Source organism: Bos indicus, chromosome 1, assembly GCF_029378745.1.
Source record: "Bos indicus isolate NIAB-ARS_2022 breed Sahiwal x Tharparkar chromosome 1, NIAB-ARS_B.indTharparkar_mat_pri_1.0, whole genome shotgun sequence".
Lineage (NCBI taxonomy): Eukaryota > Metazoa > Chordata > Mammalia > Artiodactyla > Bovidae > Bos > Bos indicus.
In genome coordinates this window covers 97,950,629-98,021,402 of record NC_091760.1, presented here as the reverse complement: position 1 = coordinate 98,021,402, position 70,774 = coordinate 97,950,629, and the positions used below count along the sequence as shown (strand labels likewise).

The following is a 70,774-nucleotide window of genomic DNA, read 5'->3' as shown; positions in this document are numbered from 1 at the left end:
TCCCCTACTCATTATTCTCTAGCATAATCCCCTGTTCATTTTCTTTACACTCTGTAATTATGTATTTATTAGTTTATTTGTCACTGTCTGTCTTCCCTAGTTTACTGCCTGGGACCCTGAGGTTTGGTCACCCAGTGCCTGGCATTCCTAGCACCCAGCATGATGATGACACGTAGCAGATACTCAATAAATATTTATTGGATTAATGAATACATGAATAAACAGATGCAAAAAAAAAGGCAAATACCTGCAAAACACCTTCAAGAAATACTAGCATAAATAGTGTGAAATTCAAAATAATATAGCTGAGTCTTTGTGCCCTATTAAAAAATCAGCATTTGAATCTCTAAGACAAAGACCAAACAACCAAGTAAGTGGCGAAAGGCAAGAAAGAAGACAGGAGAGGAGAAAAGCAGAGAGAACTGGTAAATTCAAACCATTCCCTCTACTTACTATGATAACTTTGAGGTCCATCCATGTTGCTGCAAAAAGCATTATTTCATCTTTCTTTATGGCTGAGTAATAGACCATTGTATAAATATACCACATAATCTTTATTCATTCATCTGTCAACAGACATTTAGTTTGCTTCCCTGTTTGGTTATTGTAAATAGTGCTTCAGTGAACATGGGAGTGCATGTATCTTTTCAAATTATAGTTTTCCCCAGATCATATGCCTAGGAGACGGATTATAGGATCATATGCCAACCCTATTTTTATTGGGTTGACCAGAAATTTCAATTGGGTTTTTTCCATAACAATAGCTTTTTAAATTTAAAAAAAGAAACAGCCATCCCCTCTAGTCTTCTCCTTTGCCCTTCATATAACTCTGTTTTAATTCCATATCTTGTGCTAGCAGAGAAAATTACACTTGAACAGGTAAGAACAATTTTTCTGGAACACCATCCTGTCTGATGCAGAAGGGAAGATGTGTTGACTTGAAAGTCAACAATTCAGAAGCAGTATCATCAACAGTGCTGTTCTCTAGACTCAGATTGTTGTGATGAATGCCAAAGGAAGATTTGTTCCACACAGAAATAGCACATTAGACAATCATCCAACAGCATGTATTAACTCTTTTTAAACATTAACTTTTGTTTTTGTTTTTCACCTGTGCTGGGATTTGTTGCTGCGTGTGGACTTTCTCTATTTGCAGCAAGCAGGGGCTGCTCTCTAGTTGCAGTGCTTGGGCTTCTCACTGTGGTGTCTTCTCTTGTCGCATAGCACTGGATCTAGAGCAGGAAGACTCAGTGGTTATGGCACACTGGCTTAGTGGCCTCAAGGCATGTGGAATCTTCCCTGCCCAGGGATCGAACCTGTATCCCCTGCATTGGCAGGTGGACTTTTAACCACTGGACCACCAGGGAAGTCCTAAACATTAACTCTTAGGTAAAAATTAAAGTAGATGGATATCCTGACTTCGGATATAACATTATTCATAGGAACTTCTCTATAATAAACAACCAGCCAATAAAGAGACAGCCTATTCTGAGAAAAGGAAGGAATGCAATTGGGAGATGGAAAAATTCAAGTTTTCATTACTGTATATCTCATTGAAAAGCTACACATCAACACACAAGACACACACATAGAAGAAAAGATTCTTTCTTCTCTTAGAATAAGCAGTCTAAGCATTCTTAGGAAGTTGGCTCCAACTTCCTAGTCTTTGGGCCTATATCCCTGAATAGCATAAGTCTCTTGTCAAGATTGGGCTGCCTCTGCATTTCAGCATCTGTACCTCTGCTGTTTGATACTATAAATAATCACATGCCACATTCATGGTAGTGGTAGCTACAAAACATCCCTAACAGGAGAAAATTTACTTGCAAATATAGTATCTGAAAGTTGCAAGTCCTGTCTTTAGAAAGGGCAATGCCCTCATCACTGGGCATCCAGGCTGTGGGAGTTCCCAGTGCAAGAAGAACAGGCCCCAGAGATCTCTGAGGCAGGCCTCCTATGTCATGCAGAACATTTCCTTCTAGGACAGAAGCCACCTAGAACAGGAACACAGTACCATTACTTGGCAAGATAGCAATCATACTGCAGTCATGCCAGTCCTCCTGCATCATTACACTGATCTTAGTAGAAGCAACAAGAACCTCGACTCCAACTGACTTGAACAATATGGTGATTTATCAGCTCATGTATTTGAAAAGTCCAGAAGTACAGTACAGTACAGTCCATTAAGGACTCCACCTTTCTCTCTGTGTGTCTCTGGGTTCTGCTTTTCTTTATGTGTTGACTCTGTCCTCAGAATGGCTTCCCTCTTTGTTACCAAGAGAAGCAACATCAGTTTCTTGCTTCTTCGTTCCCATTGGAAGAGACCCTTACTTCACTTAACCACTAAACTGAAGCGCGGGACTTGTATCAGCTGGACCATCCTAGAACCACGATGATGATAAGGGAGATGGGATTAGAACCGTTCCAGAAAGAGGCCAGGGTCAGTCTATCCCACCTGCAGTGCATGGCTGCAGCTGAATGCATGAGTCAGGTGTGATGTAGGAATGGCATCATTGTCTCCCTGTCCAGCCTCTGCGCCGATGTTCTTTGTCCCTGTAACTTAGAACGTCAGAGCCGTCCAAGAAAGAGACGCACTCTGTTCTTGGTTAGTCTCTCTCTTTCTTTCCACTCTTTCCCTCTCTTTCTTTCTCTCATTCTCCATATCGTCGTTACCTTCTGCCTTGTGAAAACTGATTGGCAGTGAAAGCAAGGTGGGAAAAGGGACGAGGAAAAGACAAAAAAGATACATGTCCTTCATTTTAGTAGAAGGACTCTAGAAAACTTCTAGACTTGAGAAATGAATGATTAAATCTACACAGCTACCCAAAGTCTGAAACTGTGGTCCAAACTCATGCCCTACATTAGCAAAGTGTGTGGTGATCCAGAAAAAATTTATTATGGAAACTTTAGACGAGAAAGCAAAATAGGTAGATTACCTAGAGGTACTATACCAGTTTGGACAATTCTGCTTCAAACCAATACTATTGCTTGTGTTAGTCATGCACTCTCAGTAATTAAGTAAATGAGTAGCCTAAAAATATGTCAAGAAGTTCCCTGGTGGCCTAGTGGTTATAATTCCAGGCTTTCACTGCCATGGCTCAGGCTCAATCAATGGTCAGGAAACTGAGACCCCACAAGCTGTGTGATACAGGCAAAAATAAAAATAAAGGTAAGATAGTAGGGACTTCTCTGATTGTTCAGTGGTTAAGACTCCATATGCAGAGGACACGGGTTCAATCCCTGGTCAGGGAACTAAGATCACACATGTAGTGCAGTGTGGCAAAAAGAAATTTTTTTTTTAAGAAAAAAATCAAAATATGGCAAATGTGCATAATAATTATTCACAATAGCAGGAAAATAGTTGAAATTAACTTAAATATCCATCAGTAGATAAAATGTCATGTAGATTATGGTTCAACCATTCAATGGAACATTAAGTAACAGTATTAAATAACAGTTCTGAAGGATCTGCAATATCAAAAAGCAATGCCTGTGCTGCCTTTACCACCAAGTGTAAAAAGCAGAATTTGAAAAATAATTCTGTAAAATTTACATGTCAGATATAATTATGTAAAATATACAGTCAAAAAGAGACTAAAAAGAAATATACTGAATGGTACTTGAGTTTTACTGAAATACTGTCATCTAGTTCTCAATGTTTTTTGTAATACTGTTATATTCATTTATAACTGAAAAAAATTAGAAAGCATTATTACTTGGCAGATATCTACTTAGCATTTGGCCTTTGTGCTGATAAAAGAGTAGTTACAACTGGTGGTCTGTGGTCTGTCCCAACAGCACTCATTCATTTACTCAACAGTTGCTGAGTAATTATTCACTACCTGCTATGTACTAGACACCAGGGATATTTCAGTGAGGTAAATGACTTTGTCCCTGCCTCTGTCCCTATAGCCCAGTGAGGAAGACAGACAATAAGCAAATAAGTTATTACAAATCAGGAAAACATGCTATGAAGGTAACCAACAAAATGTCGTACAAGGAAGGGGATGCTGCTTTAAAAGGGGGTCAGAGGCTTCCAAGGAGTGAGTATCTAAATCAAGATGAGGCTGAGAAGGTGCCCAAAATTCCAAGTACAGGGACAGAGCAGTGCAAGCAGAGGAACTATGGTGACTAAGAGCTTGGCAAGTCCTGGGAACTGAAAGGAGGAGGGCCCTGGGGGGCTGGAGCACAGAAAAAGAGAGAAGAGGGGAGAAAATGAGGTTGAAAAGGTAAGGAGGGACCAGACCATGCAAAACCGTGATAAAAATTTTGTATTTTATTCCAAGTGCAATGTGAAACTATTGAAAAGAAGAAACATAGTCTGGTTTGCATTTTAATAAGTTCACTCAGGCTGCTTTGTAAAGAATGATTTGGTGGTGACCCTGGTGCGCTGCAGTCCATGGGGTCGCTAAGAGTTGGACGCGACTGAGTGACTTCACTTTCACTTTTCACTTTCATGCATTGGAGAAGGCAATGGCACCCCACTCCAGTACTCTTGCCTGGAAAATCCCGTGGACGGAGGAGCCTGGTAGGCTGCAGTCCATGGGGTCGCACAGAGTTGGACACAACTGAAGTGACTTAGCAGCAGCAGCAGGTGATGATAAGAAGCAGAGAACTAGTCAGAAGGTCTCTGCAGGAAAAACAGTGAACTGGATTAGGGTGGTGGTAATGGAATGAATTAGAGACAGACCAGAGGATATGGTGACGTGAGGGGAGAATGAGTCAGGGGTGAGGCCCAGATTACTGGTTTGAGCAGTTGAGTGTACAGCAATGGCACTTACGGAGATGGGGAAAGTGAATAAGAATTAGGGAAATAAAATGAAGAATTTAGTTAAACTTAAATAACACTGTGGGAACTCCCTGGTGGTCCAGTGATTAAGATTCCACTTTCTTAATGCAAGAGGCATGAGTACAATCCCTGGTTGGTGAACCAAGGTCCTACATGCCATGTGGCATGGCCAAAAAAAACAGATGCAATATATTACCTGTTTATATAATCTTACCCTCCAGGAAGATCTTTGAGGAGGGGAATATGTTTTTCACCTCTGAAGTCTCAACAATGCAACATGTTACAGACAAAGCATTTAGTAAGTGTGAAATGAATGTCACAGTTTTGCAAATATTTCATTCCTTCCAGTGTAAAAGTCTACTTATTGTGAAAAGCCTGATTTTAGACAGTTTCCCTTACCAAGGCAGACAAGGAAAAAGTGGTTGACCATTAATTATTCTTTAATTGAAAAAGAAAAAGTTTAAGATGCTTATTTTTGTAATTCTTTGTTTGTTTAGTTTTCTGTAGTTAAACTAAAATGGGAGTTAAAAGCTTTAGTGTGTATGTTTAAATTCTTGGGCCTGCTACTGACCTTCTTCAAGTGATTTTTACCTCCCAGTGTTTTAGTTTTCTCCATTTGCAAAAGGGAGATAATGGTAGTTGCCTTATCTCACAAGGATGTCATGAAAATAAGTCAGATAAATTGCTTTGCCCTCCTTAGAGAGGGGCTTTAGAAAGTAAGCATTATTACATATGATGATGAATACCCACAACTTCAAAGATATTTTTAAATTGCCCCCCAAGTCTTTGAACATGTTAAGCCTATGAATAGCACTGTGTTAGGTGTTTATACATTTCTGGCAAGCTTTCACCTCTTGTTAAAGCAGTAAATGGTCTTTGAACAAATGTATTTCTCATTCTTTGATAACTGTGCTTCCTTGTTTGTACACTTGAAAGATGATTATCATCTGGCATATGAGGTCAAGTTGAACTCCTTGGTGCCATTACAGTTCAATTGCAGCTTTAATTGAGTTTTTCTCCCAAGGTTGAAAATAAGTCAATGATTCACTTTAGTAAGCTACTTACATCTTAAATAATTTTGAGATGAACTCAACTATTTTCTTCAAATGATATGTACAAATAATGCATTTCATTTTAGCTATAAAATCCTCACTCAGAACTTGATATAAAAATTCAGTATTTTTATTTCTTCATTTGCTGTATTTTTTTTTCTGATGGGTTCTCCTAAAATTGGGTTTAATAGCTATAATTATTCTTTTAACATTTCTAACATAGACAGCCATGATGACACATAAATATCATCAAAATAAAGACCTACAGCCCTCAAGACAAAACATAGGATAGTAAACATCTTCTAGAACAACTTCTTTTCTTTTCTTTGTTGGTCATGCATGCAGCATCTTACTTCCCCCTGTTCAATCAGGGATTGAACCCATTCCCCGCTGCAGTGGAAACATGGAGTTATAACCATTGGACCACCAGGTAAGTCCCTAGAACAGTATGTCTTATTGCAGATGTGAATCAAGTTCATAATCTGTGTGACATAAAAAACCTGACATTAGAACTCGTGACCTACCTCTCTGCGGCCCTGCCCACCTTTGCCCCCTTCTCCCTTTCAGAGCTTCCCAGGAGGAAGCCGAAACCTATTTGGGGGTTCGGAAGAAGTGGGCTCCCGCAGGATTAAAAAAAAAAAAAAAACCTGACATTAGCACTTCCACCCTTATCCATACATCCTTTACCTGTATACCCAACACGAATCAAAACCACTTTCTGCTGGAGTAGACACAATGCTCCCAACAGAATGCTATAAAATCATTTCTTGCAAACTATGAGAATAAGACCCATCTCTCCTCTTAAGTAAAACCATTTAAGTCTTAGTATATCCATTTGATAAATGTCGAGTTTGCAGTTAGATGACTTATACTAGATTCTTTCCGCCAGGTTAGAACCCAGGCTTAAAATGTTTGAGTATTTCTTCCTGTTTCCTTCTCTTGGGGAAGAAATGAGAATTTGAAGATACTGTAACTCAACAAATTTCGTGTGCCTGATGCAGAGTGAGATCAAATAAACCAAAATGTCAGAGTTTGGAGCAGAGAAAGGTTTACTGCAGGGCCAAGCAAAGAGGATGGGTGACTTGTACTCAAAAACCTCAAACTCCCCAATGGTTATGGGGGGAAAGTTTTTATAGGCCAAGTTTGGGGTGTGGGCTGCAAGGTGTGTGACTTTCTTCTGATTGGTTGGTGAGGTAACAGGGCAGTACTCCAGGCATCTGGTGGTGAGCCTGAAGTTCCCACCCTCCACCTGGGTGGGAGACTTAGTTCTGCAGAAGAATTCAAAGATCTTGTTAGAAAAATTCCTTGAGGACCCTGCCCCAGGGCCACAGAACTCTGCCTCCAGGCTAGACTATTGTTTCTTGACTGCCCCTCCATTGTTTATGCATTCCCTCTCCTCTCTGATTAGCCCTATGAAGCTCAGGGAAGGTCACAGAGGCTGAATGAAGCCTATTTCCTACAAATTAGAAAAGGGCAACCCAGAGAGGAGTTGAACCTGGGAGCCCCACAGAGTTCTACTCGGTTTCAATACTGCACATTTTGATGACTTTCTAAGAAGGAAGATCTAAACCAAGGTGGAGAAAGGGTATGGGGGTAAATAGCCTCAACCTCACCAAGACATGGTAGAAGCCTCCTCACGCCCCACCAGGATCTGACAGAGGGACACTGAAGGACAGGCCTGTCCCTCAGGCTGACTCACAAAACAAATGTTCTTCGTGACCTAGGTCCTAAGTGGGGAAGGAGTTCCAATTCTATTTTCACAACGTTATTAAAGTTTTATTTTGAAATTTCTGTCTTTAGTGATATTTCCGGGGGCCTATAAAAGTTGCCACAAGCATAGCCTCCTCTCAAACACAATTATCTTGCATAGGCCTTTAACTGGTGGGATGGCCCAAACTGCCCTAGTTAGGAAAATCATTCCTAACTTCTGGTATTGTTCTAGCCACACATTTCAGGAAACAAACTTACTCAGAAGGACAATGCAGATAGTGGAGTACAGTTTATTATACCGGCGGGCCCAAGGCAGAGTCTCCTCTTAGCCGAGGATCCCAGCGAGTTTTTGTGAAAACCTTATATACCCTAAGTGTACATGCACAAACCCACCTCCCCAAATTCCCTGACAATCAAAGTTAACCCGTGCTTCATATGCCCTAAGCCTAGGCAGTCAACAGTGGACAATTATCAATAGGCCTGTGGTCATACCCCAATAAGCATAATAGAATGTATGATTCTATTCCGTTACACAGATAATTAGGGTATTCTTTTAGCAACGGAGAGCCCTGGGGCTCTCCCTTCCCCGGGCCTGGTTTTCCAGTTGGTATGTCATTTCCATAGACACTGGGCATATAGCTCAAAGTCCACAGTCCAGCCCAAGATGGAGTCCTGCTTTCAAGATAGAGCCTTTTCTGTTTCCTCCTTCAGTATTGTTGAATTTACCTAGGCCAAAGGTCACAGATTAGTAGGTAGAGTGGGCCAGATTTTTCCTCAAAATATTTTTGAGTGGCCCATTGCAATGACTTCTGACACCAACATCCAAGTTAGGCCAAACTTCACAGGTTAAGGGCACAGTTCTCCATAAGGCTGCCCTTAGTGATATAAGGGGTGATACAGGGCTTCCCCAAGCCATCCTCACTTCTGACGAGCTGGCTACAATTCAGTCGACTACTCCTCAGGTTAGATAATTCATTAGAGTGACTCATAGAACTCAGAAAAGTGTTATACTTACGATTTCAGTTTTATTACAGAAAAAAGATTCAAATCCAAACCAGTCAAAGAGAGAGCTGTGTATGGTGAAGTCTGGGAGGGTCCCCAAAGTGAAGCTTCCTTGCCCAAGCTTCAAAATGTCCAGAGTATTTATTGGGACTTCATTATGTCAGCATGACTGGTTGAGTCATTGGTCAGTCTCTAACCCCACTACTCTCTTGAGAGGTCTGGCTGATGAGGACATGTTTGGGATCGCTGGTGTAACCAGCCTCCATCCTAGGTCATCCCATAAGCTATCAGGTATGGTCTGGGGGGCCCACCATGAATAAGAAAGGCACTCCTAGGAAATTCCAAGGATATAGGATTCAGGAATAAAAGCCATCCAAATTCTTTATTGGGGCTTTCCCAAGGCTCAGATGTAAAAAATCTGCCTGCCAATGAAGAAGACTCAGGTTCCATCTCTGGGTTCAGAAGATCACCTAGAGAAGGGAATGGCAACCCACTCAGTATTTGGATAGAGGAACCTGGTGGGCTACAGTCTATGGGGTAGCAAAGAGGCTGATATAACTTAGCAACTTAACAATAACAACAACAAATTCTTTATTATACAACCGTACTGAAATGGAGCAGAACCCTGTGGTCTTTCCCCGCACCACCCACCCCCGCATGTCTTCTGGTTGCCTTATGTCTGTGGAAAACTTTAGTCAAAGAATAAGTTTAATCAGAGAAGTGAGAAATGCACAAACAAAACAGAGAAAGAAGACCAAGTAATAATAATGTAGTCATTAAGCAAAGTCAAGGACCTTTAGTTCTTTCTCAAGGGCTATAAATAATATTCTGAGCTATATCCTGTGAGCTGTCTTGTAGACAGCAAAACACCAGGTGGAGAAGTTAACTACAAGATGACCAGACTGTACCCATGACATGAGCTGCCACAATTCTGAGAACTGGCTTCAAAGAAATGGGAACAAATGGACCCTGGAACTGAAGATATTAACTGTACCTAAAACAACCAAGATTACGCTGGTCAGACCACGGATGGCCAATTTGAAGATGACTGTCAGAGCTGACTGTTCTGTTTTTGCATGTAGCCCCTTCCTTCAGTCTTTAAAAAAAAACGTTCTTGCCCCACGGGTTGCCAGAGTGGGAGTTGGCCTTTGGACAGATATTTGCCTTCCCCGCCTTCCTCCCCAGTTGCCAGCATATGAAATAAAGCAACTTTTCTTTTCCACCAACCTGCCTGTTTATGAGTTTTTGAGCAGTAAGCAGCTGGACCTCACACTCTTTCAGTAACAATATTTAAATTTTATTTTAAATTAGCTATCAACATTTTGAAATCAGTCTTCACACAAATATCTCTACTTTTTGTCTCCCCCTGAAATATTTGCAATTTGGGTGCTCCATTCCCACAAGGCCACCTCCCCTTTAAAAGGGATAGTTTTCCCACTATATCCACAGTCTATTTTCTTAACCTTGATGTGATTCATTCCTTTTGTTTCCTTCTGGAGCACTGCTGCTGCTGCTAAGTCGCTTCAGTCGTGTCCGACCCTGTGCGACCCCACAGACAGCAGCCGACCTGGCTCCTCTGTCCCTGGGATTCTCCAGGAAAGAATACTGGAGTGGGTTGCCATGTCCTTCTCCAATGCATGAGAGTGAAAAGTGAAAGTAGTCGCTCAGTCATGCCCAACTCTTCGAGACCCCATGGACTGTAGCCTACCAGGCTCTTCCATCCATGGGATTTTCCAAGCAAGAGTACTGGAGTGGGTTGCCATTGCCTTCTCCAGTCTGGTGCACTGCAGAGATTTTAATTGCGAACCTTGGCCTAAGTCTTGGATATTTTTGCTGTTTTTAACTTCCATCACACACTATTACCTTAAAAGAATAAATGGGGAAGGAATGGCAGTTACCTTTGGTCATTTCATTCTCACCTAAATTTAAAACCACTCTTTCTCTACACTTCGTGTGAGTGTGGGTGCAGGTATCTTCTGTTTGTCTCTTACATCTTGAGCCAGGCCAATATGAAATTTTTGACTGCAGAACCAGGACAAACTAAATTAAAACTCATGACATCCTCAAATCAAAAACTATAGCCAACCTTAGAGAAGAAGACTCTCTTTCTAAAGACAAAACAAAACCCATGTTTCTCAGTAATTTTAAATTCTCACATTCCCCTTTATAACTTGAAATTCATCATAAGTAATTAAAACTAAGGTCATAGGTAAGTAATCTTTAAGGATGTTATTTTAAGCCAGAAAATGATGGTGGGGCTAACACTAATAATCTCTGCCAGCAAGCCAATGAAGCATTAAGGTGGCCCATAGTAAATACAACACTGCACTTGAAAAGTCCAAGGGGCTGGTTGCTGGTCCCAACTCAGCAAAGAATAAACTTAGATAAGGGAGTTTCTCCATCTGGTGAAGGGATAAAATCTTGTAGGAATAAGAAGTCATATTTGTCATAATTATTATCTACAAAACATTGTCATGTAAATTATCTCATCGGATATCAAATGTTCATACTACTGAGAATTTTCCTTTGGAATGTTTATAAGACATTTGTCAAGGAGAGGATTTCAAGTGTAAGAACAAGAAAATAACTGTAGTATTTTTTGAACTGTACTTATTAAATCACTGCTGCTGAGTTACTTCAGTTGTGTCCAACTCTGTGCGACCCCATAGATGGCAGCCTACCAGGCTCCCCCGTTCCTGGGATTCTCCAGGCAAGAACACTGGAGTGGGCTGCCATTTCCTTCTCCAATGCATGGAAGTGAAAAGTGAAAGTGAAGTCACTCAGTCGTGTCCGACCCTCAGTGAACCCATGGACTGCAGCCTACCAGGCTTCTCCGTCCATGGGATTTTCACTACTTTCCTTTTTAAAAATGAGAGAGGGGCCTATTATACAGAGTGATGTAAGTCAGAAAGAGAAAGATAAATATCGTATACTAATGCATATATATGGAATCTAGAAAAATAGTACTGAAGAATTTATTTACAGGGCAGCCATGGAGAAACAGATGTAGAGAACAGACTTAAGGACATGGGGAGAGGGGAGGAGAGGGTGAGATGTATGGAAAGAGTGTCATGGAAACTTACATTACCATATGTAAAATAGACACCTAATGGGAATTTGCTCTTGCCTCAGGAAACTCAAACAGGGGCTCTGTATCAACCTAGAGGGGTGGGATGAGGAGGGAGATGGGAGGGAGGTTCAAAAGGGAGGGGATATATGTATACCTATGGCTAATTCATGTTGAGGTTTGACAGAAAACAAAAAATTCTGTAAAGCAATTACTTCAATTTTCTGTGAGTATGGTTTCAGTGTGTCTGCCCTCTGATGCCCTCTTGCAACACCTACCGTCTTACTTGGGTTTCTCTTACCTTGGATGTGGGGTATCTCTTCACGGCTGCTCCAGCAAAGCGCAGCCGCTGCTCCTTACCTTGGACGAGGGGTATCTCCTTGGACTGTGTGGATCACAATAAACTGTGGAAAATTCTGAAAGAGATGGGAATACCAGACCACCTGACCTGCCTTTTGAGAAACCTGTATGCAGGTCAGGAAGTAACAGTTAGAACTGGACATGGAACAACAGACTGCTTCCAAATAGGAAAAGGAGTACGTCAAAGGCTGTATATTGTCACCCTGCTTATTTAACTTATATGCAGAGTACATCATGAGAAACGCTAGGCTGGAAGAAGCACAAGCTGGAATCAAGATTACCAGGAGAAATATCAATAACCTCAGATATGCAGATGACACCACCCTTATGGCAGAAAGTGAAGAGGAACTAAAAAGCCTCTTGATGAAGGTGAAAGGAGAGTGAAAAAGTTGGCTTAAAGCTCAACATTCAGAAAACGAAGATAATGGCATCTGGTCCCATCACTTCATGGGAAATAGATGGGGAAACAGTGGAAACAGTGTCAGACTTTATTTTTGGGGGGCTCCAAAATCACTGCAGATGGTGACTGCAGACATGAAATTAAAAGATGCTTACTCCTTGGAAGGAAAGTTATGACCAACCTAGATAGCATATTCAAAAGCAGAGACATTACTTTGCCAACAAAGTTTCGTCCAGTCAAGGCTATGGTTTTTCCTGTGGTCATGTATGGATGTGAGAGTTGGACTGTGAAGAAGGCTGAGCGCCGAAGAATTGATGCCTTTGAACTGTGATGTTGGAGAAGACTCTTGAGAGTCCCTTGGACTGCAAGGAGATCCAACCAGTCCATTCTGAAGGAGATGAGCTCTGGGATTTCTTTGGAAGGACTGATGCTAAAGCTGAAACTCCTGTACTTTGGCCACCTCATGCGAAGAGTTGACTCATTGGAAAAGACTCTGATGCTGGGAGGGATTGGGGGCAGGAGGAGAAGGGGACGACAGAGGATGAGATGGCTGGATGGCATCACTGACTCGATGGACATGAGTCTGAGTGAACTCTGGGAGTTGGTGATGGACAGGGAGGGCTGGCATGCTGTGATTCATGGGGTTGCAAAGAGTCGGACACGACTGAGAGACTGAACTGAACCTTCAATTAAAATATAAAAAAATTTTTGAAAGAAAATTTTAAAAAAAGAGAAAGGGACTTCCCTAACTGTTCAGTGGTTAAGACTCTGCACTTCCACTGCAGGGGGCATGGGTTTGGGGAACCCCACTGATTTACAGAGCAGCCAAACAGAAAAAAAAGAGAGAGAGAGAAAGAACCTCCCCAGCAGGAGGCTCACTTCAGACCAGCCTCCATCACAAATTTTGTAAATGTGGAGAAGCAAAAGGACCACTAGATGGAGCAGGAACAAAAGGCATCTATTTATTTATAGTTCAAGGAACACTGGCAGTCTTCAAAAGCAATCTTAAGAGATCCCTTTCTGAGTAAATGCAAGCTTAGTAAAGCTAGCTGAGTTACCTCAAAAACCTAGAAAAATCTTTAGCAAAATCAGAACTAGAACCTCATTCACTAATTTACTCCATGTTCTTTCCACAAAACCATGCTGATGGGAAGATTCTTTTTGCTTCTTACACAGAGAACATTACCAAGAACGGTGCAGTTTTCCCCACATTTCTTAACTGAAGGATAAGAATTGTATTGGACAACACTGAGGGACCTACTTCAGGCAATAAGATGAAATGCTAGACATGTTAATAAATACATATACTCCCATGGTCCTCCTGATCTATTTTTCAAGGGTCAAGATCCCAACAGGGTATCACACTGATTGCCTTTGTAATGCAGGCTGCCTGCTACTCTCTCCCAGCAACTGCTACCAGAATAGCTGTCTTAAGAGAGTGAAGGCCTCCAGTCAAAATGGCCCTCATCAAAAAGTCTACAAACAAAAGCTGGAGAGGATGTGGAGAAAAGGGAACCCTCTTGCACTGTTGGTGGGAATGTAAATGGATACCATCACTATGGAGAACAGTATGGAAATTCCTTGTGAAACGGGGAATAAAACTACCATATGACCTAGCAATCCCACTACTGGGCATATACCCTGAGAAAACCACAATTCAAAAAAGACACGTGTACCCCAATGTTCATTGCAGCAGTATTTACAATGGCCAGGACATAGAAGAAACCTAAATGTCCAGATGAATGGATAAAGATGTGGTGTGTATATGTGTGTGGAATGTTACTCAGTCATAAAAAGGAACAAAATTGAGTCATTTGTAGTGATGTGGATGAACCTAGAGTCTGTCAGAGTGAAGTTAAGTCAGAAAGCGAAAAACAAATGTCATATATTAACATATGTATGATATCCAGAAAAATGGTACTGAACGCGTTTGCAGGGTAGGAATCCGGACGGAGTGGGGGTACAAACTGAGAGAGCAGCAGTGACACACACACACTACCATGTATAAAATATCAAAAGGTAGGTAGTGGGAAGCTGCTGTATAGCACGGAGAGCTCAGCTTGGTGCTTTGTGGTGACCTAGATGGGTGGGATGTGGGGCGCTGGGGGAGGTTCAAGACAGTGGGACCGATTTATACATATGGCTGATGCACTTCTCCTGGACAGCAGAAACCACTACAACACTAAACCAATTACTCGCCAATTAAAAAGTTTTCATTGACTTCGGATGAATCCTCACATAACTTGAAAGTTAGGTTTTATGACAAGAGGGCAGGATGACTTGTTGGTTGTTTCCTAATGGGCCGTTTTCTTTTTTTTTCCTTCCCTTTTGGCAAAGAAACCTAATTCTTGCGCGTGGGGGCATAGATTTCTTCTTAAATTCCTATCGTCCCTTAATACTTTGCATCCAAAGATGGAGACAAAGATGAAAAGCAACGACCATTAAAGAATATGACTTCCACTGTTTTGAGAACACACTAGATCTTCCTGTTAACAAATACGAATTAATGATCTCACACACACATACAAAAAATCACCGCTGTTCCACATCCCAGGACTGATGGGGATCAAGTTCTGCAGAGGCAAAAAACCTGGACAAAATCTGCAGAGCAGGAACTAGGTTGTGATACACTGATAAAGGGCAATAAAACTAAAGGAGGGGAGGAGGAAAAAAACCCTGTAAGATAGCCGACTACTCGGCTCATTGCCCATTCATTTGGACGGATTTTTGAGCTGCCTCCACTTGTCCTTCTGACAGTTTATTTGCACGCTCTCCGGTCCAATCTGCAAGATTCGAAGTCCACTGATGGCAGGGAAGACAAACGCACACAGACGGACCCCCTCCATTTAGGGAGAAAACAGACCCCCCCGCTACCCTCCTACTTCCCGCCCCCCCGCAGTCCCTCAGACTGCAGATGTCTGAGCCGAGTCCCGGGTGCAAGTCCCACAGCTCAGGGAAGCGCACCGCGCGCGGGGACCCCACTCCGTTCCTTTCCCTGCGGTTACAGCCATGCCTCGGCCCACCGAGCGACCCGCGGCTGACAGAGCCCAACTCTTCACGGCGGCAATGGACACCTCCGGAGAAGCACCGGGCCGACCGCGGCCTCAGGCGGGGCACTGGGGCTGGGCGGGCGGACCACCGCAGGTTCCCGGGAGAGGTGAGCGAGCCAGCGGCTGACATTTTTTGTTTGTTGCAGACTGGATGGTGGATGGCGGTAGGCCGAGGCTTTTCCGCCCGCTGAAAGTCAGCGAGAAAAACAGCGCGCGGTAACCAAAAGCACAGCGCCTACGCCTGTCTCAATTAGGGTTAGATGAGAAATGGCTGCCACCAACCCGGGGCCCACCCTCCGCAACCCGCCGCGCCGCCGGCTGCGTCTCCTTATGAATGCAGCAGCCGGCGCCTACGCTGATTGGCCGAGCCTGTCCACAGCGGCTCTCGCGATAACCGGTCTCGCAATTTTTTTTTTTTTCTCAAAAGTTCTGTTTCCGGCCAAAAGGATAGTCGCCGCCCTACCTCACGTTTTTTATCCGCAGATTTGAATATTTTACTTCCGACGTCTGACCTTGTGACTTGAAAATTAACTTGAGTGCTTCTGAGCGCTGTTTTCCACCTCTTAAAAGCCAGGTACGGCGCACGATATCATCTTAAAGAAATGGAGTTCTTAGAAAAAATTCAGGGCCAATACAATGATGCTCAGTTCTGATCATCACATTTGATAGAGAGGTTTAATAAATTCCCTAGCAGCACGAGTAAATCAGAATCTTGGTTCGGCTCATTAGGCTGCCTCTGAGATCCTAACCTGTTCTCCTCAGACTGTCCTCTCAACTTTTTGAGCAGAGGATGTTTTTATTACATATAACTACTTCATTCTTGATCTTAACATTAAGAACTGAATCTCCCTTTTATTAGGAAATAAAGGCTTTTCAATCATGGACTTTGCTTTGATGTGTCATGATCACGTTAAGAAAGAACAATGCACCATAAATTGTAGCAGGTTTTCATATTCGCTGGTACCATGCTGTTTTTCACATAATTGGCTGATCTTAAAAGTTGAACTTTCAATTGGGTAAACTCCATGGAGCTGCTACTATTGGCACCTCTATATAAGAGAAAAGTAAAATGTTATGGGGATTGATTTGATACGGGAACAACGAAAACTACTAAACGAAAATTTTCACATTTCCCTTCCCTAGATTTCCCGAAGAGGATCATCCATAATCCTAAGAGGCTGGAGTCTATACCAGGCTAGTTGTTGGGTTAACTGCCTAAGAAGCCACAGTTAAATTAGTTAGTTAACCCAGTAAACTACTTTGGGAATCACTTTAAATTTTTATCTCTTTATCTCTTTAAATCTCAGCTTCTTAATTTGTAAATGAGAATACTACTTGTCTTGCCCATCTCTCTGAGCTGTTGAAGTTTAAATTAAGGTAACGCGTTGGCTGAGATTTCTTATAGGAAAAAAGTACTTTAAGAACTCTGAAGTGAGGGGGTTGGGATCATTCTCTCTACAGTGCTTGTGAATCTAGTGAGTACCTCACCAAATGTTCAAAAACTGCTCTCAGATAATCCTACACCATATGCTATCTAGTAGTTTGGCTTACAATCACTATTAATTAAATGGGAAACACATTTAAATGAAACACATTTAAAAAAATGAAATGCACCTCTTCACAAATGTTTCCTTCAGGCCAACTGAATTACTTCCTGCTGCTTGTACATACCATCATTTGTACACCTTGGAGCCTTTTGCCCTAATGTTCCCCTCTGCCATCAGTGTGCTTTTCGTCAGTTCTCTATATCTGCATACCTACTATAGAAGTCATGAGGGAAGGGGACAGAGATGAAGAGAAAGCCCACAACTCGTCTTCTAAGAACGTATCTAGTAAGGGAGAAAGACAAGCAAACCAAAAGAAAAGCCTGCATAAATTGTGATCAATGAAAGTTCAAGTAATATAATGTGCGCTGAAGGACACAATTGATTTTTGACTCTGCGGAGGAATTAGCATGAACTGGACCTATAAATTGTCTAATTCTATAAGCAAAGTAACATTTTGAAAGCGCTTATAGAATCATTATCTCGTTTGTATTTCATAAGGACCCTGTGAAACAGATAGGGATCAGGATTAGCAACCCCACTTACCAATGAGGAAATTGATATTCAAAATGTTTAAACAATTTGTTGAAATGCAGCTGATAGGCTGGCAGGGCCTGGACCTGAATCCACATATACTGCCCCTAAATTCAGAGGGATAGGCAATCTGTTAGATTTATATTCCAGCTTCAAGTTCAGCCCCAAAGCCAAATCTATCAGAAAGTCTTCCTGAGCACTCAAGGTGTTTTCCCTCCTATGAAACCCCATTTCACATTTCTCTTAGGACAGTAACCCACTTTGCATCTTATTGTAGCGGGTATGAATTTCATCTCTTACACTGAACTGCTGGATTCCACAGGACACAATCTGACCCCTGACTGAGCACTTACTGTGCTTAGCACAGTGCTTTGCACAGGGCAGGTACTACACTTTGAGTCATGTCAACACTGCCAACATTCTCTCAGCCATCTTGGTCATTTCAGACCCTTCTTTCCCCTTCATAACTAATTAAGCACCAAGACTTATCAGTTTTTCATTTCTTGCTTATAATCTTGAGTGTGAGACTTGACTTCTTTATATCTAGACTAATAACTTTTTAATTGATCATTGAATCTACAGGGCCTTTCCCAGGGCAATTTATCCTCCCAACTACCACCACATTCATCTTAATTTCTTTATGTCTCCTGTTTTCAAATCTTTTGCCTATACAACATTTAAAACAAAGCCTTCCAGCCTCTGGCCTTAATTTACATTCCTAGTCATTGCTCTTAGTCTGCTCAATAAGAGCTCTTCATTTTAACTAAACCAATGTATTAAACATGCCTTGAATATGCTTTGTTCATCCTCATATCTAGACTCTTACTCATTTCCATTATGCTCTTCTGAATATCTGCCCTTTTTTTTTCACCCTGCCATGCCCATCCTAATGCTACCTTATTCATGATGGCTTCCCTCTGCTATGAAATCTTCCCTCATAGCAACCTTCCTTTCATAAACTTCAACAAACTGAAAGCTATATCACTCATTTGGCACATACTATGTTGTACCACAAATTGCTCTCTCCCTCTAAAGGAAATGTGAGATCTCCAAGGCCAAGAATAATGTCTCCTCTAGCATTTAACTTGCTTCCCAGGTAGCACTAGTGATAAAGAACTGGCCTGCCAATGCAAGCGATATGAGACATGGGTTCAATCCCTGGGCCAGGAAGATACCCTGGAGTGGGGCATGACAACCCCCTCCAGTATTCTGGCCTGGAGAATTCCATGGACAGAGGTGCCTGGTGAGCTGCAATCTATGGGGTCATGAAGAGTGAAGACACAACTGAAGCAACTTAGCATGAGCATTTAATTTGGTTCAACTCAGTAAGCATCTGTTATTTGACTGCTTCTCCATTATTTCCCCCCATTACAGAAATGCAGGAGAGACATGGACATTCAAGTAACTGAAATAATTTCTGTTTTCCCAGAAACATATAATATCCAAAGTTTTCTATCACATATGCTCAAAACATTTTCTCCTAACCATGTTATCTGTAGTCAGAAGCATCTCTGGTGTACTATATTGGATCCAACTTCTTTATATTCTGCAGCAGTGATCCACATGTCCTGGAAGGCAGACAGGGATGCAAGAATAGAACCTCCCATCCACACTGATATTTTCCTTTCTGGGGGAGCAATAACTTGCACAGGGGTGTTGGCAGGCACCATCTTTGCTATATCCTTAACTAGACGTTTCTCTAAACCAGGGAAAGAGGTTGATCCCCCAGCAAGGATAATATTGGAGAAAAAAGCATTCCTCAGATCTGCATCACATTTCATTATGCTGCTGAAGCACATCTTATCAATGCCAGGGGTCTCAAGGTGCATAAGACTTGGAGAGAAGAGGGCCTCTGGACAATAAAAGAGCTGGTTATGGAGCTTGAACCTCTTCCCGTCAGGTAGTTGGTAAATCTTCTCTATACAGTCAGCTTTCTTGGCCTTTTCTTCTTCAAAGTTCATTGCCACATAGCAATAGGTTTCCTTAATGTCCGTGATGATCTTTCTTTCTGAAGTACGAAGCAGCATGATGCCATTCTCCTTCAGCAGCATCATGAGGTAGTTGGTGAGGTCAAGACCTGCCAGATCTAGCTGCTGGACACCATGAGGCAGACAGTAACCCTCAAAGATGGGTACACACTGGGTAACCCCAGCACCTGAATTGAGCACAAAGCCAGTTGTGAAGCCAGCAGCAAAGAGAGCTAGCACCCCCTGGACGGACATAAAGAAGGCAGGAACCTCCAGATATTCAAAAAACACCTCAGTGACCCGTTGCCGATTGGCCAGTGGGTTCAGTGCTGACTCTGTAATCAAAACTGGGCCATCACAGGGCTTTAGCCTGAGGTTGTCGTCATAGATATGCTTCCACATGATCTCCATGTCCCCCCATGAAGTAATGAGACCACGTTCCACTGGGTAGCTGTAAGAAGAGCAATAATATAAATGGAAGCTTTAAATGTTACCAATTTTTACTCTCTTCAAACCTGGGTTAATCCTCATATTTATTAACAGTATCCCTTTATGGGCGGTGACTGCCAGCGCCTCTAGAGATGGTAACTGCCAGCAAAAATAGCCTAACTACCTTCCTCTGAAATTTTTTTGTTGATTTCCATCTTCCCTGCCCCTTTGGAATACCCTTTTTAATTAAAAAGAAAATAGGGAAATCTTCACATAATAGTAGTTTTCATATCAGTTAGCTGAAAACAAATAGCCCAAATGACAAAGGTACCAGGAATTAACATTTCTAAATGAACTTCTATTTTATGAACGATAATGTTTATACATTTGAATATATTCGAATAGATACAAAGAGCAAATAATGTTCACTCTTTAGGTATGTGGTACCCTCAGAGATTTGTGCTCAAGCGTTTGCAATAACGCTGCCTGGCAGAGACTCTCGTTACTCGCTTCTTATCCTTTCTCTAGCCTCGGTCTCTCCTCTGCGTTCTCCTGCCTTCCCCTCCATCTGGTCCTGCCCGCCGGGAGAAGGCGGTACCTGATGGAAAGCGAGCTTCTCCGCTGCTCCGCTTGGTCTCCCACGCACACTTCGACGCCGCACGTCAGGCCTTTGGTGCGGCCCACAATGTTCGAGTAGACAAACTGAGGCTCCCGGGACCCGGCCAGGCCCGCCTTGATCACTCCTGAGCCGTTGTCGATCACCACTGGTAGCTGGTAGTAGCTCATGCCGCCGCCGCCGCCTCCTGTCTCCCGGCTGCTCGGACTGCCCTGGCTGCGGGCTGCGCGGAGAGCGCGGAAAGTGATGTGCGGGGTCTCAGCTCCTGGAACCCCGCGTCATAGAGGCCCTGGCACCGCCCCACCGGGACTGAGCCGGGCAGAATAAGGAAGGGGTAGAGGGGACCGGGGGAGGGGTTGGGGGCTAGAGAGTCCCAGGCAGAGGACTCAATGGATGCAAAGTGCGCTCTAAAGTGCCACCTACAATTGCGTCTCACTCGGCCTGGACCACTCCTCACCCCCTTGGAATCCAGGAATACCAATATCAGGAAAACCTGACTTTCTTGCCCAAAAGCTTAATTAAAAAAGGCTTCACAAAAGGCTATCTCTAATACCTCCATGAGCTGTAAAACCTTTTATTTCTGAACGTCATTAAAATGAAGTCATTCAGTCGTGTCCGACTCTTTGCGACCCCATGGACTATACCGGCGCCTTCATGGAATTTTCCAGGCAAGAATACTGAAATGGGTTGCTATTTCCTTCTCCAGGGAATCTTCCCGACCCAGGGATCGAACCCGGGTCTCCTGCACTGTAGGCAGACTCTACCATCTACATTCTGGTTAATACATACACGCCTGTCCAGGCTCCTGCGGGAAGTTATCAGATGCGCCCTTGAAATCGACAAAAGGTGCAGAGATTTGAACCAGGAAAGTGTCGTATAAGGCGGGGCAAGGTTCATGCTTTTCAAATTCTTGAAAGAGAACTTTGTCAATTTCTAAAAGGAAAAAGGGGGAAAGTGCCAGGATTTAAAGTGGGTTTAACATAAATTACATCTATACATAATCGGCAATACTTTGTTTCTTTCCCCGTGGTTTCTAAACAAAGTGTACTCAAAACCGAAATAGTGCCATCTCACTTTTAAATTTTTTTTAGTAATCCCATCAGATTACTCCTCCAGTCCCCACCCCCGGTGTAATATGGAAGCTCACTCTCATTCCCTAAAAAATTACTGATTTTTAAGGTATCAGGGTGTATCTGCTTCTTTTCAGGGTAAACGATATTACTTAGGTCATAAGAAGTTCAGGCTTAGAAAATGCACGCTGTGCGGCAAAAAGTGCATCTTGATGTCTGATTTAAAAAAAAAAAACAAAAACCTGAATTTTGCACACCCTATAGAAGATTTTAAAACTAAGTACTCTCTAAAACTAGTACAGAAGCAAGGAAGGAAATTCAAAACCAAACCAGAGGCTGAAAGCGTCGCTTTCTCTCTAGAAGCTAAGTTCAGGGCTGGGGAGTTTGGTAACCCACCCCCACCCCACCCCACCCCACACCGCCCCTGCGTGAGCGAGGACTCCAGGACCCAAGCGCAGTAGCCTCTTCCTAGCCAGCCAAAGCCCCAGAACACACCCGAGACACTCAGCAACAAACAAGCTAATACACTTCTTTTCCATAGAAGAAAGTAAACCTCAAAGAAGGGCCAACTAACGGGTGCCCAGTTTCTAACTAGGGGCTTTGAACACAATGTACGTAAATTCCAGAAATGGTAGCACTGTTTAACTGGATATATGGGTATTTCCCGTTTGGGTTTCTTTGTTCTTTTGTTAAAAGTTACGGCTAGCTCTGTGGACCGCATGGTAAAACAGAGCTATGGAGAACTATGAGGGAGTTTCTCAACCACCCTTCGCAGATAGGTTTCCGTAGTGTAGTGGTTATCACGTTCGCCTAACACGCGAAAGGTCCCCGGTTCGAAACCGGGCGGAAACAATGTTTGTATATTTTCTCTTTTAACAGGAGCCTGTGATCCTCCTTTTCTTACCCTTTTAAAAAGCAAAATTCTGATAATTTGCAGTACCTTGGGAATTTGAACTTTCAACGTGGATGTTATTTGTTTAACAAATATTCTTATTAATGGCTTGCACGTGGAAGAAGGGTTCCAGACTTTAAACAATTGTTTTTAAATTCAACTCACAACCTGATACTGAAAAAATAATGTACAGCCTAGTAAGAGTAATTAAACGCCGGGTAAAAACTGGTAAACCCTGTCATCTCACCACTCTGTATTACAAGTCATTCGGTTTTCCATTAGTTTTCCCATTGAGATTGTTGATTTTTCTAAACGCCAGAGATCATGTTTTGCGCACTTTCATATACTTCGTATCTGTTTGAAACCTAGTAGAGACTCACAGCTATGCCTAAATTAATAAATTACCGAAAAGGGTTCCGACAAAAATAATCAGAAAATTATACTCAGAGACAAGACGAAATCAAGAAAGAATTAGCCTCATTTTTTTCCCTTATAAACCTAACGGTTGTGGGGCTCCCCCCCCCCCCCCCATAAACATGGTTCTTACCGAGAAAAAAGAATTTACAAGGAGAGCAAACAAAATCTGGTTGTAAAAAAAAAATCTCGAGGAAAAAAAAACAAGTTTACAATGTTCTTTAAAATAAAGTCGTGAGTAAATTTCTCATGGTCCTGACACAACTTTTAACAAGAAAAAAAATTGTTAAGTTTTGGTTTTCTTAGATTTTTGATGTCCGCGAGTAGCACGAAAGAACTCACCCTAACTTATCAGCAGGTACCGTTTGTACGTCTTTTTAAATCACGGAGATAACTAGCACACCTTTCCCTCACTGTGGTTGACTGCGTGCTCAGTCCTGTCTGACTCTTTCCGACCCCGTGGACTGTATGTAGCCTGCCAAGGTTCCCTCACTGTACAAAATCTGAATAGAACGCAAATAATTGCATTAAATATTTTCTAGTCCACAGGCCGACTCCAGTACTCTTGCCTGGAAAATCCCATGGGCGGAGGAGCCTAGTAGGCTGCAGTCCATGGGGTCGCGAAGAGTCGGACACCACTGAGCGACTTCACTTTCACTTTCATGCATTGGAGAAGGAAATGGCAATCCACTCCAGTGTTCTTGCCTGGAGAATTCCAGGGACGCGGGAGCCTGGTGGGCTGCTGTCTATGGGGTCGCACAGAGTCGGATACGACTGAAGCAACTTAGCAGCAACAGCAGCGGCAGTCCACAAGCAGAACCTTTTCCGGAATAAAGCCCACCTTTCCCCAAGCGCATGCCCAGTGTGCCCTACTACTTGGCGCCGCTTTCTTGCATCTCAGACTTCCATATCACCAGGTAAGGGTATCCTGGATACTGGGCTCCAGTTGGCTGATGCAAACAAGACTCATAGTTTCCTAAGAGCTTTCGGGTAGTACCTAAAATAAAAAAGGATGATCAGTCTCAGCTCCAAAATTCCCGTGGCCGAGAGCCCGAGTACACAAAGTAGCTGTTCCCACTCTTGGGGCCTCAAGGAAGTGGAGGATAATGGGAGAAGACGAGCAACTAACTACAAGCCCCAGCATACAATGCACAATTTGGCTCCTGGAAAGAGGCCCGCAGGGCAGCGCCGCTCAGCCTCCGCGCAAAACGCAGGCCGAGCGCGAGATGCTGACTATCTAGAATGCTCACGGTGAGGACGACAGGCGTTGCTCCGTAAGCGAGCCCTTAGTCTCCTAGCCAAGACTCTCCCTGTTTTCGGGTGTTCCCGGCATGCTAAGTAGCGGGGTCTCTAGGCACCAGCCTGCTACCCTCAGGCTGCTGTTGGACCTCCAGGGTCCTAGAGCCTACCGCGTAGCCGCGAAACGCCCGGAACCGGATGTGACGTCATCGTGGAGGAAGCAGGGAAAGGCGGAGCGTGGCGTGGTGACGTCCTTCCAAGATGGCGGAGAGAGAGTGAAGAAACTGTTTTCCCCCTCGGGTTTCTATAAGGTGAGTTCTGTCTTTGCCCCCAGGCCTCTGTTCCCGCTCTCTCCAGACCTTGGGGCATTGTAGGGCAGGCTCCGTGGAGTTCGCATTCAGGCCGGAGTGAAGGTGTTAGGGTGGAAAGCTAGGGCGAGGCAGCCCCGATGTTGGCCTTGGCCACAGCCTCTGCCGTGGGAATTGGGGGAGTGGGAGCTGGGCGCAGGGCAGGAAGGCGAAAGTCGGGAGAGACCGGCTTTTACTGTCACTCCCTTGCGGCCTCGAATAGATTGGGGTGGTGGTAGGGAGGAGCGTGGCCTCCTCGGGGCGGGTGACCAGATCTTTGACAACACTTGGCCCAGGTGCTAGTTCTCCGCCCCCTTCGCCACCCGCCTTGCTTTTAAGCCACTGTATGCTCTGCGGAAGGTAACGGGTTTCGGCGATTTGAGAGCAGTTTTACACTTAATCTTGATCGAAAGGCAGAGAAGCATTTGAGAAAATTTTAAAGAACTCGTACCATGTCCTTTGATCCTTTGTCCCAAGGAATCATTTCTTAGTGGTTTATTAATTTTGTTTTTGTTTTTTTTCCGTAATTTACACGTGCCTACTGAACTTGAAACTGTGAAGGTTCAACTGATCTTCAGTTCAGTTCAGTCGCTCATTCGTGTCCGACTCTTTGCGATGGAGAAGTGTGAAATTTTGCGGTGCTTTATTTTTTCACTTTGTGGAAATGTTTTCACACATCGTCATTTGTTGACGTGTCCAAAGGATTGTGTTAGTTGACCAAGATGAAATAAAAACTAGGAACGATTTTTATCCCTTCGGCATTTTTATCCGTACTTGCTTGGTAAGAATTTTCTGGGGGCGTAAAATGAGAACAGACTTTGTTCTTGTTTGGATTCTATGTCTCTTTATTCACCAGTGGCTTGGGAGAAAAGTTTGATGAGAACTTAGTGGTACTGATTTACTGTCTCTCTCGTTTTTTTAGAACAAGGATAGAATTCGATTCCGATATCAAAATGCAGTATTCGCACCACTGTGAGCACCTTTTAGAGAGACTGAACAAACAACGGGAAGCAGGTTTTCTTTGTGACTGCACCATAGTGATTGGGGAATTCCAGTTTAAAGCTCACAGGAATGTGCTTGCCTCGTTTAGTGAATATTTTGGTGCAATCTACAGGAGCACTTCTGAGAACAATGTCTTTCTTGATCAGAGTCAGGTGAAGGCTGATGGATTTCAGAAACTGTTGGAGTTTATATACACAGGAACTTTAAATCTTGACAGGTAAGGTACCTATGTTATTTCCACTTACAAAAGCTGGTCAGTAGTCTTGAGCTAAAGCAGATTAGTATTTTTTCCATTCAATCCCGGAACTCTCAGTCTTCAAACACTGGTGTGCCCAGTGTTGTTTTTAATAAAGAGATCAATATCACTGGTTTGCAGTAAACAGACTACATTTCATAAGCACAAAAAGTACAGATGTTCATAGGATTACAGCATGGTTTTTGACATATTTGACTTATCTACTGAAACAAAGTGTGTATTTTGAGGAATGGAAACTTAAAGATCCTTGAATTCCAATTTGCCCTTGCTTTTTGGTCTTAGGTTCCCTCTGGTCTTCTCTCTCACTCTTCATCCCCTACCTTATAAGATGTTTGGGTGGGAGGTATAGGTGGAGAAAGAAGAAAGAATCTGTTCTTTATTAGTGCCCTCTTTTCAGGACCTCTTCCTGATCTTGATTCAGAAAAATGCAATGCTTAAGTCGGCTAGAATGCTTCTCTGAGATGTTGAATGCTGTCACTGCACTGACAAGAAGTAGGTTCTGAAGAACCTGATAACTCAGGCATTTTGTCTTTCATTTTCGATGAACTATGTAGTTAGATTAATACTAATATGTTTACTGGTTGTTGTAGAGAAAGGCGATGGGGATAAAAGGAAAGAGAAACCCATAAAATTACTCCTGCCTTCTTTTCTCCAGCTTTTTTGAAAGTGTAAACATGAATAGGTCACCATCTGACATAGCACAGTTATGAACTTTAGATCTTGCCTGTCAGTCACTGTGTCTCTTGGATCAATATACATTTTCTCTAGGCCTCAGTTTCTCCATCTGAAAAAACGAGATGATAATAACTACATGGGTTGTTACTGTGAAAATTTAGGATTTATTATCTCCCAGTGAACATTAGTTTCCTTCCTTTATTTCTTCTTTTCTATCCCACTCTCCAAATCCTTTGAATCTACATTTATTGGGGAAAATTTAAGGAAAAAAACAAAAAAGGAAACATCTGAAATTCTGCCATACACAGGTAATCACTCTTAACACTTTGATAAATATTCTTTAATGATCTCTATAGATACATACATGTACACATTAAACAAAATCCTTCCCTCTTTTTACATTGCAGCTTATCATGAAAATATATTTCTCTGAAAAGCTGGAATCAGGATTTTCCTTAATCCTATTAAAAAGGAAGCATTCATGCTGTTTGGGATTACTTTTAAATTTTGATGTAATGACATTTTTGTGTCAGTTCTGTATAAGTTGCTTAAAGGAACATCAGTGTCACAGATAAATGTCACACGATATTATTTAAGTTTACTGAATATTTGGCTATACAAGTGCCTTTGATCTAAAAATTTAGAATGCGTAATATAAAGTAAACAATCACAAAACCAGTGAATTTTGGTTGATCTTTAATTTAGTGATTTCCCTTTCTCAATTAACTTTGCCAGAAAAATGTTGAATTGATTTGAACACACTGAAGGGCACCTTACTTTGAGCCTTCATGCAGAGGACCAGTGTGAAGAGCCAGATGTTTGATTCAATCTTTTTTGCTATACATCTTTCCTGAAGAGCTGGGGAGTTAATTGTTTGAGCCCAGCCACAAATGTAAGAGAAGATATAGACCAAAAATAGAAAGTCTGTACAACTTATTAAGAAAACAGAATAATAAAGAATTAAGTGGACTCAGGAGCTAGTTTCCTTGCTCAAATCTTAGTTCTAATGCTCTGTGATCTTGGACAAGTTACTTCTTTGAAACCTCTAATCCTTTGTATGTAAAATGGTGATTACAATTACTCATATAAAGCAGTTAGCCATAAATCTGGCATAGGTAATTAAATGATTTTTAGTGACTGTTCAAAAAGTGAAAGCAAGTTTGCAGACACTCTTAACTTCATGCTTATAAACAAAAGCAAATCAGTTATTGACATAAATGCTGACTGACTTTCTTAACTGTAACTGAGCTTATAGGCTGTCAGTGAAATAGGTAAATAATTTGTATGAATTACTGTTTCAGTTCTGAACAGTTCGTGTGTGATTCAGTACTAGTTTGTAGTGGTCTGAAAGGTTATCTCATCTAGTTTGTGGTTCATTTACTAAGAACAATTGTAATTTGAGACCGTGGTATAATAAGTGATAGAATAAATTTGGGTTTCATTCTAATACTGTCTCTCACTTTTTATAACTTAATAATAAACTGTGTAACAAAAATCAATTAAAATGCTTAAAAAACAGTGTTTTTACAGACTAAGTGGTATGTACATGCACAGAAATTCATATGCAAGACTAATAAGATTTTACTTATTTTGGGGGCATTCATATTGTACTTTTGCAAACAGAGAGTTAACTTGATTGCAAGGATCATTCCTTATTTGTTCCCCAAATTATAGCCAAAGGCCATAATAATAGAGTAAGTAATGTATTCTTAGCTAAGGAAGTCAGTTTGCAAACAGATGATTGTCCAAAAGTTTGTAGTATAGTTAGGAATTTGGGATGGATTTTCCCAGAATAAAATGTTCACTAAAACTGGTGATTAGGTTTCCAGACTAGTCTATAAATCTACTTAATGTTTTCTGAAAAAAATTTCTTTCTGGGGAAAAATGACAAATAGGAAGGTTACTTGAGGGTATATATATATGTGTGTGTGTAAGTATATATTCATTCTCAAATAATTAAAAGGGTGTGTTTTTGGTATTAATACCAACTCAGCTCTCTAACTTTACAACTAAGAAAATTGAAGCCCCCAAAGATGCTGACTTAACCCTAGTTAAGTCACCTAGTAGTCCAGAGCCGTTGCTAACGTAAGTAAACAACCAGCCTTCCCCTGCATTGTAAACTTCTGGAGGGCAGAGACTATTTGATATGTCTTAATATCCCTCTGAGTACTACACATGGTAGATGCTCAATAAATATTGATTTGAATGTTGAACATTCAAATTGAACGTTAAATTTTTCTACATAACTCTAATATGACAAATTCTCCAGCTAATTTGTGTTGAATATCAGACACGAAAAAGGTGGGAAGGTTTCTAGAGAGAGCTTAGTGCATTCTAAAACCTTGTTCCTTCAGCTGTGATCCATGGACCAGCAGCATTGGCATCACCAGCGAGTGTGTTAGAAATGCAGATGCTTGGGCCCCAAAACAGACCTACTGAATCTGAATCTACATTTAACAAATTCCTGGGTAATTCAAGTGCACAGGAAGTTTCAAGAAATACTGTTCAGGTTCCTCATAGAGGAGCAGAGGAAGATAATAGTTTTTTAAGACTCTTCTAATTACAAATAAAGAAAAGTTGGTTGCTATCTGAAGAGGCCTCAGGATAAATGGGAGGAGGCAGTAGGCTGCCAACAACTCTTTTTGTGTGTCAGGTATTTTTTTAACAAGTAGAGATATTAACATTTTTGTTTTTCCATGGTTGTACATATGAATGATCCATTACTTTTTTATCTTTTCAACTTCTGTAAAACTGAAGATTTTTTCCTAAACATTCTGAGTGAATAAATTTTAAAAATTTGTTCTGTTAATCATTTTTCATCATTCTACTTCATTAGGTCTTTAAAAGACAGAAATATCTGCGTAGTTGTGTTTCAGAAACGTTTTTTCTTTGATCAGAATATTGTCATTTAGCCTTGTTTCCTTACAGTTGGAATGTTAAAGAAATCCATCAGGCTGCTGACTATCTCAAAGTGGAAGAGGTGGTCACTAAATGTAAAATAAAGATGGAAGATTTTGCTTTTATTGCTAATCCCTCTTCTACAGAGATATCTAGTATTACTGGAAACATTGAATTGAATCAACAGACTTGTCTCCTGACTCTGCGAGATTATAACAGTCGGGAGAAATCAGAAGTGTCTACAGATTTAGTTCAGGCAAATCCTAAACAAGGAGCTTTAGCAAAGAAGTCATCTCAAACTAAAAAGAAGAAGAAGGCCTTCAATTCCCAGAAAACAGGGCAGAATAAAACAGTGCAATATCCCAGTGACATTTTAGAGAATGCATCTGTTGAATTATTTCTCGATGCAAATAAGTTGTCCACACCTATAATAGAACAAGTTGCACAAAGAAGTAATTCAGAACTTGAGTTGACATCAGTTGTGGAAAATACTTTCCCAGCACAAGATATTGTGCAGACTGTTACGGTGAAACGGAAACGTGGAAAATCACAGCCAAACTGTGCTCTGAAAGAACACTCCATGTCTAATATAGCCAGTGTCAAGAACTCTTATGAACTGGAAAGCTCTGGGGAAGAGCTGGATCAGAGGTATTCTAAGGCCAAACCAATGTGTAACACATGTGGGAAAGTGTTTTCGGAAGCCAGCAGCTTGAGAAGACACATGAGAATACATAAAGGAGTCAAACCTTATGTCTGCCACTTATGTGGAAAGGCATTTACCCAGTGTAACCAGCTGAAAACTCATGTAAGGACTCATACAGGTAAGACTGTTTGTGGGAAGTATAGTTTTTATATTGTGACTGAAATGTTTTTATAGACATTAATACATAGTGTTGACTATTTATGTCCAAAATTTAGTATACACTTATATTCATAAAAATATTGAGCATGTTAGACTTGAAAATACCTTGTAATTGTGACCAAATATTTAATGGCTCTTTGTTCTGTTGTAATTGGTACTCTGAAGTCCCAGTGCGTGACTCTAAATCATTTTTCCTCACAGTTAAAATAAGCATAAACTTAGTTCTAGCTTGCTAACTGTTTAACAGACAATATATTAAAACTGATAAAGAGAAAAAGTAATTACAGCTCAGGCTGATTATCAGATTTTGCCAACATATCTCACCACCTGCTTCCTTAGACTTTTTCAACTTCTGAACGTAAATTATATGTACAGTCCTTCCTCAACCTTTATTGGTATGCTAGATTTGTACTTTTTAGAAGCATTATATATTTCTCTCATCACCTTTCACTGTTATGAAATAAGAAACACTAATTTCTTTTAACTCTATTGGTGTTTTCAATAATCAGTCTGGAAAAAGATCCTATATGCTTTTTTACTTCTGCTGCTGCTAAGTTGCGTCAGTCGTGTCTGACTCTGTGCAACCCCATAGATGGAAGCCCACCAGGCTTCTCTGTCCCTGCGATTCTCCAGGCAAGAACACTGGAGTGGGTTGCCATTTCCTTCTCCAATGCATGAAAGTGAAAAGTGAAAGTGAAGTCGCTCAGTCGCGTCCGACTCTTAGCGGCCCCATGGACTGTAGCCTAGCAGGCTCCTCCATGGGATTTTCCAGGCAAGAGTACTGGAGTGGGGTGCCATCGCCTTCTCCTAGCAGTTAGTATTTTCTGAATACTGAAACTACTAATACTGTTCAAGTCTTTTGAAAGTTTGTATGAATTAAGCAACTAAAACAATATTTCCTTCTAAATAAAATTTTATTTACTTTTCTTTTAGGTGAGAAGCCATACAAATGTGAATTGTGTGATAAAGGATTTGCTCAGAAATGCCAGCTAGTCTTCCATAGTCGCATGCATCATGGTGAGGAAAAACCCTATAAATGTGATGTATGCAATTTACAATTTGCAACTTCTAGCAATCTCAAGATTCATGCAAGGTAAAAATAAAAGCAAAAAAGGATATTTGATCTTTAAGTCTGTCATTCAAAGTAGCCTTAAATAGACTATTACATGAGAATTCAGGACAGTCGAGTTCTAATTGTGGTACCGTCATACAATATTATTAGCACAGTGAAAGAACCAGAAGGAAGCCATAATGCCTGGAGGGGGATAAGTAAGGGAGGGAAGTAAGGTCTGAATGGTGTTACGGTGTTCAGAAGGTGAAGGTTTTGTAGGCCATTATGATGCTTTTAAGTTTGAGAAAGAAATAAGTGATGTGAACTTACTTGCATTATAAGATCACTCTGGATGCTTTGTTAGCAAAAGATTGTAAGATTGCAAGAGTGGAAGCAAAGTTACCAGTTAGGAAGCTATAGATAAAACCCGAGTGAGAGGGATGATGGTTCAGGTCAGAAAGGTAACAGTGGGTCACCTGGAGGCAGTCGGCAACTAGTTCTCCCGGAAGTGACCTCACCGCCTCCTGGCGCGGCGCCGATCCTACCGGAAGTGGTGGACTACCGGAAGTGGTGGACGGAAGCCGGTAAAAAAAAAAAAAAGTAATAGTGGGAGAGATAAGTGGTAGTCAGATTCTGCATGTACTTTAAAGGTATAGCAAACAGAATTCTCAGCACATTTGGATGTGAGGTATAAAAAAGAGTAGAATTAAAAACAATACACAGGTTTTGAGCTTGATCATATGAAAAGATGGAATTACCATTAACTGAAATGGGAATTTGTGGATAGAGCAGTTTAAGTAGGAGTGTGGGAGTTTAGGAGTAGAGTTCTGATCGTGTTAAATTTGAGATGACTATTAGATACCTGAATAGAAATGTGTAAGAGATGGTTCAGTCTGGAAGTCAGGGGACTGGTTTGAGCTGAAGACATAAATTCAGTGGAGAAGGAAATGGCAACCCATTCCAGTATTCTTGCCTAGAGAATCCCAGGGACGGGGGAGCCTGGTGGGCTGCCGTCTATGGGGTCCCAGAGTCAGACACGACTGAAGCGACTTAGCAGCATAAATTCGGAGTCATTGGCATGTAGGTAGTATTTAAAGGCATAATGTTAGAGATGAGGTCACCAGGAGAATGAAGATGGACAGAAAAGACATCAAAGGATGGAGTCATGAGGCACACTAACTTTGAGTTCTGAGAGATAGGCAAGAACCAGCTGAAGTGACTAGGAAGAAACAGCAAAAATAGGGGCAAACCAGAATGTTGGGCAGTCTTGGATTCCAGGTGGAGGAAATGATTTCAGAAGAGAGCTGTCATTGTGTCAAATTCTGATGATAGGGAGATTAGGACCGAGAATTGACTGTTGGATTTGGCAAAGTAAAAGGTTCGCAGTGGTTTTGACGAAAGCAGTGTTAGCAGAGACTGCTACTGCTGCTAAGTCACTTCAGTCGTGTCTGACTCTGTGTGACCCCATAGATGGCAGCCCACCAGGCTCCCCCGTCCCTGGGATTCTCCAGGCAAGAACACTGGAGTGGGTTGCCATTTCCTTCTCCAATGCATGAAAGTGAAAAGTGAAAGTGAAGTCGCTCAGTCGTGTCCAACTCTTCACAACCCCATGGATTGCAGCCTACCAGGCTCCTCCATCCCTGGGATTTTCCAGGCAAGAGTACTGGAGTGGGGTGCCATTGCCTTCTCCGGTTAGCAGAGACTAGTGGGGAAGAAGTGAAGTAGAACTGTTGGAGACTCAGGATCTTACTAAAAGGAGAGCAGAAAAATAGAGGAACAAGTAGGGTCGGGGTCTTTTTTTTTTTTTAAGATGGGAGATGTATCAGTATATTTGTATGCTATAATCCAAAGGAGGGGAGGAAATTGATGATACAGGATGGAAGAAATTTCAGGAGTGAACCTGGAGTAGGCAAGGGGGATAGTGTCCTAAGTATACAAATAGGAAGAACTACCGTTCTTGTATTAAAGAAAAGCAAACTCTGTAGATACAGATGCCTATAGGTGGAGGTTTGTGATGTAGAAATTTTTTTCTGATTGCTAAAATTTTTCTTAGCAAAACAGGAAGCAAGGACATCAGCTGAGAGTGAGGATGGGTGCTGAAGGTTTAAGGATAGTGAATGGACAAGCAAAAATCATTGCCTGTAGTATTGTGGGCATACTTGACTACCACATATACCTAATGGGAAAACTTTGAACTAATCTCAGAACTAATGTTTTCATAACAACTGAAACATTTATTCTTGACATTATACATTGAAACTGTTGATTTTATTAAAAAAATTTTTTTAACTTTTTATTTTGTATTGGAATATAGCCAATAAACAATGTTGTGATAGTTTGAGGTGAACAGGGAAGGGACCCAGCCATACATATACATAGATCTATTCTCCCCTAAACTCCCCTCCCATCCAGGCTACCACAAAACATTGAGCAGAGTTCCATGCTGTCTACAGTAGGTCCTTTTTGTTTATCCATTTTCAGTACAGCAGTGTGTATAGCAGTGTGTACGTGCCCATCTCAAACTCCTTAACTGTTTCTTCCCATCCTTCCCCCCCACCCCCCTCCCGCATGACCATAAGTTCTTTCTCTGAGTGTGTTGATCCTCTTTCTGTTTTGTATGTAAATTCGTATGTATCATTTCTTTTTAGATCCCACATATAAGGGATTTCATATATTTCTCCTTCTCTGTCTGACTGACTTGAGTCTGTGTGACAGTCTCTAGGTCCAATCTTGTTGCTGCAAAAGGCATTTCATTCTGTTTGATGGCTGAGTAATATTCTGTTGTATAAAAGTATCACATCTATCCATTTTCCTGTAGATGGACATTTAGGTTGCTTTCATGTCTTGGCTATTGTAAACAGTGCTGCAGTGAACATTGGGGTGCATGTATCCTTTTGGATCTTGTTTTTCTCTAGATGTATGGCTTGCAGGGTTATGGTGGCTCTGTTTTTAGTTTTTTAAGGAACCTCCGTACTGTTCTTCATAATGGCTGTACAAATTTACATTGCCACCAACAGTGCAGGAGGGTTCCCTTCTCTCCACACACCCTCTTCAGCATTTGTTCATGGATTTTTTGATAATAAGACATTCTGGCTGGTGTGATGTGATATGTTGTAGTTCTTTTCTTTTTATGTCGTAGTCTTGAATTCCATTTCTCTAAGTGATATTGAACATCTTTTCATGTACTTCTTGGCCATCTGTATGTCTTCTTTGGAGAAATGTCTATTTAGGTTTTCTGCCCATTTGTTGATTGGGTTGTTTTGATGCTGTTAAGCATCATATGAGCTGTTGGTAAATTTTGGAGACTAATCCCTTGTTGGTCACATCATTTGCAAACATTTTCTCCTAATCTGTGGGTTGTCTTTTTTGTTCCATTTATTGTTTCCTTTGCTATGCCAAAGGTTTTACATTTAAGTAGGTCCCATTTGTTTATTTTTGTACTTATTTCCATTATTCTGGGATGCAGATCAAAAAAGATATTGCTGAGATTTATGTCAGAGTGTTCTGCCTGTGTTTTCCTCTAGGAATTTTATAGTGTCTGGTCTCACATTTAGGTCTTTAATCCATTTCATTTTTTTAATGTAGCTGTTCAGTTTTCCAGCACCATTTGTTGAAGAGACTGTTTTTCCAATATTGTGTAGTCTTGCCTCCTTTGTCACAGATTAATTGATCATAGATGCATGGCTTTATTTCTGGGGAAAACGGTTGATTTAAAATACATATTCTGGATCTGTTCAGATGAAATGAAAATGCTGCATGAAAAATTGTACAGAAAAGTTTGCTATATGATCCTCAGATTGTTTTACTTGCCATCATATATCTCTATAATTATTTACTAATAGGAAGCATAGTGGAGAGAAGCCATACGTCTGTGATAGGTGTGGACAGCGATTTGCCCAAGCCAGCACATTGACCTACCATGTTCGAAGGCATACAGGAGAAAAGCCTTATGTGTGTGATACCTGTGGGAAGGCATTTGCTGTCTCTAGTTCTCTTATCACTCATTCTCGGAAACATACAGGTAAGAATGTGACACAGGGATTGCCTAAAATAAGGACAGTTGTAAATAAAAGAAAAAGGGAAATTGAGCCTTTGAAATTGTGCTTCTTGAAGCTTTTTATGTTTCTGATTTTCACATAAATATTAGATGTAAAAACAGACTTATTTTCTAGAATAATACACAGTGGGTGAAATTTTTTTTTCCATGTAACTTACGTACATGAAAATCAGGTAATTTTGACAGTATGTAAGTTTGAGTTAAGACATTTTTTATGGCAGTAGAAAAACTCCTTAGCCTCTTGAAGCTTCATTTCCCTGGAATAAAGCTGTAAAGTTAAGGGGTTGGGATGAGTTTGGATAGAACATCAATTTAGTAGTTACTAAATTGTTCTTAGGACTTTTTCTACAAAACATTCTAAGATTTGTAAATTGAATAGATACTTAAAACCCAAAGTATCAATTTTGAAGCAAAATCTGTTGTTCAAAGATTTTCTTTTTTTTGTAGGGTAATTTTTAATAGATCTTCCTAAGTGATTTTAATTCCCCTTTAATAATCTTATAGATAACAAGAATTGAAATATGGATTGATGAATTCTCATGTTTTTAATTTTATAAAAATCAGACTTCTTGCCCATTTTTAGTCTACTGGAAGGATATTTGGAGAAAGTTTTATTATATGAAAAAGTATCAGGTTATATGAACAGTGTAAAATAATTACTAATATTCATTTAAGTTGGATCACACTAAAAATACCTCTAAAATACAATATAAAGAGGTCTTAATTTAAATAATACTTTAGAACAGCTTACTATAGATTATTGTAACTGATAAATATTATATTGGTATAGTACACCACTTCGCTATCTTTTATTTTCCATCTAGGTGAAAAACCATACATATGTGGTATTTGTGGGAAAAGTTTTATTTCCTCAGGAGAGCTCAACAAACACTTTCGATCCCATACAGGTCTGTGTTTAGGGAGAACGTATTATTTTTTGTTCTCTCTAATTTCTTTTTATGTAAACATTGACTTTAAACCATTATGGACTATATGGTATCTAGTCATACTCTAGCTATAGCTATATTTTAATGTATGAGTATCAGTTTTTATTTGTTTTTTTGTTGTTGTTTGGAGTATGGATTAAATTGGGTCAAGAATTATGTAGATTTTCTAAGATGTGTTCCAGGTAATCAGTAGTTTTTAAATGATTTGGGTAAAATTGCACAGATATGCCAAAAAATGAAAAGGGATACGTAATACTAAGATAATATCAGATTTTCTTATGAAACAATATTCAGTATGCAAATTTTAGGGATATATTCTAACAATGACATGGTTATTCTAAAAGGCAGTATATAGATAGTATAAGAACATATTAAATGTTCAAGGTTTTTTAAAACGAAAAGACCACTTTGAAAATGTACTGTTCTTTATCTTTCTAAAAGTTATTCCTCATAATAGAAAGGATTTTCTAATTTATAAGCTACCTGAGAGTAGAAACCATAATTATGCATTTTTCCCCCTCAGCTACATCTCTTAGCCAGAGTCTGGCATATGATTGGCATTCACTAAATGTCTGATAGAGTTAATTTTTTAGTTTGAGGTTTCTGTTAGTGAAAATGCTTCATTTTTCCTTGAAATAGGGAAGCTTTGCATAAAGGAAAGGAGTGCCTATGTGTGGAAGTTTTTATTTTGCTATGTTAGAGCCAAGAGATTAAAATGGTAATTTGAAAGAAATTACAGTAATGTAATAATGTTAGCACTGTATTCATGAACGTTGATATTTTTGCCTTCTCAGTTTCTGAAATACTGAGGCTTTGATTTTTTAACTTATTTTTCAGGAGAAAGACCATTTATCTGCGAATTATGTGGAAATTCTTACACAGATATTAAAAATTTAAAGAAGCACAAAACAAAAGTACATTCTGGTAAATGCTTGTGTTTTTTAAAAATTTGGAGCTCTCATATTTGTGCTATTCCTAAAAATGTTGAGATACACATTGTAACAGTTTAAATTAGATACATATTTTTTAAAACAAGGTGTACCCATATGAGGAAGGTAGCTTTGTAATGTGCAGGTGAGTTCAACTTTCCATATTGACCTTGTAATAAACATTGCTTTAAAATATTTTCTCCTTTAAAAACCTGATGTATGAACAATTTCAAGAATGAAAGAATACATAAACAACTGTATATCACTCTTTCACATACTAGAGTCTGGGTTACCTGGGGTTTATTGTAGTTATGCAGAGAAAGGAGCATCATGAACACTAGTCCAAAAATTGTATGAGAGGAAATAGGGAAACAGATATCCCCAAATTGTCATAATATGTGGAGTGGAAAACCATACTACAGAATTTTTAGTCTGTTGCTTAGAAATGAATCCTTGAAAAAGTTTCACCGTGCTTACAATTCTTTTATGCCTAGAAACACCATTAATCTTCCTCACTGTGTAGAGATGATAGTAAGTTTTTGGTAGTAAACATAAACATCATAAAGATTAAGATAGTAACATCTGAAAACTTCAGTGAGTCATAAATTCGACGAGCATTTATTAAGTACCTCTAAAGTACACATAACCATGCAGGTACTAGGAAAGTGTAGTCCTAGTCCTCAAAGAGCTTACAGTCTAGTGTGGGAATCCAGAAATCTAAATAAATAACTATGATTACAAGACAAAATGTAGGATATGATAAAGACACAAGAGTACTGAAGAAGAGATTAAGTCCTGACATGAGTATTGGGAAAGCTTAATTCTAGAGAATCTGAAACATGGAGGATGGAAATGGGAAAGGAAATGTTCATCCAGGCAGAGAGAACATTGTGAAGAGAGTCACTGCAACAAGAGACTGCAGGTTGTATTCTTAACTGGTTGAACCGAAGAATAGTTTGGCAAAAATAGGAGTTATAACTTTACAAAAGTATGCAAGTTTGTCTAATGAGGGTAGTGAGATTGAAATCATGTTAATACTTTTGGAGTGACAACATGGGAAAGCTAGTGGAAAATTTGAAGAGAAAAGTGTGTCTTTAGTCAGCTGGATAATTAATCCCTTGAGTAATGCAGAATTTCTTCTGAAAATAAATGAAAGTGCCATACTTCTGAACTTGAACTCACAGAATGATATGAATTATTCACTAATACATTCAGTGAATTAAAAAGAGTACTTATCTATGTAGCACCGTGAGGTACTTGGAAGTAGTGAAGTGTAATTAGACATTTGCTCTAAGGAATATATAGTCTGTTGAGCATTCAAGGCATACCTAAGTAGGATGTTACATAGCAGTAAGATAGATAGCTAGGTGTCCCGAGATGGTATATGAAGTATTGACAAATGAGTGATTAAGAAACAGCTTACCCTGGTCTAGAGCAATTAAGTCCATTTTTGTAATGGAGTTGATGCGTGAGCCTAGTCTTGAGGTCCAGAATGGGTTTGTGCAGGTAATGAGAAGGGCAGATCAGCAAAAGAGAAATGGTGTGACTAAAGGTGGGGTTAGAATGGGAATGGTAAGTAGATGAGTCTTCCTTGGGGTTTTTGTTTTGTTTTTAAAGATAATGAGTTTTTTCCCTTCTTCAGGTGCAGATAAAATTCTAGATTCCAGTATAGAGGATCATCCCTTGAATGAACAAGACTCCATACAAAAAAGTCCTCTGTCAGAAACTCTGGACGTGAAACCTTCTGATGTGACTTTGCCACTGACTCTCCCACTGGGGGCTGAGGACCACCACCTGCTGCTGCCTGTCGCAGACAGCCAGCCTCCTGCTCCAGACGCGTTGCTGAGGCCAGCCGCAAATGGGTATTCAGAGCCACAGTTGATTTTTTTACAACAGCTATATTGACTTTGTGAGGAATATGGAATTGCTAAGACGTCTCTGGTAGTAAACATAAACATTGCTGGTAAGGTGCATATATTCATATTAAATTGACCATTCATTTGAGTTGTGACCATTATTTTCATTCACCAAAGTAAAAGCACCTGATGCTGCATCATAGCTGCAATGCTTGTTTTGATGTTTGGCTTTTATGTCTAGGTTATACACACAACTTTTAAAGGAATGAATTATACTGCAGTAGCACTATTTGGGGTGAATAAGTATAACTTTGTTTTAGAGCTGCCTTAATTCCATTTCTGTTTTTCATTTCAGATTGCCTTTCATTTACTGAAGTGAAATCTATCAGTTTATGATTGAGTTTTGACCTGTAAAATATATTTATTTTCTTCTCAAAATTTAAACAAAATCCATAATAGTATCAGCCCATGACAGTGCTATTAGCAAGCTCCATAGACCAGTATATAAACTATGAAAGTTGCTCAGTCGTGTCTGACTCGGGCGAATTCTCCAGGCCAGAACTGGGATGGGTAGCCTTTCCCTTCTCCAGGGGATTTTCCCAACCCAGGGATTGAACCCAGGTCTCCCACATTGCAGGCGGATTCTTTACCAGCTGAGCCACAAGGGAAGACTTTCACATTCAAACTGTGAGGGGGGAAATTCATATTTCTACTATAAAAATTGAGGTACTGAATAAGAATTGTGCTATTTCTCTATTAATATAGTGCACTGAAGGTAACTTTTCTAATGAAACAAAAAGTGCTTCTCTTAAAAACTAGAAAACTAGATATAAATTTTGTTGTGTAGAACTCAGAATTCTGGAGAAAATCAGTGGTCAATACTTTTTTGATTTAAGTTGTCTGAGACTACATTTTCAAAATGAATTTTAGATAGATATTTGGTGTTTTTATCTTATTAAAAGCAGTTTCAAATTTGATGCAGACTGTTTTAATAAGTTTCTAGATTATTGGAGATGAGGGAAATATACTGAGTTGTGAAAATTTTTGATAAGCTTCTCTTATACCTCTTATGCACTTTTTAAAAAATAAAACCCTAAAGAATTTTCTAAATAGAAACTTAGTGCATAGTATAAAACACTTGACTTCTGAATTTGGTACATTATATTCATAAATTGTTAAAAAATTAACTTCAATTATAAGTAGACATTTGAGTTATCAGAAAGCCAGTTTATTAAACATTTTATATTTGAGTTTTTTTATAAGTTTCAAGTTTAAAATTTTTATAGATTAAACCATAACAGTTGGTGGTGGCTGTAGTTTCACATTAGTCCTTTCCCTTCTTAATGAACTTAGAAAATTCAAATTTATTCTGATACTACCACTTGCCCCTTCCATTTTCCCCACGTATTGATTTAGTCTCACTGCCTAGTCTTTGGACATTAAATTTTTAGTTCCACAAAGTCTGTTCCTATACTACTGATTAAACACCATGGTGACATTATTTCCTATTTCTGCCATGCATTAGTTATGGCTCATTTGTTTTCTGCTTTTAAACTACACCTGTAATAAAATTAATATATTTTCTATTGGTATTGATTTCTTTAATTGTGTTTTCTCTGGGGTCCTAGTCATAGGAACCAACTAGAAACTAAACTCTTGTAAACTGTACAGATCATCACCATTTCACAGCACACTCAGCATTTTCACAATAAACTGCCACCAGTGGGGTTGACTTAGAGTTTGAAATACTGCCTTTGTACAATGTGCATCAAACTTAGTATTTAATTTATCTAAGAAATCTAATCATTCATATGTATTAATATACAGGATTTAAATACAATTTATAAAGTTATAAAAATGTTCAACTAATCTATTCTGGCTTAAATTCAATAGGAATTTATTGGAATGTGAAGAAATTAAAGAAAATTAAGACAGCCTTTTTAAGAACTCTGCTGAAATGGAGAGGCTATATTTAATTCACATCTTCATTAATCCAAGCATCTAATGAACAAAATTTCTTTTTAAAAACTGCTACAGTGATGTCATAATTGTGTAAGGGTAGTAGTTACCAGATTTCCTCTAACATGATGGTAATTAGTATTTTGTCTTTACATAAATTAGCCTTTACATTTATTATTTGTCACATTAAAGGATTGAAGTGGCTAAGGTTGATTTATTGTGTTTTTCTTCATCACATTATCTGCTTCTTAGCTAAAATAATTTTATTTTAAATTGCCATGGCATGACACTCTTCCAGAATGACTTGTAAAGAAAGTTTGAAGACTGAGTTTTTCTCCCGTCATCTTCTAATGCTGTATTACTATCATATGCGTGTATTTTAGTTGTATCTGCTATCATTGTAACACTCAAAATTATCAGTTAAGTTCATCTTTAAATATATTTGTTACAGTGCAGTGTTTTGGGAAAGGTCTATTCTAAATTATGTAAGTATTACTACATTTTTTGAAAGTCTTTTTAGAATGCTGAAGATCTTACTAAGAAATTATTTTCTAAATTAATTTTGTTTTGTATTTGTATTAGATAATTCCTTCTGTATTGTTAGATTTTAGGCTTTTAAAAAAGAAACCATAGATTATATATAAAGGATTTTTTGCTGGTATGTTTTATGTTTCGTTTCATAGACTGATTTTGATAGACAGATTTTAGAAAAGTGTTTTATTTTTTTCCAAAAGAAAAGGTCCTGTCCTGTTGCAACGGTAGTTTGTCACTTTTCTGTATGTTTCATGTCTACAGAAATTATACAAATGATAGTTGAAATATGCTTATATAAAGACAGTTAATCTACGTGTACTCATTTAAATATCCTAGTACGATGGCTCTAACATTTGATACACATCAAAAACGTTTTTAAAATAGTTGTGTCCAAGCCCCACCACACCTGGGGCCCTCTGCATCAGTCTCCAGAACATGCTAGAAAAGCTCCATAGGTGGTCTTAATGCATACCAAACATAGACAACGATTATCCTAAACACTTCCTGGTGTTCTTCCTTTCGGCTCTTAATATGTGGTTATGTGGGCACTATGTTTTTTTTTTTTGGCTGCACCCTGCAACCTGTGGGATCTTAGTTCTGTGACTAAGGATTGAACCTGGGCCTTCGGCAGTGCAAGTGTGAAGTCCTAACTACTGGACTGCTAGGGAAGTTCCTATATTGTCTCTTGATAAATGAAGCTCTTAATATGACTTTCCACTTTTTACTCAGATTTTGAGTCTTTGGAATTTGGCTAGAAATACCACCAAATAAATTGTATTTTAATGCCATTTCTGTAAATTCTATGTTTTTACTCATTATTTATGAACATTATTGATAGTTATCAGAGCATTTCTTGAGACAGTGACATGATTTACTTACCTGTCCTCTGCAGCCCCCACCCCACTTCATTCAGCAGAGATGTGATGTATTTGCTTAAGGGATTTGGATAATTATCATGTAAACATAGTGGTCATTCAGAAATAGGGTATTTATTTTCAAGAAGTATATACTGAAATAAACACCATGGATATGAATCAAGTATTTGAATTAAAATATCTGGCTATTACTTGAAATGCTAGAAAATTATTGAAATCAGAATACATAAAGTGAACAAGATGATTTCCTCTTTTAAGTTTACAGTCAAATGGGAAAGACAGGCCTGAATGCCAAGTGTTATAACAGAGGAAGGCAGGAAAGGAAATGTCAAGCAGTCAGTAGAAATTGAACGGACAGAGAAAGAGCTGTTGCTCTCCTGGATAGGCAGGCAAGAGGAGATAGCTATTGGGAGGGATTTGTTCACAGCTGACTGAGGTAGGGGAATGGAGAGAAAATCTCAAAGGTGTTGGCAGAGATCGGAATCATCAAAGACAAATCTAGGACTATACCCCTACCATCTTGAAAGAGTCCTCTGCCTTTCACTTGTGCTGGAAGAATGGGATTAGATCGCCAGGTTTACACTCCAGGATCTCACACCCTGAACTACAGTTGAATGCTAAAGGGCCACGTTTTAACATGCTTGTGATTCCATGCTTGTGATCACAGCTTACAGAACACCTTACCAGGAAGAAAACAGTTCTTAGCCCAAACAAGCTACTTCAGACACTTGGTTTATGTGTACATAAAAAAGATCATTTAGATCTGGTCCATAGTTAGTGAAGCAAGCCAAAAATCTAAAGGAAATAGTGAAGAAGCAGAGAAAGCTGATCTAGAGAACAAAGCAAGGGGATGAAGTAGGTTTGTAGAACCAAGTGACCACGACCCTGTGACAAACCAAAGTGGCCTGAGGCTTTGCAGTCCCCAGTCCTACTTGAGGTGGTATAGCTATGCTTGTTTGCTTGTGCCTGAATGCCCATGATTTTTGCCTATTAAATCCTTACAGTAAATACCCCTTTTCTTTTTTTGGCTTTGCTGCTCACCTTGTGGGATCTTAGTTCCCCAGCCACAGATTGAACCTGCAAATTCCCTAAATCCCCCTTTTCTTAAGCAGACTTGAGCCAGTTTCTCTTCCTGTATCCTCAACTTAGTAACCTAAGTTTTGATCCTTAGTGATTGAGTAGATGGTGATGCTGTTAATTATGATAGGGAGATAAGATGGAGGTTTATGGAAGAGAAGACTTTATCTGCTGAATTTGGTGGTGAAACACCTATGTGAAAATGTCTAGCGGTGGTTGGAAATGGTGACTGAAACCCAGTTGAAGTTAAAGCTAGAGATACAGATCTTGCAGCATAAGGCTAATAATTATTGTGACAGAAATAATTTAGGCAACCCTGGGAGATGATATAGAAGAACAAAAGATGAAGACAGAATCATGGGGGAAAATACATTCTTAAGAATGAGCAAAAGACAGAACAGGAGATGGAAATTGATAACAGGAAGAAAACGAGGGTGGTGCAGATTTCATGAAGACAAAAGTGGCTTTGTACTGAGCACATAGTACAGAGAAATCGGATTCCAGTCAAAGACAAAATTGGGTTGGGTAACTGGAGCATGATGATCCTTTGAGAAAGGCAGCTGCAGTGATAATCATGGGTAGAAGCCAGGTGGATACAGTTTGAGTAGATGTAAGGATTTTTCAGACTACTTAGTTTGAAAAGCAGAGTACAGCAAACAATCATTTTATCAAATATCTGAAAAGTATAAACCACTTGATTGCTTCCAAACTTGAAACATTGATAAGTGATGAGCATAATAGAGTCTGCAGCACTGTAACAGAAGTCTGGATTTGCATTGGATCTTAAAGGATGACTGCCAAGAAGGTAATGGAAGAAGTAGTTGCAAATCTACTCATTACAATTCAGATGTGCAGAAGAAGTAGAGTTTTCCTACAGAATTTAACATGTTCGTCCCCTTGAGCTCCCACCCAGTGGGAAGTCTGGAAAAAAGTTAAAAACCTAGTCTGATACAAAGACAATTTATATCTTAAGGGAGTGCTTAAACATTTTAAAACTTGTTGTCTTATCTCTACCCTTTGTCTTCTCTCTAAAATGGTGTCCACCTATGTGGAGGACGAGAGGCTTATATAACCAAGAGGCATGAGGGAAAACACCGTTTGTTCTTTTCCATTTTCTGGACATCCTGCTGGCCTCTGATGCAGTAGGCAGCAGCTTATAAAATATGTGATCAAGTGTTTTCCTAGCCTGCTCAGAGCCCAGTACTTCTTGGCTGACCTGGCTTCACTTTAGTTCTCTTGGATATTAAAAAAGAGAGCCCTGAGACTTCTGCATAAATGCCTCAAACAGTCCTGTTTGGTTGCAGGTTTAGTACATGGCACCCCACTGCAGGCTCCAGATAAGCCTACTTTCTTCACATTAACCTATTTGCTTCCCATTCAGCTACCTTATGAGTCTCCTCTTGGGAGAATATTGGAACTTGTGGGTCCCCTCCATTGCACAGAGGAACAGAGAGTAGCCTGGGAAAGTAAACTGCATCACAAAGGTTTACTTTGATGTGACTGTGTCCTAGCCTGGGAGAATCTCTTTCAGAATCCTATTGACACCCCTACTAACCAGCATATTATGGAATATTTCAAAACAAAAGCTGAATGGATTACTGCTACATTAAACAACATGAATGAATTGCACTAATGTACAAAAGTAGTTGGATACAAAGAGCATATATATGATTCCATTTATTAAAATTCTAAAACATGCGAAACTGTTGTGTTAGACATCATGATGGTGGTTCTATTGGGGAAGATGGTTGGAGGCAGTTCTGACATTTACTCTTTTATCTGTATCGTGGTTAACACAGATGGGTTAGCTTTCTGATAATTCATTTAACTATTAGATACTTCCATTTAAGAGAAGTATATATTTAAAAAAAAATTAATTTGAAGAATGAGAAAACCAGAACGTTGGTTTATAATCTTCAGTGAGATTAAAGATGACCTGGATTGTAAAAATGCACGTTCCCCAGACTGTTTGGAAATTCTGATTCAGTAGGTCTGACTCTTAAGAATCTATTTTTAACAGTTCCCCCATTTGATTCTCATTCTCCATACTTTAAAAAAAAAATGCTGATTTAGCATCTTCAGTTTAAACTATACTCTGGACAGATGTTTGAGCATAAGAAGTCTCATACTATTACACAAGTCTGAGTTTATTGGCTGTTTTAATTGCTAAGAGTAGCACTTCCTCATCAGCTTAATGTTTTCCAAATGTAATGACAATTGTTAAAAATGTTTTTATTTTTTCTTATAGCATGGTTTTCTTACACCTTGAATTCTGTGGCTTTTCAGATTTGATCAAAAAAGTTTTATTTCCTATTGCATTTTTAACAATATAGAAACCTGACTTTCCTCTGACATGCAACTTTTTTTAGATAACAGTTATTTAGTTCTAGCTATATTCAGCATGTAATGTAAAAGTGCCAAAGAATTGATGCATTTGAACTGTGGTGTTGGAGAAGACTCTCAAGAGTCCCTTGGACTGCAAGGAGATCCAACCAGTCCATCCTAAAGGAAATCAGTCCTGAATATTCATTGGAAGGACTGATGCTGAAACTCCAATACTTTGGCCACCTGATGAGAAGAACTGACTTGTTTGTAAAGACCCTGATGCTGGGAATGATTGAAGGTGGGAGGAGAAGGGGACGACAGAGGATGAGATGGTTGGATGGCATCACCGACTCAATGGACATGAGTTTGAGTAAACTCTGGGAGTTGGTGACGGACAGGGAGGCCTGGCGTGCTGTAGTCCATGAGGTCACAAAGAGTCGGACATGACTGAGCGACTGAACTGAACTGAATGTAAAAGAACTTTGTAAAAAACCAAGTCTTTATGTCTTCAAAGAAGAAGCCTTAAAGTGAAAAGAAAATAAAATCTGAAACATGCAGCAAATTGGAAACTAAAGTTTGATTAAGAACTAAACTAAGAGTCAAATCAGTAAGTCAAATCAGTCATAAGTGTCAGGATACATAAAGTCATACTTAGAATTCTGTAGTCTGTACAGTTTTTTTGGTTCCATTGTAAACATTTGGTGACAGAAGATTTTCAATAAGTGTTTTTTGCAAACAGTGGAAAGTCATGTTATTTCTAAAATTCCATGATCAGATTGTAGTATTGTTTTAATATAACATATGAACAATACTTATTTCAAAAAAAGCCCTGAAACCCATTTCACACATTGTTATTATTAACATCAACTAATGAGTGTATTTCTCAAACAACTGCAGATGTTTTTAAGATTTTGTTTTTCAGCACAGACTCAACCTGATAGCAACCATCTGTCCTGGATGATTCAAGTTCATCTCTCTGAAAGCGTGAGAATGGATTTCGTAAGGCATTTAGGTCTTTTCTGGCTCAGTAACTCTAGAACATTAAGTGAAAAATAATGGCTTGTATAATTTACTCAGATGTTCTTCCCATTTCATAACCATTACCACCATCTGTGTCTACCCTTCAACACCCCTGCACACGCACACACATTTCCCTGGGGAGTAAGGAAATGTGGTATTAGGTGATGAATATAAGGAAAAGCCTGATAAATTTTAAAAGTCATTAATAGGAAATTTTTATCTTAATTCTTTATTAAAGGAATGGAGAATAACAGATTTGGGTTTTTTGTAATGTTAAATTTTTAGAATAAATACAGCTATGATATGAGGAATTCATAATAATAAAGTGAAGGCAATACTTTGACAACTGTAAAACTGAACACCTTTATTTCACCTCATTACTCACAACATTTAGAGACAGATGGTTTTTCCTTTTAGATGCAAAACTTAGAGTAACCTCTTTAAATTGTCCACAGTTGTTTTTTTTTCTCACACTTTGCCTGGCTTTAGCAGTAATAAATCATTCAGGTTAAACAGTTAAGTGGTATATATGAATTAATAAATTTGTGAACATGAGTCTGTAATCAAAGGATTGTAGTGTCTATTGCCACTTTGTAGAAATCTTAATTTGAAAACAGTTGGCCACAAACAAGGGTAATTATTTGCCATCAAATCATTAAAATGTTAGTGGCATCCTCCAAAAGAGAATTCTCTTTAAATATTCACTGGCAGCACTGACATGTTTGGAAAGTATACATTTATATGTATTTATATGTGTGTCTGTTTATATATATTTGCCTGTATTTGTGAAATTGTACCAAAACCCATCTATAAAATACCTTAAATTCTTTTTCAGTCTCTAAACCCCTTGATGGTCCCTGGATTCTGCCCCCTGAAACCTTTTTACTTCATGACAACTTTCAGTTAGGATACCTAAAATGACCTTTCCTTCTATACTGCTTTACTGTTTGGGTTTATTTTCTTTATAAAAAGAAATTAGTTCCTTGATTTCCTTCTCCAAGTGTTCAAATTTTGGTCCCTATTTTGTAAAATTTTTTTGAAAAAATTACACTACTCAGTTTTTCACAATGGACAGTTACTTAGAATTTAGTATCTTTTACTTGTCTAACAAAAATAACATTATAATCTTTGAAAGAATTTAATAGACAATAAAATATTAATATCTGAAAAGTAATAAGACATAGATGAAAATTACTTTAAAGTTTGTTTTTCATAGATGTTGACCTACTGGTGCAAGAGAAAAACCTGCATTAGATGACGGGCTGCAAGCTTCTCCATAACCTGGTGTCCAGTAATAATGCCTTTTAAGGCCATTGGAGACTTCTGCAAGGTACACGTGTCCATCTACCACAAACGGCTCCACATCTGTATTGTCTGATTTTAGACGGCCTGTGTGAATTAAATCTGAATATGCCTAGGATTTTTAAGAAAAACTGTATCATTAAGAAAATAGTTTATTCACTTTACAAATTTCAACATTCACATTTAGATATGATAATTTATAGTCTGAAATATTCTAACTGCTGAATTTTAATATTTTTCAGGTATTGTTCACACAATGTGTAAATTACAATCTCATAAAACTTATTTCTGCATTTTAACTTTAAGTATGTTTTGTTGTCTTATGACTCACTGAGGTAACAATTCTATATATATTACCAATTTTGTGGACCAGAGGTTTCAAGTCAAAATTTTCAAGTCCCAAGGTGACTCATAAATAGGGGTGGAGTGCTGTGGTATATGCCCCTGAAGATCCAGTGATAGCTGGGGATCCAGTTTTTAGAAAAATAAACACCCACAGATTCTGGCTTAAAACTTTTGAGTTCATGGACTCCCTGAAGGTAACCAACAGATTTAGGCTTAGAGACCATTCCCTTAGTATTAGATGCTGGTGTAGCTGGCCACATAATTATTTCTTCATTGTAGAATTTTCTTTGTATATCTTGTATGGATCATTGACATCTACATAAAGGTGTCATACAAACATGTTAAACTAATTTGTCAGTAAGGGTGTGATTACTGTAGAGAAAAAGAGAAATTAGTAAAAGATTCAAGTCTAACTGCTTTCTGCTATAGTTTGTCATTATTAGTCCAACTCAATTCAGCTTCTAGTGTTACAGAATGTGGATATGGTGTTTTTCTGAAATCAAGCTTTTTTTTTAAATAGTGTACATGTTATTCATCTTTTTAGTGATAGAATTCTGACTAGCCTTTTGGCAGTTTTTGAGAATTCTGATACTTTATTTTTCTTTCTATTCTTTCTAACTGAAAACTATTCATTATGATGCTTTTTGTGTTTTGAAAGCAGTATTAAGGGTTCTATATATTTACATAAGCAACATACCAAATATTTTGACAACTTGTACTGTATTTTCAAATTTTGTGTCTTAGTTTAATTATTGAGTAGCAGATTAGAGATTGTGCCACATCAAATTTATAATGAATCAACAATTGTGATTTTTTTTTTTACAAAGCTAACTTTGGAGTAAAATTAGGACTGTATAATTTATCGTTTTATTTACTTATTTCTTTTCAGCTGCACTGGGTCTTTGTTGCTGTGCACAGGCTTTCCCTGGTTGCAGCAAGCAGGGGCTGCTCTTCACTGCGGTGTGTGTGTTTCTCACTGTGGTGGCTTCTCTTGTGGAGCACAGGCTGTAGGCGCACAGCCTTCAGTAGTTGTGGCACACGGGCTCAGTATTTGTGTTACATGGGCTCCGTTGCTCCATGGCATGTGGGATCTTCCCAGACCAGGAATTGAACCTGTGTCCCCTGCATTGAAAGGTGGATTCTCAACCACTGAACCACCAGAAAAGTCCCTTAGTGATATTTATACTAACATGTAGTATTTGATATCTATCACTGTTTGAACCACAGAACTTTCCAGTAGCTAATTTTTAGAATGTATGTTAAAATTTATCAAAACTGAAGTGTCTCACTATACTTTGTAATCCTGTAATCATCAGTAAATAACACCTGATGTTGTAGGGAAAGCCCCAGGAAAAAACCTCAGTGAAGACAAACTTACCACACATGTAGCTTCATCAAACTTGTTTCCCCAGATGTAGATATGAGAGAGTGTAGGATTTGTTTTCATTGATTGTGAAAGTGCAACAAGTCCTTTTCCCTCTATGTTGTTGCTCACCACAGACAACCTGTGGAGAAACAAAAAGTAACCCTGGAAACAGTTCCACAGAGAGAATGGATGAGCTACCAACAGCATTTATTACACACATCTTATTGTGTTGTCTTAGCATTCAATGTATTCAATGTAGTAGTTAAAATACTGATCTTATAATTCCTGAAATCCAAGAAACTTTTCTAATTGGATTCTTCATGTACCTAAGTAGAGCTACCTACATTTTGGAAATAAACAGACTATTGTTCTAATTATTATTTAGTAAAGGTTTGGAGTGGATTACAGACATTTTTCAGGATAAAGTCACCTGAGTAATATTTTCTTCTTGATTCATTCTTATTTTAAAGTCAATGTCATATTGAGTGATTATAACTTTTCTGTTAGAATTCGGGATAAATAATATAAGTGATAAGAATTTTCTCATTAACCTTAAGCATTCATAACTGGTATCCATCTAATTTTAAAAAGACATTCCTTTAAAAAGAAAATAGAAGATACTGAAATGTTTTCTGTAACTTAATATGTCAGTTTAGAAACTGAGTTTTCATATTTCACCATGAATCGTAAGTGGTAAGAGGTTTAAGGTTAGAGTTCTAAACAGCTTTTTTTCTGTTATTTTGATTAAATGTAAAACCATACTAACGCTTTAAGAGTCCTGTTGTGTGAAGCAAGAGCGTCACTGAGATAGTTTGCTCCTGCATTTTCCATTCTGTTAAAAGAAAGATCTATTACTTCCAGGGTAGTATTGCTTTTCAGAACATCGGCCAAACACTTCATTCCATCCTGAGTTATTTTATTGCTGGGAAAGGAAAAATATGTAGTTATATATTAAAATATGAAGTGCCCTTTTATTCATTGAGATCGCAGGCTTAGAAACTTTTAAGCAGTACTTTCTATTTTAGTTAAGATTTATTTTAATCACTCAGTTTCTAAAAATGTTAATGAAAATTTGCCATAAAATGTTGCTTCTGTTCTGGTTTACGTATTTAAATTGCTCACTCCAGTTATTAGGAGATATTAAATCGGTTTAAACTGAATAATAAGTGAAGCTCAAGATAAAAAGATAAAAATGGTTTTATTTCCTAATTTTTGGATTTAGTGTCTAACACAGAATCATACCTACTATGAATCTTTACATAGATTATCCAGATTATCACTTACCAGCTTACATCAAGGTATTGTAGGCTCCTATTCAGATGCAGTGCATCACATAACTGTTTCATACCACAATTTTTTATATCATGTTTACACATGTGTAATTCAACAAGGCACTGATTTTCTTTCAACATGTGGCCTAAGTGAACTGTAGACTCTTCCTAAAAATAGATAAGTCTTTTTTTCTAAAATATAATTTTAAAGCAGTACATGTTTATTTCAAACATGGTCAGTTATTTAAATTAGCTTTTTAAGAAGATTTTATCAGTTAAGACTGTTAGTCTACAATTTGCTATTTGTTTAGCATGGCTTTTAAAAAGAAATCATTTTGTCACAAATGATACCTTTACCATCTTAGAAATAGGCAGTGGGCACTTGTAAAGTACAATGACTAAGTGATGTAAAAGAGGTTAGTTAAAAAGTCTGAGCACCAAAGAATTGATGGTTTTTAATTGTGGTGCTAGAGAAGATTCTTGAGCGTCCTTTGGACTGCAAGGAGATCAAATCAGTCAATCCTACAGGAAATCAGCGCTGACTATTCATTGGAAGGGCTGATGCTAAAGCTCCAGTACTTTGGCCCCCTGGTGTAAAGAGCTTGACTCACTGGAAAAGACCCTGATGCTGGGAAAGATTGAAGGCAAAAGGAGAAGGGGGCAACAGAGGATAAGATGGCTGGGATAGCATCACTGACACAATGGGTGTGAGTTTGAGCAAACTCTAGGAGATAATGAAGGAGAGGGAAGCTGGCATGCTGCAGTCCATGGGATTGGCAAAGAGTCAGACACGACTTAGCAACTGAACAGCAACAACAGAAATAATTATTTAAAAAATATCATTCATCCCAGAAGGGAAGAAAAACACAATAATTGGTACCGTGGTTGAGCATGAGGGAATTCCCTGGCGGTCCAGTGGATAGGACTTTCTTTCACTACTGGGCCCAGATTCAGTTCCTGGTTGGGGAACGGAGACCCCTCAAGCTACAGAATGCAGCTTATCTATAGGATGAAGTCCAGATCTCCCAGACTGCTATTCTTAGGCAGTATGCCATTATTACTTATGATTTCAAAGATGCAGTGGTTCATCACATCAGTAAAACAAACAAGTGACAAAACAGTTCACACTGGGCTCTTACAATTCTCTAGCCCTTAAACTTTAATCATTTATGTGTTCATCTTAAGCACTCTGCCCCTCACAGGTTTACCCACTGAGAATGAGTTTATAAGAACAAAAGACAACATATCTGCTTAAATAAGCAACATCTAAAACCATATTTATAAAACTCTTACCCAGAATTTAAAAGTTTCCATTCAAGTTTTCATTTGTAAATGGTAGTTTACAATTCTAAAAATACAGTGCATTCATGAACCTTGACATAACCCTCAGTTAGTACCTTCGTTTTATTCACATACAGCATTATTAACTGCTCACTTAGCATACATACCTGTTCACCATACAGTATGGGTCGGTTTAGGTTTAATCCCTTAATTGTTTGGTTTTGAGTTAGGACTGTAGCAAATGCTATCACACTTGGCATTCCCTAAAAACAGATAAATTCATTAAGGAAACTGACAAAGTATATAAAGTAACCTCCTTAATATTTTAGGATCAGTAAAACTGGGCTCTGATAAATCAAAACTGTGCTCTTAAAGGTTTAATTTCCTAGTCCTTGAATGTAGGTTGATAAAATTCAGAAAAAATCCATCTTTAACATGCACGGGGAGTTTCTTAAGGTTTCCTTGGATGTTTACCTCTAGATTTGCTCCTAAATCTTCAAGATTCCATATGATGCAGGCGTCAGACATGTGGACACACAAGTGGATCCCAGCTAGGGCTCTATGCTACTTACATATCCTTAATGCAAACCTCGTTTTATATTCATACTAACACACTTTAAATGTGTGATTATGGCAGCAAACAGTTACTAATCACATTTTTCACAACTCCATTTGGCCCCCTCTGCTTTTGGAAGGGCCTGATCCTCTCGCATCTCTGTGATGGATACATACCTAGTTGTTACACCAGAAAACCTCTTCCCACTCCACCAGTCCTCTTAGCTTCCTATCAGTTGATTGCCAGATCTTAGAAGCAGATCTTACAGATTCTGCTTCCAAAAGACGTCTCTAATTAGTCCATCTCTGTAGCTACCACCTCACCCAGGTTCTCATCACCCACCTGAACTAGTGCAGAAACTTCCTAAAACTGTTTCACTTCTGTAAATGGGAAACCATAAACCCTTGAAATAAATAGAAAGCATTTGTAAAAATAAATACATGAGTATTAAAATTACTTCAGTCTCTGTCAGTCATGCTACACTTGGGGAAGCACTCTCTTAGCACCACACCACACTTGGGGAAGCACTTTCTTAGGGTCTGCATGTTCTGGATCCCTGGCCTGGAATATTCTGCCATATCTCTCCTGAAGGCAGCTCTTTCTCATCCTTCACAGATGAGGCAGCTTTCTTCATCCTAGAATTACTTCCTCAGGTCTTAGGGATAACCATCCTATCACTCAGATGACCTCCTACCATTATCAGAGTACTTTGCCATCTTTGTAGCACTTTGCTCTAATTTACTGATATTTTCTCAACTAAAATATAACCTTTATAAAGGCAGAGACTATATCTGATGCACTCCTGTATCCTTAGAGTCTAGGATTGTGACTATTACGTGCAGAAAATACACAGTTGACCCTAAAGGGTCAGGGGTCAATTGTATACCTTGGTATCCATGGATTCAAAGAACCTTGACTCCTGTAGCAATTGTAGTATTTACTATTGTAAAAAGTCTGCATTTACCTGGACCCAGCAGTTCAAACCCATGTTGTCGAGTCAACTGTATATTGAATTAATGCTTTCCCCATTCCTTACTTACTGTATCTACCCACTTAAACTTTAGAGCCTCCTTGGCCCATCTTACTGACATCCTGTCCCAGTGATTTTGCATTAACCTTTTAACTAGGTTCCTAACAGTAGGCCTGAAGGTTTGAAGGCATGTTTGAAAAAATGAAGCCCGGACTTTGAAGACATATCAGGTCAGATGAGGGCTCTTAGAATTGTGTTAGGTTTTATGCTATAAGTACTCACTGAAAAATGTTTCCACAAATAAAAAATTTACATTATACAAATGAAGTATTTGTTTAATTAAAAGGAACATAAGATTCTTCTTTAGAAAATCCCATGCAAGTTAAGAAGGGTAATAGATGGAAATTTAGGAAGATTTTTATTACACTGGATATTCTTCCATAAAATTATTATAATCTGATTTTTACTTAAAGATTTTTTTTTCTCTGATACTAGATCTTAGAGATGAGCTTAAATCATTCATAAGACTGTCATGTAGCTGGTCTCTTGACACTTCTCTGTGCTAGTTTCCAGGGAGAATGATCAAATACGTGAGTGACTCTCATAACCAGTTTAACTCACCAGATCACAGTCACCCAGATCTAATTTCTCTAAGGATGAATTAATTTGTAGCATTGCAGCAAAAAACATTCCACCCTTATTTTCAATCTTGTTTCCAGTCATTCTTAGGTGTTTCAGAGTTCTATTCTTCTGAAAAGGAAGAGAGGCAAAACTGGATTAAAATTTTAACCCACAGAATTCTCTTCGGATTACGGGAGTTAGGAGACTGTATTACTATTTGCAGACTCGGTCAGTTTTTCATGGAGATTGAACAGAATATATTCCATAAAGGTAATATTCAATTTCCCATAATAGGTAAAAATATAAAGTGTACAATTTGGGGATTCCCTGGTGGTCCAGCAATTAGGACTCTGCACACTCACTGCTGAGGGGTTCAGGTTCAATCCCTGGCCGAGGGACTAAGATCCTATAAGCCACATGGTGCAGCCAGAAAGTACAACTCACTAGATTTTACTACATTCACAGTGTTGTGCAGCCATCACCTCTAATTTCAAAACATTCTCTACCCTTAAGGGAGACCCTATACCCGTTAAACACTCACTTCACATTTCCCTGTATTACTTTGAAAATGACACAATTTCTCAGACATTTGCAAAGTTTAATTCCTTCTCATAATTCATTCTTTCGATAAATCGTTCACAAAATTACAGACATTTCATTGTCCTAATGAATAAATATTTGAGCCATAAGTGTACATGCTGCTGCTGCTAAGTCCCTTCAGTCGTGTCTGACTCTGTGTGATCCCATAGACGGCAGCCCACCAGGCTCCCCCGTCCCTGGGATTAATTACCTTTAAAATTAAGTCAAACTCCGCCCTGCCCCCACCCCACCCCAAGAGTGGGAAGAAGGAAAGGATGTCCACTCTCACCACTTCTATTTTACATTGTACTGGATGGGGCTAGATAAGGCAAGAAAAAAAGGCATACAGGTTGGAAAAGAAGCAAAACTTCTTGCATATGACAATCTTACGTGTAGAAAATTCTAAGGAATCCACCAAAACAAAAAAAGACCTGTTAGAACTAATATATGAAGAAACACATCCCATGTTTCTGAATCAGAAGACTATTCAGTTCAGTTCAGTTCAGTCACTCAGTCGTGTCCGACTCTTTGCGACCCCATGAATTGCAGCACGCCAGGCCTCCCTGTCCATCACCATCTCCCGGAGTTCACTCAAACTCACATCCATCGAGTCAGTGATGCCATCCAGCCATCTCATCCTCTGTCGTCCCTTTCTCCTCCTGCCCCTAATCCCTCCCAGCATCAAGTCTTTTCCAATGAGTCAACTCTTCGCACGAGGTGGCCAAAGTATTGGAGTTTCAGCTTTAGCATCAGTCCTTCCAAAGAACACCCAGGACTGATCTCCTTTAGAATGGACTAGTTGGATCTCCTTGCAGTTAAAACGGCTCTGTTCCTTAAGTTGATCTAAAGATTTAAAGCAATCCCTCTCAAAATCCCAGCTTGTTTGTTTGCTTTGCAGAAATTGATAAACTGATTTTAAAATTCATGTGAAAATGCAGGGGACCCAGAAGAACCAACAACGTTGAAAAAAACAAAGAAGACCCACACTTCTTCAAAACTTAACTACAGGACTACAGTAGCCAAGATAGTGTGGGACTGGCCTAAGAACAGATATATAATTAATAGAGAGTACAGAAATAAACTCACGTTTATAATCAACTGACTCTTGACAAGGATGTCAAAATTAGTGGGAAAAGAACAGTTTTAACACAAGGAGGTGTTGGGTCAACTAGATAGCCACATGAAAAAGAATGAAATTACTCCTATGTCACTTCATATACAAAAATTAAAATGTATCAAATAACTGAATGAGTCAAAAACTTAGAAGAAAATGTAAGTGTAAATCTTCATGACTGTAGGTCAGATGTGACTTTAGATATAACACCAAAAGCATAAACAACAAGAAAAACAAAACGCATTTTATTGAACTTCTAAAATTGTGTGCTTCTAAAGGTACTACTGCTACTGCTAAGTCACTTCAGTCGTGTCTGACTCTGTGCGACCCCATAAACGGCCACCCACCAGGCTCCCCCGTCCCTGGGATTCTCCAGGCAAGAACACTGGAGTGGGTTGCCATTTCCTTCTCCAGTGCGTGAAAGTGAAAAGTGAAAGTGAAGTCACTCAGTCGTGTCCAACTCTTCGCAACCCCATGGACTGCAGCCCACCAGGCTCCTCCGTCCATGGGGTTTTCCAGGCAAGAGTACTGGAGTGGGGTGCCATTGCCTTCTCATACCCACTAGGATAGCTCAAATCAAAAAGTACCAAGTATTGGTGAGGATATAGAGAAATCCGAATACCCATACATTGTTGGTGGAACATAAAAAGGGGCAACCACTTTGAAAAACAGTTTGGCAGTCATTCAAGATGTTAAACAGTTTCCAAATGATCCATCAATTCCACTCCAAGGTATATACCCTAGAAAACTGACAAGTACACAGAAAAATGTGTGCAAATATTCATAGTAGCATTATTCATTATAGACAAAAAGTGGAAACCCAAATACCCATTAACTAATGGATGAATGAAATGTGCAATGGAATATTACTTGACAATAAAAAGGAATGAAGTATGTTACAACATGGATGACACTTGAAAGCATTAAGCCAGTCAATAAAGGCCACATGTTATATGGTGATTCTATTTGTATGAAATGGTCAGAATAGACAGGTAGAAAGTAGATATGACTGCAGGGTGCTGGAGAGAGAGGGAGAGAAGCATAGAGGGGGATTTCTAACAGGGTCTGTCTGCTGTGGGGAGGAGGTGTTCTAACAACAGTGATAGTGGTGATGGTTGCAAAACTGAATATAGCTGATCATTGAACAACACAGGGGTTAGGAGCAGTGACCCTCTGTGCTGTTGAAAATGAGTTTAACTTCACAGTTAGCCCTCCATATCCAAGTCCTACACTCTCAGATTCGACTGACCATTGTACTGCAGCATGTATTTAGTGAAAGAAACCCATATATGAGTGGACCTATGCAGTTCAAACCTGTGCTGTTCAAGGTGTCCATTGTATACTAAAAAAGCCACTGAACTGAACACTTCCAAAGGATAAATTCTGTATGTGAATGATGTCTTAATAAAACTTGATTTTTTTTAATTGAAGTATAGTTGATTTACAATGTGTTAATTCCTGCTGTTCAGCAAACTGTTATATATACATTTTTTTTATATTTTCCATTATGGTTTATCCATAAAACTATTAAAAGTGAGTTCAAAAGTACTCATGTGGTGTCTAAATGTTAATGAAGTGCAACAAAAAATATACATTTGCACAATATTAAAATAAGTTGACATTAACATTTGTTTCTGTTGGTTTCAAGCTAAAATTAAAGAAATTGAAATCCCCAAATTGTTAGTTTGAGGTATATGAATGCTTACATGTAGGGCTTTAGCAATCAGTTCTCCACCTTCAGGCCCAATGTCATTAAACATAAGATTTAAGTAAATGAGATTCTGTTGTTTCTAAAATAAGAGAAAAGAAGTTATTATACATGTATTACTAGAAATCAATCAAGAATATATGAGCTGCTTTTTAAGTAAAAGTGTTTACCGGCAAAGAAAATCTTTATAACCAGGAAATTTCAAGGTCCAGCAAAACAAAGGACGATTAAGGGAAAAAACCAACATTCTCATTTAAACAAATATAGTTACAGGATAAAGTAAAAGCCTATTCATTTTTTTCATTTTTTTTTAAATTGGAGGATAGTTGCTTTACACTGTTGTGTTAGTTTCTGCTGTACAACAATGTGAGTCAGCCACTAAGCATACACTCATCCCTCTTGAGCCTCCCTCCCACTATATTCATTTTTCATCAATGATTCAAAGTATGGATGTGCTTTATGTACTGAACCATAGTGTGTCACTTTGCAAAAGATAACTCAAGACGCCCTAGGTATGAGCTCTACTGAGACCATATACACAAAGGTGTTTTTACTGTATTTCAAGTGTTCTAGCACAGTCAAGACCCTTGATATTTTGCAAAACTATGTTTTGTGTATATGTCTCTAGACTAGGTGATTTCACCATAAACAGATCTGAGAACATGTTGGTGGCTATGATTTTTGCAGCATTTTGATTTGTGGTTGAAAATAACTTGGTTAGTTGTTTTTTAATCTTCACTCCATCCTTATATTCTGTGCTATTTCATGGGTATGAGAATTTTAAGATCTTTTTTGGCTCAGTAGAGACACTTGCAGCACATGAGAATGGGACAAATAGCTAGGAAATTAAAAAGCCAATTTAAGGGAAGAATAAAAAATGATATATGCTGCTTTAAACATTTTAACTGAAAATACAGACACACACATGTATATGCCAAACTTCTGAGGTTGAAACAAAGCCTTTTCTTTGAGGACACCTGTTCTTATTGGTGGACCACACTACCTTTCTTAAATAAAATGCAGCCATAAAGCAGCATTTCAGTTTGGGTGTCTCCAAAGTGAAGTCTACAATAAAGGGTTAGTTAGCAGGCTAGGGCTGCTGAAACCCTGCACATTCCAAAGAAAAGGCTGGTTCTTAACTCGGTCCTGGAAGAAAAAAAAAGGAACAAAGAACATTTTGCAGTAAGATACCTGGAGCAGTTTTGCAGCATAGTATGCGCCAACATCACTCAGGAGGTTGTATCTAACATCCAGACCTGAAGAATACAGATGAGTAGAAGCTGATATTCCTCCTAATGAATACTTAATCAGGAGAGTGAGAACAGGAAGGAATGATGCTTAAGGAAACATACCATTAATATATGAATTATTCTTTAAAACTCTGCAAAGGATCCAGAAATCTTCACCTGTTACTCTTTCTCCTGATACTGAGCGACTGTTACCAGCAATATTTAATGTGATTCCTACCGATCTGTTAAAATATTAAAAGGAAATCCAGTAAAGAAATAAAAATACTTTCCCTTCATGTTTAGTGACATCACTGGATAGTATTTACTGGAACCAAGTACCACAATACAGATTTTTATCAAGTGTAACTTAAAACTACTGAATATATACTACAGCTTTTGAAAAGGACTTTATGCACAATTTAATTTCTCAACCACAGAAAAAACAAAGTATTCCCACTTGACAGGTAATGACATTGACAAATGTCATTCAGTGATTTGCATAAATAAACCCAGCTCACAGGAGTTAATGACCAATCTGGAACTCAGACTTGGAGAATGCTAGTCTAGTGCAAGACCTGTGTCAGTCATCTATGCTGAATCAAAAAAGCATGTCCATTTCATCCAGCATTTGCACATGGCTTTCAAATCACTCAGTATTCCAAGAGTTTTCACACAGATGAGTATCAGTGACTGTTCCTGATGTAATCAAGTATATGTCTTCCTTACCCTTTTTCAATTTCTTTATCCACTTCTTGGAGTATTTGCAATATAAAAGGTTTAATTTCCTGGGACTTTTCCATACATAGGTCATAATAATATTCCTGGAGACCACCAATAGATGCTGAAACTTTTGAAAAATAAATGCAATACTTTTCATCACATTTAAATTATCCCAGGAGCTTCCTCCCACCAAAATTAGATTTCTTTCAAAGATACAAATATGTGTGTAGAGTCAGGGGTGAGGAGAAGAAAAGGAAGAATAGAGAAAGTAAAATAAAGAATGGGAGAGAAGAAAAATACTGTTTGGAGAACTAGGGCCATAGAGGTACCCACTGAGGATGGGCAGACACTTAACTTGGAAGTGACACAAAAGGAGAACTAACTTCCGTTAAGTAATAGGCCTGGCAGCTGAGGAAAATGATGTCCAGAAAAATTAAGTATTTTGCCTGAAATCATACAGCAGAGTATTGAATCAAACGACTCCAAAGCCTCTTTCCATTCTGCCATAATGGATTAGGGTAACTCATGTTTGCTTATAATGGCTTCAGATAAAGACAGTTTAATCATAGAGTCTAAACTCAAAAGGGATCTGAAAAATCAAGTCCAACAGGCTTCTTGAAGACCTTCTATACCCTGTAAGTTTATAGCATCTTTGAATACAGCTCTGTCTGTTCTTCCTAGAAGAACAGGTCTCTCCAAGTTGAGACCTCACTCATAGAAGTGCTTTACCTACCATTGTCTTCTATTTCCTCTTTCTAAAGGTGATTTTTCCCTGTCAGTAGCTAATAGGGAAGACAAACAAAACAGGAGCTGAAGTCTTCTTCCTCTGTTATACCTGCAGCTTTCCTTGATGCATCATCTTATTATTTTCTATACTACTTTTTAAAAAAACTTTTATTGGAATATAGTTGATCGATAGTGTTGTGTTGGTTTTAGGTGTACAGAAAAGTGAATCAGTTGTACATAAACTGTGTGTTGTGTAGTGTGTTAGTTGCTCAGTCCTGTCTGATTCTGCAAAGGATGGACTCCCCATGGACTGTAGCCCACCAGGCTCCTCTATCATGGGATTTCCCAGGCAAGAATACTGGAGTAGATTGCCATTCCCTTCTCCAGGGGATCTTCGAGACCCAGGGATCAAACCTGAGTCTCCTGCATTGCAGGTAGATTCTTTACTATCAGAGCCACCAGGGAAGCCCACATACACATACATATATCCACTCTTTTTAGGTTCTTATCCTTCAGTCCCTGGTTCATTTCTGGCTCAAAGGAGGTACTGGTTGCTTTAGGCTTCCCTTGTGGCTCAGCTGGTAAAGAATTCGCCTGCAATGTGGGAGACCTGGGTTCGATCCCTGGGTTGGGAAGATCCCCTAGAGAATGAAAAGCTACCCACTCCAGTATTTTGGCCTGGAGAATTCCATGGTCTGCATAGTCCACGGGCTCGCAGAGTTGGACACGACTGAGCAACTTTGACTTCGCTTCACCCATATAATTTACAGTGTATCAAGTAGAGTCACAGTAGGTCCTCATCTATTTTATATATAGAAGTGTGTATATATCAGTCCCAATCTCCCAGTATATCCCTTCTCCCCTCCCCTTTGTTATTATTTTAAAAGCATCTTTCTCCAGGCCCAGGCTTTCTAGTGTAGAAGGTATGCTAACACTTTTCTTACAAGCAAAAACTGCTCCCTGTCTCTTTTCTGTCTTAGCTTTTGTGTTTGTGTCTCTCTAAGAGAGCTCAGTGATCTCACTACTCAACCACCCTGAGATCTTGAGGATCCAGCTTCTCTAAGTCTCTTCATCTCAAAAATGTTCCTTCATGAGTGGATTTCTGCACTATATGAACTAAAGAGTTTGCTAAACAAATGTACAAAACAAGATTCAAGAGAAAGAGCATTATGTTAAAAGTGAAAGCAAATAATCTTTTCTTACAGTTTTTTTTTAAAATAAACTTAAAAAAAATAAATTTAGGGGAATTCCCTAGTAGTCCAGTAGTTAGAACTCTGTGCTCTCACTGCCAGGAGTCCTGGTTCAATGCCTGGTTAGGGAACTAAGATCCTGCAGCTGCATGGTGTGGCCTAAATAAATAAATTTAACCTACATTTATTTCAAATAACTTGGAAATTTCAATATCAAAAAGAAAAAAAAGAGACATTGATCAGCAATCTCACTCCCAAAGAACCACTGCAATTAAGGTCTGGGAGTGTTCCCTATTATTTTTCTATATCCTTTTCCTCTTCAGTTAACATTATGAGCATCTTTCCCATTTCATTAGATACCCTCTGAAAATTTTTAACAGCATAATTGTACTTAAGAAATCTTTCACTTACTAAGCATAAAATAATAAGGACCTACTGTATAGCACAGGGAAATATATTCAGTCTTGTAGTAACCTATAATGGAAAAGAATCTGCAAAAGAACATACATATATATTCTGTATGACTAAATCACTGTGCTGTATACCTGAAACTAACACTATTGTAAATCAACTATACTCCAACTTAAAAACAATTTTTAAAGAAATCTTTCACTTATTTTAGGACATGTATTTATATATTTCATGAAATACTTTACATATACATGAAATACTTTATTTCATGTATTAAATAATACTTTTAGCACAGTATTTCCCAAACTGTGTTCTGTGGAATACTAATCTACTGCATGATCAAAGATATTCTAAATAGAATGGGGTTTATTGTAAAATAAATTTGAGAAATGATGAGTTAAACAATGCTAAACAGATTCCTATCTACAGTAATTCTCGGGACATTTAAAACTCTCAGGTACACAAGGACTCCTCAAGTTGTTGAGCCCGGAGGGGAAGGAGGATAAAAATGCTCCTAGTCGGAGAAGGCAATGGCACCCCACTCCAGTACTCTTGCTTGGAAAATCCCATGGACGGAGGAGCCTGTTAGGCTGCAATCCATGGGGTGGCTAAGAGTCGGACACGACTGAGCGACTTCACTTTCACTTTTCACTTTCATGCACTGGAGAAGGAAATGGCAGCCCACTCCTGTGTTCTTGCCTGGAGAATCCCAGGGACAGGGGAGCCTGGTGGACTGCTGTCTATGGGGTTGCACAGAGTCGGACACGACTGAAGTCACTTAGCATAGCATAGCATAGACTTAGGACTTAGGAGACTGTGGTTCACATGGAATACAATTCAAAAAACGCTCCTTTAGCATCCTCAACAGAAAATAAAACAAGTAGACCTCAAATGAATTTACTTGTTGGAACTGGGCTCCCACTGGGTTTCTTCCCTCTCCTCTGGCTCCTAACCTTCCTTGGTATTAAAAATGTTAAAATCTCAGAAATGGAGACCCAATTGAAACAGAGGTAATTATCTGGTGTTTGTTAAAAATGTAATCCAGGAGACACAGATCCAAGAAGCACTTGAACTGTGTTCCAACAGACTACAAAATGGTGGCGATTTACAAAGGCAAAAAACCCAGAAAGTTACATAAATGGTTCATCAAGAATTGGGATTGGGGTTTGAGCTGGCAAGAAATGAGGTTGCTTGTTAAGCAAGGAATGACTGGGAGTCTGAAATGATTACAAAGTTGCAATGGTGGGAAGAAATTTGAAACTAAGGGTGTAGCTAGCAGCTCCTATTTGGAGAATAGCTAGTAGTGTCCTTGAGTCTGACACTGTGCTATATAGACCCAATGGACTGTAGCCCAACAGGCTCCTCTGTCTATGGGATTTTCCAGGCAAGAATACTGGAGTGGGTTGCCATTCCCTTCTCCAGGGGATCTTCCCTACCCAGGGATTGAACCCATGTCACCCACATTGCAGGTGGATTCTTTGTCGTCTCAGCCACCAGGGAAGCCCAAGAAAACTGGAGTGGGTAGCCTATTCTTTCTCTAGGGGACCTTCCCGACCCAGGAATCGAACTGGGGTCTCCTGCATTGCAAGCAGATTCTTTACCAGCTGAGCTACGAGGGAAGCCAATTCAAGTTCTCAGTGATGAAAGGAATACATCTGAAATCATATCCACAACAGCCACCCGGCTCCATTTTTTATGCCTGAACTACAGTTACTCCATTTTGATTTTTAAATAATTTTAAATATGTCATCAAAGAGAAGAGAGGGTTGCCTTGAGAATTTCTCAGGTTCATTGCCTGCCCTCAGCTGGCAGAACCATATCCAGGACATGCAAACAGATGTAGACCTACAAGTCATGTTTATGTGAAGGCATGAAGGAATCTTATATTACAGGCTAAACAAAGCCAAAGAATATGTATATTTAACTATCTGGACATGGATTTAAAGTATTTTTGAGCATCAGCTATATTTTTCTGCTACTCTTTTATTTAAAATTCACCCAAGTATTGTATGTCAGGATTCTATGGCACCAACAGTTTATTTCCTATACTGTATTCATATTAGGAGAAAATAATAAACTGGTTTTCAAATGGTAAAAAAAAACCTAGGAATAACAATTCTACAAGAAAATGTCAAGAATTTAACCTAGATTCATTTTTAATCCACATCTGACTCGAATTCCAAATAATTTTTACCTAATATCCCGTTTAAAAATTACTAGATAAGGACTTATTTTGGAGGTGGTTATCCTCTTCTATGGTGGCTCAGAGGGTAAAGCCTCTTCCTGCAATGCAGGAGACCTAGGTTCGATCCCTGGGTCGGGAAGATCCCCTGGAGCAGGAAAAGACAACCCACTCTGGTACTCTTGCCTAGAAAATCCCATGGATGGAAAAGCCTGGTAGGCTACAGTCCATAGGGTTACAAAGAGTCGGACACGACTAACCGACTTCAGTTTCACTTTAACCTTCACCCTCTTCTATTGGAACAGTCAAGTGCTGGGAGATTGAGGACTGAGGGTCAGTCAGACTTTGGTGCTAATCCGGACGGGCTGTGTGATGTCAAACAATTTACTGAAATTCTTCGATCTTAAATTTCCTTTTATGCTAAAAGCAGAGCATGTCAATGCCCACCTCACAGTGCTGCGTGGAATATGTAAGGCCTATGGCATAATTCCCTATCTACAAGCACACAAGCATCCAAAATGTAAATTGTGAAGGGAGAGGGGTGTACACTTTCCGCTTCACATGAGAGTGAAAGTGAGTCACTCAGTCGTGTCCGATTCCTTGTGACCCCATGGGCTGTAGCCTGCCCGGCTCCTCTTTCCATGGAATTCTCCAGGCAAGAATGCTTAACATGCTACCAGATAATTCACGGGTGCAGAAATACTTAAAACCGTGCAGGCGTGAACGTGCAAAGAGTGGTCTCCAGAGCCTCTGGCCCACCTGGGCCCTGCTCTCTGGAGACTTCATAAAAAGGGGCCCAAGTAGTGCATGGAGACAGAAGAGAGCGACACACACACTTGAATTCAGGACAACCCACCGCGAGAACCGCGCACCCACCGCGGGAGCTTGGGGCTGCCCTCTCGCCCACGTTTGGGGGCGCCCCGAAGTTCCGGGCTCAGTTAGGGTTCCTAGGGGCCCTCTCCCGCCGGGCAACCTCTGGCCCAAAGTCTGCTTGGAGGACTCGGCCTGGCCATGACGCCCCTCGCGCGTTTCCTCCCGGCCAGGCTGGCGCCGAAGGGACCCCCTGTTTCTTACCGCTATCGTCCGCCGCAGCCCAGGCCGGCGTCGGGGTCCTAGAGGGAGCGGGAAGTGGGGACCCGGACGCCGGCCCGGGCTGCTTCTGGCTGAGCTCCATGCTCCCTACATCCGGCCGGCAGCGGCGGCGTTGTCATGACGACCACGCGCGTGCTCCAGCTCCGTCCGCCTCAGCCGAAGAGCTGCAAGCGGTGTGGCCCCACCTCGCGACCCCGAGCGCCTATGCTGTGCAAACCTCTGTCATTACCCTCTCGGTCCCAGAGGCCTGGTTGGGCAGGTAGTGACCGCCGATGCTGTGGAGGCTCCTTGTTCACCATCTGGGTCCTGGTCCCTTGCCGTGGATTAAAGACACACGGAGGCAGGGCATCCTGGTTCTTCTGCAGAGAGAAGTTCTCCAGGTTTAGGGGGCATGACTGATGAACTAAGGGCCGGGGATACAAAGATGATTATGACACAGTCCGCTCCCCAAGTTGTGCTCATACCTGCAGAGGGTAGGTGCAAAAGCTGAGTTGCCCACCACAGCTAGGATGGACGGAGGTAAGGGAACTTAAAGGGGCTAGTTGATCTGTCTTGTGGAGGGGCCGGGCCATCAGGGAGGGCTTCTTGGAGAAGGTGTCGTCCTGACCCGTCCAGGTGAACTTGCCAGAGGGCGGAACTGCTTTGTGCGTTTTGGAGATGAGCAGGTACTTGCTGCTGCTTCTAAGTCACGTCAGTCGTGTCCGACTCTGTGCGACCCTATAGACGGCGGCCCACCAGGTTCCCGTCCCTGGGATTCTCCAGGCAAGCATACTGGAGTGGGTTTCCATTTCCTTCTCCACTGCATTAAAGTGAAAAGTAAAAGTGAAATTGCTCAGTCGTGTCCGACCCTTCGCGACCTCATGTACTGTAGCCTACCAGGCTCCTCCATCCATCGATTTCCCAGGCAAGAGTACTGGAGTGGCAGGTACTTAGGGCTGCCCAGATGAACAGACTGGGTGTGTTTTAGAGGCGAAGTCAGTCAGACCGGATCCACGTGGAGTCCTGTGCATCCTCTGAGAAGCACAGCTGTTATGGGGCAGGGAGTTCTCAGATTGAGAACAGCTGATGGAGGGTGGATTTGGTGGCGCTAGTAGTTTAAAAAAATAAAAATAACCTGCCTGCCAATGCAGGAAACATAAGAGAGGCGGGTTTGATCCTTGGGTCGGAAGATCCCCTGGAAAAGGAAATGACAACCCACTCTAGTATTCTGGCCTGGAGAATCCCCTAGACAGAGAAGCCTAACGGGCTACGGTCCATAAAGTTGCACAGAGCCGGACACGACTGAAGTGACTTCGCACACGCAGGGGAGAAGAGGTCTGAAACATCTCAGGAGTTTGAGGAGTGAGGAGACAGAACCCAGCGTTAATTACCAGGTAAATGGGTCAGGATTTGGTACATGGGCCTGGGGGAGAGGAGACAAGGAAGGAAGAAAGGAAGGCCTTCTGTCTGGGGTTGCCACAGGTCAAAGAGAAGGAAGTGAAAGGGCCTTGCAGACGACTCTGGAGCCAGAGACTCCTTGTCTGAAAAATGTTCAAGGAAGATCCTCAAGGTAAAAACAGGTCATTTATGAAGTTTATTATTTTCCAAGGTGAAAAAGAAAATATCTGAGTCCTCTGTCCCTCCCACTACCCAACCAGGCATTTCCAGACCGTGCTCCACTGCTGAGAAATTGTGCTAGGCAAGGTAGACGTCTCTTGAAACACTTTGTAACCCACAGATTTTAAGCACCACTGCAAGTAGTTCTTCAGATTAAACATGATGGTAGAAAAGACAAGTATGTTTTCATTTACCCCATGTGCTACCAGCCAAGTTGAAAGGTAGCCTGAAATCCTGAGATGTGAATGTAGGTACCATTCGGCACACTCCCTTCCCTGTGCTGTTGCTGCGTAGTCGCCAAGTCGTGTCTGACTTTTTGTGACCCCATGGAATGTAGCCTGCCAGGCTCCTCTGTCCACGGCAAGAATGTCGGAGCAGGTCGCCATTTCCTTCTCCAGGGGATCTACCCAACCCAGGGATAGAACCTGCATCTTGTGTCTCCTGCATTGGCAGGTGTCTTCTTTACTACTAGTGACACCTGGGAAGGCCCTCGAAGAGTAATTCCACTCATAAACTTCTCAGTAATATACTGGGTTGTAAAAGTACATCTAGAAAGCAATCCCTAGTTAAAAATAGCCAATAAAGAATCAATCTTCCCTATTCTTATTTACTGGCAGCTGTTGTAAATCCTGGCTTTATAACTTCCTTTTATTAAGTCCACTAAAAATGCACATACAGTGCAATTCCTTCGATAGCTCAGTTGGTAGAGCGGAGGACTGTAGTGTGAAGTTTCTCAGGCATCCTTAGGTCGCTGGTTCGAATCCGGCTCGAAGGAATTGACATTTTGGACTTCCCTGATGGCTCAGAAGGTAAACAATCTGCCTGCAATGCAGGAGACCTGGGTTTGATCCCTGGGTTGGGAAGATCCACTAGAGAAGGGAATGGCAACCCACTCCAGTATTCTTGCCTAGAGAATTCCATGGACAGAGGAACCTGGTGGGCTACACTCCATGAAGTCACAAAGAGTCAGACATGACTGAGCAACTGACAATAATGCATATACAATATAAACAGCTTTCATAGGGCTATCAACTTGATTCCAAACACAAGTGGGATATGATTCATGTGAGCTAATACACACACAGAGACCTTCTAGGCAGGTCTCATCATGGAACAGGATGAATGTTAAGAGAAATAAGTTCTTTTAAATGTCTGGAAGCCCAGACATACTTGTGCTGCTGCTGCTGCTAAGTCACTTCAGTCGTGTCTAACCTTAATTAGAGTGGCCAGTGCACACAGATTTTCCCCAGATAACTCTGTTGGAAGACTGAAAAAGAAAAATCAAGCCTGAACCTTTACATCCAAGAAGATTTTAATTAAAACCAGGTTTCTGGAGAACAAATGATGTTAAAAACCCAGGTGAGGAAGTGACTGAGGGTCAGTCAAATGCTCTGCTCCTTCTCCCACTTCCTACTGTGTCTTGAGAAGAGCCTTTCGGTGGTTCTTTACTTGTGAAACAGGGATTGTAATAGTACCTCCTTCTTAGAGTTCTTGTGAGGATTAAATAGGTTAAGTAAAACCTAGAACAAGTAACTGTCCTTGGTATTCTCTATTTCTCTTTTATTTATAATTTCTTATTCTTATTTATATTATCACCTCAGTCTGAATACTGTCGATTGCCTAAAAGCCATCAGCATTGTCAGTCATTTGTATTTAGGAAATGAGATTTTATCCTGCAGGACTCTACACTGTTAGATAAAGACAAAAATGTTAGAGACAACTAGTCCTAGACATAATTTAATCCATGATACATCATCTCTCTTTTTTGGCCATGTGGCTTGTGGGATTCCCTGACTGGGGGATCAAACCCTAACAGGGGATCAAACCCAGGCGCATGGCACTGAAAGCAAGTAGTCCTATAACCACTGGACCACCAGGGAATTCCCCATCTTTTTCTTTCTTTAAATAACAGCCACACCACCTCATAACTCTTTGGGGGGCTGCTGCTGCTGCTAAGTCACTTCAGTCGTGTCCGACTCTGTGCGACCCCATAGACGGCAGCCCGCCAGGCTCCCCTGTCCCTGGGATTCTCCAGGCAAGCACTGGAGTGTGTTGCCATGTCCTTCTCCAATGCATGAAAGTGAAAAGTGAAAGTGAAGTAGCTCAGTTGTGTCCAACTCCTAGCGACACGATGGACTGCAGCCTACCAGGCTCCTCCATCCCTGGGATTTTCCAGGCAAGAGTACTGGAGTGGGGTGTCGTTGCCTTCTTTGTTTGGGGTGCTAGGTATATAGAAACAAGGATCTGAATCACACACTGCTGTGCTGCAAGGAGCAAAAACATTAAGTGTGGGGCTGGGAATTCACCCCTCTCCATCTTGACTGGGCCTCTATGCTGGATGGGAGGTCTAGTCCTCCAGCAGAAAAGACCCCACCCTAGAAGGCAAGTCAGAGATGCCACAGTCAACCCAGCCACCATCATGTCATAGTCCTTCCTGCCTTCCCCCTTAGGCTGTGCGTGTGTATGTGTGGGCATGTATTCATAACCAAGGGCTTGGTTTGGTTTAGTCACTAAGTCCTGTCTATCTCTTTTGCAACCCTGCGGACCTATTGTTACCAAGCCAGGTTCATTTGCCTGAGAACAAAGCAAGGCAAACAATGAGAGGTGGAGGTTTGCAGCAAAAAATGGGTTTATCATGAATCAGTCAAGCGAGGAGAAAGAACAAATCACAAATCCACCTCCCCAAAGACAAGGGGATATTTATGAGATATTTATGAGACAAAGAAGCAGGGTGGCCTGAGGTATGGGGAGCATGGGGAAAGGTGATTGTAGATTTTAAAAAGTGAGATAATTGTCCTTCTGTGCAGGCACAACTAAGCTATCCGCTGCCTCCTGGGATACATGCTCAGAATTTGGTGGCATTAGCTCACTCTGGGGGTAGAGTTCTCGAGCTTCTGATGGCAAATGGTCACCGATCAAACACGCATACCCAGGTACATGGTCAGTACTGCCAACCAGTCTTAACTGGCTGGGGTGCCAACTGGTCAACAGCTGACTCCAAGTTCCTGAAAAACAAACTGGGGAAACATATCAAGACTCTTAGTGAGAGATACAATCCACAGTGATGGTGAAGGGTCTGTTAAAATTGTTTAGGCTACACAATGCTTTTTGTTAAAAACAAAAACAAAGTGAGCTTGGTCGGTGAAAACAGGTTAGTTTTTTATTTATTAAGCAAGTTATAGTTTAATGGATCTGATAACTACCCTTGGTTTCACAGATTCTAATCCATCATGCCAACTCACACATGGCTGTTACCTATGCCTATAGAAGGCTTGATCATCCACCTGCCAGTCCTAAAACTTAAAAGTTCTACCAGGCACGAAAGTGCCCACTGGTCTCTCCTTATTTAGAAGGGCAGTTCATCTCTTGAATTTAATTCTATTGGCCTTTACATCTACAACTTTATGCCAGATTTAAGGGAAAATGCAGTTTTTGTTTTGTTTTTTGGCTGCATGGCTTGCAAGATATCAGTTCCCCACCCAGGAATTGGACCCGGATCACGGCAGTGAAAGCCTGGAATTCTCTCCCCTAGACCACCAGGGAACTCCCCCAAATGCAATATTTTAAAATGCTATTTTTTCCTAGTGTTTTCTCAGTGTTTATGGTAAGAGCAATGATCTTTTGCAGCATTCTATACCTCCAACCTGAAAATAGAATCAAAATAGGCACTTCTAAAAACTGAAATTAGACAAGCCAGACAATTTTTTTTA

General features: G+C 39.9%; 3 protein-coding genes and 2 non-coding genes across 12 annotated transcripts; 3 read left to right on the top strand and 2 right to left on the bottom strand.

The window, feature by feature from the left end:
- Positions 1–18,797: 18,797 nt before the first annotated feature.
- ACTRT3 (actin related protein T3) lies at positions 18,798–24,429 on the bottom strand. 4 transcript variants are annotated; one of them, XM_019959820.2, is made up of 5 exons: positions 24,306–24,429; positions 23,738–23,893; positions 21,310–21,453; positions 20,503–20,743; positions 18,798–19,926 (listed from the first exon to the last, which is right to left on the bottom strand). In XM_019959820.2, the coding sequence occupies exons 2-5, from the start codon at positions 23,751–23,753 to the stop codon at positions 19,008–19,010; spliced, it is 1,320 nt and encodes a 439-aa protein (XP_019815379.1). In that variant the 5' UTR covers positions 23,754–23,893; positions 24,306–24,429; the 3' UTR covers positions 18,798–19,007. The 4 variants fall into 4 exon arrangements, with proteins under 4 accessions (XP_019815379.1, XP_019815373.1, XP_019815387.1 ...); XM_019959814.2 differs by lacking the exon at positions 24,306–24,429 and adding an exon at positions 24,147–24,295; XM_019959828.2 differs by lacking the exon at positions 24,306–24,429 and having other exon boundaries at positions 23,239–24,295.
- TRNAV-AAC (transfer RNA valine (anticodon AAC)) lies at positions 22,370–22,442 on the top strand. The gene has a single exon. It is a non-coding gene; the product is annotated as a tRNA-Val (tRNA).
- On the top strand, positions 24,354–42,306 carry MYNN (myoneurin). 4 transcript variants are annotated; one of them, XR_011567400.1, is made up of 9 exons: positions 24,354–24,446; positions 25,405–25,701; positions 29,344–30,134; positions 31,109–31,268; positions 35,069–35,247; positions 36,108–36,191; positions 37,068–37,154; positions 38,802–39,122; positions 40,909–42,306. XR_011567400.1 is itself a non-coding variant. In XM_070792091.1 (9 exons), the coding sequence occupies exons 3-9, from the start codon at positions 25,436–25,438 to the stop codon at positions 39,062–39,064; spliced, it is 1,830 nt and encodes a 609-aa protein (XP_070648192.1). In that variant the 5' UTR covers positions 24,360–24,446; positions 25,044–25,263; positions 25,405–25,435; the 3' UTR covers positions 39,065–41,181. The 4 variants fall into 4 exon arrangements, 3 of the variants coding, with proteins under 3 accessions (XP_019815350.1, XP_019815358.1, XP_070648192.1); XM_070792091.1 differs by adding an exon at positions 25,044–25,263 and having other exon boundaries at positions 24,360–24,446; positions 38,802–41,181; XM_019959791.2 differs by having other exon boundaries at positions 38,802–41,181.
- Positions 42,307–45,124: 2,818 nt separating this feature from the next.
- Positions 45,125–65,604, bottom strand: LRRC34 (leucine rich repeat containing 34). Of its 2 annotated transcripts, XM_019959780.2 has the most exons (11): positions 65,451–65,603; positions 59,874–59,994; positions 59,271–59,389; positions 59,110–59,174; positions 57,917–58,000; positions 54,518–54,646; positions 52,538–52,633; positions 51,103–51,257; positions 50,585–50,740; positions 49,831–49,957; positions 45,125–48,219 (listed from the first exon to the last, which is right to left on the bottom strand). In XM_019959780.2, exons 1-11 carry the CDS (start codon positions 65,548–65,550, stop codon positions 48,016–48,018), a joined length of 1,356 nt encoding a protein of 451 aa, XP_019815339.2. In that variant the 5' UTR covers positions 65,551–65,603; the 3' UTR covers positions 45,125–48,015. The 2 variants fall into 2 exon arrangements, with proteins under 2 accessions (XP_019815339.2, XP_019815344.2); XM_019959785.2 differs by lacking the exon at positions 50,585–50,740 and having other exon boundaries at positions 65,451–65,604.
- Positions 65,605–67,749: 2,145 nt separating this feature from the next.
- TRNAY-GUA (transfer RNA tyrosine (anticodon GUA)) lies at positions 67,750–67,839 on the top strand. The gene is given in 2 exon segments: positions 67,750–67,786; positions 67,804–67,839. It is a non-coding gene; the product is annotated as a tRNA-Tyr (tRNA).
- Positions 67,840–70,774: the final 2,935 nt, after the last annotated feature.

Coding starts and splice junctions, on each gene's coding strand:
- ACTRT3 (XM_019959820.2), bottom strand. Junction 20,744..21,309: donor GCAGGAGCCTGGACAGGCGT/GTATGTATTAAC, acceptor CTCTCCGCGCAG/CCCGCAGCCAGGGCAGTCCG. Junction 19,927..20,502: donor AGAAGCTCGCTTTCCATCAG/GTACCGCCTTCT, acceptor CTCTTCTTACAG/CTACCCAGTGGAACGTGGTC.
- MYNN (XM_019959791.2), top strand. CDS start 25,436: ATGCAGTATTCGCACCACTGTGAGCACCTTTTAGAGAGACTGAACAAA. Junction 31,269..35,068: donor AATCTCAAGATTCATGCAAG/GTAAAAATAAAA, acceptor ATTTACTAATAG/GAAGCATAGTGGAGAGAAGC. Junction 36,192..37,067: donor ACACTTTCGATCCCATACAG/GTCTGTGTTTAG, acceptor CTTATTTTTCAG/GAGAAAGACCATTTATCTGC.
- LRRC34 (XM_019959780.2), bottom strand. CDS start 65,550: ATGGAGCTCAGCCAGAAGCAGCCCGGGCCGGCGTCCGGGTCCCCACTT. Junction 59,390..59,873: donor GATAAAGAAATTGAAAAAGG/GTAAGGAAGACA, acceptor ATATTTTAACAG/ATCGGTAGGAATCACATTAA. Junction 48,220..49,830: donor TTGATGAAGCTACATGTGTG/GTAAGTTTGTCT, acceptor TAAAAATCCTAG/GCATATTCAGATTTAATTCA.